The sequence below is a fragment of the Chrysemys picta genome, chromosome 3 (assembly GCF_011386835.1).
Source record: "Chrysemys picta bellii isolate R12L10 chromosome 3, ASM1138683v2, whole genome shotgun sequence".
Taxonomy (NCBI): domain Eukaryota; kingdom Metazoa; phylum Chordata; order Testudines; family Emydidae; genus Chrysemys; species Chrysemys picta.
In genome coordinates this window covers 79,888,084-79,960,172 of record NC_088793.1, presented here as the reverse complement: position 1 = coordinate 79,960,172, position 72,089 = coordinate 79,888,084, and the positions used below count along the sequence as shown (strand labels likewise).

General features: G+C 40.7%; 1 pseudogene; it reads right to left on the bottom strand.

Moving 5' to 3' along the window:
* Positions 1-18,089: 18,089 nt before the first annotated feature.
* On the bottom strand, positions 18,090-70,665 carry LOC101934578 (zinc finger BED domain-containing protein 5-like; annotated as a pseudogene).
* Positions 70,666-72,089: the final 1,424 nt, after the last annotated feature.

Genomic DNA, 72,089 nt, shown 5'->3' with positions numbered 1-72,089 from the left:
TGAGTGTGAGTCAGCTGACCTGGGACAGCCATAGGCGTTTCACTGCAATGTAGACATACCCTTTTATGACGTGAGACAGTATTATGCTACCTTTCTGTCTCCAGTGTTCTCATGAGTCTATAGAGAAATTCTTCTCTTTTCAAGATTGTGGGTGTCGGAGGGAAGAATGGGAGAGTCGCTCTTTTCATCCTTCAACACAAGCAGATTAAAGCTAGGTAGCATTGGTCACAGCAGTGGGATATGGTATGACTGGCAGTTCATATAGTGCTGTGTAGCATTAGTCATGGGAGTAGCTTATCACTACTAAGTCTGCTATTGTCATTTATTCTGTGTTTGGCTTCAAGTTCAGCTCTGTCTGAACAGGTTTTTTTTTTTTTTTCTGGAAAAAAAATTGTGGGTCTTAGTTGACAATTTTCTTCACTCATCTTTCACTGGACAGTTATTTTTCTTTCTTCCTTTGCTCTCATCCATGACTTAGTTTGGAAAATTTCTCACCAAAAGCAGCAAAGACAATTTGTAGAATCTTTACATATTAGGGATAATATGTAAACATAGTTGTTGCAAACTTTTGTTCTGAACCTTCCTTGTTTAGGGTTTGCATGCAGTAACTAAACCTAGTGCATTTGATAGCAGCTTTCAGGCCTGTGGGCCCTCCCTGTGAAAGGGGAGGTGCATTTTTTTTTGCCCCAGCTAGATAAGCATAAATATTTGAGTCTGAATTTTATTAGTTTTGTTTTGAGTTCTCTGAAAAACAGTCTCATGGTGTAAATCACAGGGTTGCTCTAAGGATACGTCTACACTACAATTAGATACCCACAGCTGGCCGATGTCAGCGGACTCTGGTTCACATGGCTTGGGTTGCGGGGCTGTGTAACTGCAGTGTAGATGTTCCAGGTTGGGCTGCAGTCTGAGCTCTGGGACCCTCCCACGTGACATGGTCCAAGAGCCCGTTCCAGTCTAAGTCCAGAAATTTACACTGTAAATAAAAATCCTCGCAGCCTGAGTCAGCTATCACAGGCCAGCCATTGGTTTTTAATAGCAGTGTAGACATACCCTAGATATACGCTGATTAGATGAGCCCTTCCCAGGTGAACAAGCAAACCAACCACATGTTATTTCTGGTCAGGTATTCACAGAGGAAAGCTATACCTAACTGAACTCTGCAAGTACAGTTTCCAATAGTATAACAGGTAAAGTAATATTTACTTTTTGTGTTTTCATAAACATACTTATTAGGAATGCAAGATTGCAAAAAATTACTACGTATTGTAGACCAGGAACATCTGTTCTCACCTCTCATAAAACAAGAATAAGGGGACAGACGACTAAATCAAAAGGTGAAAAATTCAAAACAGATAAAAGGAATAGGTGATGTGTAATTAGACTGTGGAGCTCATTTCCACAGGCCATAGTTGAAGCCAAGAACTAAGCAAGATTCAAAGCAGGAGTGGACACTTCTATAATAGGAAGACTATCCAGAATTACAATCGTGTTGCCCCTTTTTGATCCAAGTAGCTAGTCAAAATTTGGGGCTCTGTGCATGTTCTGGGAGTAGAAACTGGTGATAGCCAGGTTTTTCTTTGCTGCAATCTTGTTTGTTTACAAGGAATCAAGTACAAAAAGGAGCAGGTTCTTAGCTTAACAGTTCTTTATGCTCCTTTTAACCAATACCAGACCCACATGTGCTTTCTTTACCTGTTTTCAGGGTGTCACTGTGCTTGCAACCTACTACTTGTTTCTTGTTTTCCGCAACACCCCCCCACACCTAGTTACAATGCCCAGTTGAAGTGTATGCTCCCCTGGTGCTAGTTTATCGGCAGACTATATTAGGCTTTGTTGTAGGTGTGTCCCTTAACTGTCTCTTACCACTATTTTAAATGGAGGACTCATTCATGAATTAGCTTGAACAAGGTTTTAACTCAGCCCGTAATAAGGTTTCATCCAGCTTGTTACAATAGTTATTACCAACAAAAGGATATTAAACCTCATTTTCCAGGATTTAAGTCAATCTCTATAAGTAGGTTTGCAAGGATTAATTTTTTATTAAGTGTCAGTAAACATTAATTTCACTGTACACGCAACAGAAAAATTTCCATTGATAGAAATTTAGAGCTATAAAGAAAAATACTGCTTGAGAACTTCTTAGAGTTTGATTTAAAGAAATTTACTTTGTCAACATCACATCAAAATATGTTTTAAAGATTATAAAGCTTTAATTTTTTGAAATTCAACTGTCTGTCATGAAAAAGCTATTGACTGACTGCCACCCCCCCATTACATTACCCCCATAATTTCCCATAACTGTCACAATTTAAATTCGTAAAAATAAAACTTAAAAATAATCAATTATGCTTAAATTTATTTTAAAAAATAAATTCTACCAAGCCTAACTAAATAAGGGATTAGAATGAGACCTTTCTGGGAAATGGATTATACCACAGCTGTTTTCTGCAGGATTTCCTGCACCTCATGTTGGCTACTGTCAGAGCTAAAATACTAGGCTGCATGGACCATTTGATTATTTGAGGGTTTTTAGTTGAACGTTAGTGTTTCTCTGCTGTTAATATGTAGAAGGGTCTTCTGATCAGGGGTTGGACTCCTATGCCCCCACCCTACATCTCTTTTATCTCTGTGCACACTCCTGCCTCCTCCTTTGATTTCAATTTTATCTTTGCTGCTACTGTCACTAGAAAATACCCTCTTGGAAAGTTGTGTTCTATTAACAGAAGAGTGAAACTCCCTATACACAGTGTCAAATATACACTGAAACATTAGATAATTTGTTTATTAATTTCAAATCTTGTTTTATATTAAATATTAGGAATTGCTTGTAACAGTAGGTACAAAATTTTCAGGTGGAAATATCTTTGCAAAATGGCATTGATTCTTTAAGAAATTTTGTAGTGTTACCTTATGCAAAACAAACTATACTCAGAAGGACACAAGAAAACACTTTGTAATATATCACTCTTCCGAATACATGGAACAAATACAGCTGGCCAATGAAAACTAAGTCATCCTAGCAAATTAGTACAATACCACTTCATGGAAATTTTTAAAATCAAGTCCCATCACACCTATAAGATGTCTCATTGAGGATCTTCCTGTATAGTCCCATCTCCAAGTTAGATTAACTTCAGAGAACAATCTCACACTCTTCTATGCCATATGAACCTCTAACATTTGTTCCATCTTTATTAAAGAAACAACCAAACAAAAAACAGGAAACAGGAATTGTCAGAAAAGAAATACCCTTATTATAAAGTGACAACTTTATACAAGCAAGAGCATGCACAAAGAATAACAAAAAAGGTTTTTTAAAAAATGTCAGATCCTTCTGTATTAATCTATATTTCTAATATCTATATTCCATATTCCTAAAATTAAAATGTTGCTGTAACCAAAAATTTCCACTTATTCTAGATACAAGTTGTACCTCAGTTTTGACACATGAATAAAATTAATGCACCAATTCCATACGCAAGCAAAATAGACAGGACAAATAGATACTAAGGACTGGTCTACACTGTGGGGGAGGGAAGGGGGAGATCGACCTAAGATACACAACTTCAGCTACGAGAATAGCATAGCTGAAGTCAACATATCTTAGTTCAACTTACCTCGCGTCCTCACGGCGCAGGGTCAATTGCCGCAGCTCCCCCGTCAACTTTCCTTCCACCTCTCGCCGAGCTGGAGTTCAGCAGTCAACAGGAGAATGATCGGGGATCGATTATCGCATCTACACTACACGCGATAAATCGATCCCCGATAGATCGATTGCTACCTGCCAATCCAGCGGATAATGTATACGTACCCTTAGATATTTGGATACCATTTATTCAATACTCAAAATTCATTCCACTGCAAGAATACCAGCCCGCCACTCCAATTTTTTGAATATTAATATTTAATAGACCTGCCTGATCCGTTAAATGTAAATCAGAATTTACTCACTAGAAATGACATTATGGATATACTAATGATGGTGACTCTGTAATATGGTAATGTCCCATTAAATAGAGAGATCTGATAACTATATTATTGTATAATGTCTCTATTTAAACAAAAGCTCATTGTTGTAATGATTGTTTTATTTTTAATAATTACATGACATGGATCTTAAAAACCTGGTAAAATTTCCTAAATAAATCAGTAAAGATTTTTTTTTAATAAAATCATTTTCAAAAGGTTTTATTTTAAGGTCTATACCATCAATACTATCAGAGTCAAACTGGAAGGCATATCAAGTGTGGTCCTTCATGGATCAGTTCTGAGTCCAGTTGTGTTCCATATCTTCATGGATGATTTAGATACCGACATAGAAAGTACACTTATAAAGCTTGTGGATGATACCAAGCTGAGAGGGGTTGCAAGTGCTTTGGAGGATATAATATGGACAAATTGGAGAAATGGTTTGAAGTAAATAGGATTAAATTCAGTAAGGACAAATATAAAGTACTCCACTTAAGAAGGAATAATCAGTTGCACCCATACAAAATGGGAAATGACTGCCTAGAAAGGAGTACTGCAGAAAGGGATCTGAGGATCACAGTGGATCATAAATGAAATGAATCAACAGTGTAACACTATTGCGCAAAAAAAAAAAAAGCCTACATCATTCTGGGATATACTAGCAGGAGTGTCCTAAACAAGACACGAAAAGTAATTCTGCTCCACTCTGATTACTGATTACACTGCTCTAGAGCCAAAATGCTTCTGAAATAAATGTAGTCAAACTTTACTAATTCTGGGTCACTGAGAACGAAAATGATTGTTGATTAGCTCTAGTTTTCAAGATATGCTATTGGGTCAGTATATACGACCCTTGACTTGGGAATGGCGGAGGATAAGTGAGTTATAAAGGGAAGGGATTTCAATTTAAACCAGAAATGACTAAAATGCATCTTTGACTGGATCTATGAATAAATCTATGACTGGGTTTGGACAGTACTTGCTTTTTAGGCAAAACAATGAATGATGCAATCTGAAGCTGGTATTGCGTCATACAGGATATGAATTGCATCATGTTATTCCTAGAAGTCATGGATGATGCAATCATAACGAAGCTTACATCACTCTGCTGAACAAATTGCCCTTTATCAGCTCTAGGAATCACACAGTGTCGTGCTCTCTTATTTGTCAGTGTTTGATTTTGCAAAGGGACACATTTCTGTTTAGCCAAAGTGAGCAGAGATGCCTCGTACTTGTGTGACCAGTGCAGATAACTTCTGCTATGTTTGTGGTGAAGTGACTTTTGCATCACAAAAGCGCAGTATAACCACTATGGTTAAGAAAGCCTATCACCTTTATTTTGGCTGCAAAATTGGAGATAAGGACAAGAGGTGGACCCCACACATATGCTGCAACACTTGTGCAACAAATCTTTGCCAGTGGTTGAACAGGAAAAGGAAATCCATGCCTTTTGCAGTGCCAATGATTTGGAAAGCGCCAACAGATCATACCAGCAATTGTTACTTCCGCATGGTGCCTCCAGTTGGGAAAGGTGTGTCAAAGAAGAAAAAGTGGACTGCGTATTATCCAAACATTCCATCAGCTATGGGCCCAGTACCCCACGGAAAAGGACTGCCGGTTCCTGATGCACCAGAATCATTCTCACTTGAGTCAGACGAGGAAGAGGAAGAGGAAAAAACTTCTGGTCCTGAACCATCAATGACACAGGACCCACATTTTCTCCCATCCTCCTCCTCTGAACCACACCACATAACACAAGGTGAACTGAATGACCTTGTCAGGGATTTGGAACTACCCAAGAGTAAGGCAGAGTTGTTGGGCTCCAGACTACAGCAGTGGAATCTCCAGGCAGGTGGTGTTAGGGTTTCCATGTTCCGTGACCGTCAAAAGGATCTTGTCCCATTCTTCTTCATGGAAGGTGATCTTGTAGCCTGCCACAACATCGATGGTGTGATGGCAGCCCTCAACATCGTTCACGATCCAGATGAGTGGAGACTGTTCATTGATTCATCGAAGACGAGTCTTAAAGCTGTTTTACTGCATAATGGCAATGTTTTGCCATCAATTCCAGTTGGTCATGCAGTCCATATGAAGGAAACCTATGACAACATGAAACAACTTTTGAGGTGCATAAACTATGACCAACATCAGTGGCAGCTTTGTGGTGATTTGAAGGTTGTTGCTCTCTTGCTTGGTCTGCAGACTGGATACACAAAGTACTGCTGTTTTCTCTGCGAATGGGATAGTCGTGCAAGAGATTCCCACTGCGTCAAGAAAGATTGGCCACTCCGACAGTCATTGGAGCCTGGGAAGAAAATTGTTCAGCATCCACCACTTGTTGAATCAAGGAAGATTTTGTTACCACCCTTACACATCAAGCTGGGTCTGATGAAGAACTTTGTCAAGGCCATTGACAAAACACAAGCAGCTTTCAAGTACCTCCGTGGAAAATTTCCAAGGTTAAGTGAAGCTAAGATAAAGGAAGGTGTGTTTGTTGGTCCTCAGATCCGTGAACTTCTTTGAGATGATGCATTTGACCATGCACTGCGTGGCAAGGAAAAGATGGCATGGAAAGCCTTCCAGTTAGTGGCAATACATTTTCTCAGAAACAACAAGGCAGACAACTACAGGTTGTTGGTGGAAAACCTCCTCAAGGCATACAAAAGCCTTGGTTGCAACATGTCACTAAAGATACATTTTTTGCACTCTCATCTAGATTTTTTTCCACCGAACTGCGGAGCAGTGAGCGACGAGCACGGCGAGCGATTTCACCAGGACATTGCAACAATGGAGAAACGCTATCAGGGCAAATGGAGCCCATCAATGCTTGCAGACTATTGCTGGACAGTGACAAGAGGTGCTCCATTTAATGAATACAAGAGACAAGTCAAGAAGCGCTGAGTAGACACTGAATAGGACTAAACTATGTACATAATAGTTTTTTGCCTTTTGTTTCATAATACATTTTATTTATATAACCCTTTTGCTGATTTTTAAAGTGTTACATAAACAGGACAGGTGAAATATTATCATGTAAAGCAACCATAAACACATGAAAAGACCTAGGTTTACAATTTATGATTAAAACTCTACTATCTACACAATATACATAGACATAAAATGTAAAAACTTAAATATCTTAGAAATAGATAAATACATAATAAATAGCACATTTTATCTCTGAAGCAGACGACTTCTCAAAAATTGTAGACCAGTTTTATGTCTCAACTGGACTATTGTCCAGTTCTGGGGACCACATTTCAGGAAAGATGTGGACAAATTGGAGAAAGTCCAGAGATGAGCAACAAAAATGATTAAAGGTCTAGAAAACATGACTTATGAGGGAAGATTGAAAAAACTGGGTTTGCTTAGTCTGGAGAAGAGAAGACTGAAAGGGGACACGATAACAGTTTTCAAGTACATGTTACAAGGAGGAGGGAGAAAAATTGTTGTTGTTAACCTCTGAGGATAGGACAAGAAGCAATGGGCTTAAATTGCAGCAAAGACAGTTTGGGTTGGATATTAGGTAAAACTTCCTAATTGTCAGGGTAGTTAAGAACTGGAATAAATTGCCTAAGGAAGTTGTGTAATCTCTGTCATTGGAGATTTAAGAGTGGTTTAGACACACACCTATGAGGGACAGTCTAGATCAGTGGTGGGCAACCTGTGGCCTGCAGGCCACATGCAGCCCATCAGGGTAATCTAATTGCAGGGTGCGAGACATTTTACTGACCTTGTGGCCACGGTTCGCCTTTCCTACACTGTGGTCAACATCAGCAAAATGTCTCACTGCCTGCAATCAGATTACCCTGATGGGCCGCATGCAGCCTGCGGGCTGCAGGTTGCCCACCACTGCCTTAGAGTTCATGTCTTGACATCTTAACAAGTCAATATATATGAAAACATGTGGGGTGGAAATGTCAGATATTTTATGCATAAAATTAAGACCCATTTCACAAACTATACTATACTATAAATGCTTGTAATTTTTAAAGGTTAGAGCTTACTACACTTCCGTTTTTGTGATCTCTTATCTCACTTTATCATTGTTTTTTCCTCCTCAGCTCTACACACTTGTGTTCCTGTTTGTATCCAGCCTTCACATATCTTCCTGGTAGAAAGCCTAATCCTTCCCTCAATTAAATGAGTGCACTTCCCACTGAGGTATACTTAGGCAGAATCAGGCACCTATTGGGTTTTTAGTCATACAAATCTGTTTTCCCTTGATTTTCTTATTTAGCTGTGTTCAATTTTCTTATTTTAGAGCTTTCATTTTATTTAATTATTGTCCACTGTTTATTTTCCTTTACCTTATGTGTTCCCTCCTTCCTCTGTTCTGCTAAGCCTCTTTCTTCATCCACACTGGAGGGAAAGAGGTCTGGATGAACCCCTGCTTAAAATTACTTCTCTCCTTTAGTTGGAACACTAAAAACATTTAGTTTTGCCTTGTTCATGCACTCTCCATATTGAGTTGAGCACTATTTTAATGAAGGACTTGGTTAAATTGCTTCATTTATAATGTGGATGTAGACTTTTCTTCTCCTTTCCCTTTTTCCTTCCCTATTGCCCCTTCTCTTTTCCTATTTTCCCTCTTCTTAGAAAACTTTTTTTCTCCCACAGATCTAATCTTCAATTTTCCTCTAAGAATTATTTGGTTGCCTCTGGATCCCCTAATCTCACTTCCCTTTTACCACCCACAAAGAAATGTAGTGTCCTCTAAATTTGCCCATGATATTATCATATTCCCCTTCCCAAGGCATTTCCCCCAGCCCCAGAACTGGCATTGTTTAGATTTCCCCCTCAATAAGGCTTACCACACTAACCCAGAATTACTCTATCCTTTTGCTACTGGCATTGAGGCTTTGCTCCACCAATTCTTCAGACCAACTGCACATTGCTTCTGTAGGCCATATTGTGCAGCACCAGGCCTGACTGGAGAGGAAGCAGCAATGTGCTTGGTACTAGGCAGGCAGAAGCAGCCAGTTAAGCTGCTGGCTGCATGCACCTGCAAAAGGAGAATCTGATAATGATAGCTCCCATGCAGGAATCAAGAACTGCCTGGCGAGGGGGGGGGGGGGGTGGAGAAACAAAAAACCTCACTTACATAAAACTAGAAGGCAGAACTTGCTTCCCAAGGATTTTATGTAGGGTAGAGACCTGCAGGTAAAGATAAGCAAATAAGTCTGAGTGATTACTCTAAATTTAACCTTTCAGCTAACAGTTTTTTCTGCTCACTGTTTGACTTGCTTGAATGTATTTGTTAGACCAAACTTCGTAAATTCTTTTATTTTAAATTTTCTCATTGCAACCCATTCACAGTAGTGTTTGACACTCAGCATTCAAAATTAGAATTGTGCTGTTTTCGTTGTGCTCAGTCACACAGTGATTATTTCTGTTCCCAGATGGAAGGCTTGAAGAAGCCATGGTGCTTTGAATGTCTCATGGAGAGGCAGCAGTTACACAGGATTAGGGAATTTCAGATTTAGGAAGGTTTAAAATTCCTTCATTCTTTTACTTTCTGGATGACACATGACTTGATTTGTCCAAAGCATCCTTCCTAGGAAAAACTAGGCCACCATAAAATGTATTGTTTAAATTTAATTCTTTCATCATATTCATTCATAATCACTGTATGTCTCTCCATATCATGGTCCTCAGTCATGAAGTGTATTCTCAGATTCTTGTCTGTTTCATTTAAATGCCTCTGTATTTCTATTGATACCACTTCAGTGATGAGCAGGGCACCATTCCATATATAATATGCCATTCTCATGTGAATGCTCATGATGGAAGCTTAAAATTTTATTTGGTGGATGCTTCAGGGGGTTTGTTTAGATAGATAATGTGTATATATACACTACACCTCTACCCCAATATAACGTGACCCGATATAACACAAATTCGGATATAATGTGGTAAAGCAGCGCTCCAGGGGGGTGGGGCTGCATGCTCCGGCGGATCAAAGCAAGTTCAATATAATGCGGTTTCACCTATAATGCGGTAAGATTTTTTTGGCTCCCGAGGACAGCGTTGTATCGGGATAGAGGTGTATATAATATTTTTAGAGTCCTAGCTCCAAGCTCTGCTGTCTTAGAGTTCAGACAGCAAAGGAAAGTTGAGTCCTGGGACTTGCTGGAGGACTGAATATGGTGGCGGTTAAGTGCCAAAAATATCAAGAAGCTTCTCTTACAGACACAAGGATTTCAGATAACACAGTTAAGCCTCAGATAAATTTTACTATCCAAACAAGAGCTGGTTTCGGGGGAAAATGGGTCCTCAAAGAAAAAAATTGTGAAAGACTTTCATTTTGTAGGAAACTTTTCAATTTACTAATGAAGCATCAAAACAAAGTATTTACTTTCAAATACAATGTTTTTCAGTTCATCTCAGGTTTTTCTTGATTTTTTTTTTCCTCACTAGAAAAAAAAAATGCTTGGAAAAATCTTACATTTTTGACCAGCCCTGACCAGACCAAATGCTTGCCCAGACCAAGCTTTTCATTCATCACTACTCAGAAATCTATAGGACACGACTACTGTTCTAAAGTCTTGTTTCTTCCTCATGACTAACTTCCAGCATCAGGACTCTACAGTATCTCTCCATACCTGTAAATGACTGTACATGAAATAAAACATTGCAATAGTCAGTTTCAAGATGTCTGAACTAGTGGGACACAACACGAAGCAATGTTCTTGTTTTAATTAGATCAAGAATGATTCCCACCATGTTTCTGAGAAAAGATAATACAGATAAATACAGTAGCAAGTCATAGTATGTGAACAGATACATATAGGGTAATTTTTAATGCTTTTGCCCCAGGGTTTCACTGGGCTGCACATACCCATCTGAAATGCAAATTAAACAGTTCCCTTTGCTTCTTTGATTTTCATGACACATGTTTCTGCACACTGTTCAACTAATGAAGATTGTACAACTGTCCTTAGGAATGTTTTTCTTAGGTTAGCAGATGATTACTTTTTCTTCGGAGTTTTATTTCAGAAAGAACATTGGAGTACCAGGGTACAATTAGACTTAGCAGTGATCTGATGTTTGGAGAACTAAAGGTAAACATAAAAGTGACCTCTAATAACTATTCCTTATTTGAATGATACTACTAGAGGGTGGCAGGTTCTGTGTTTATAAAACAAAACAAAAACAGTGACATCATACAGTATGGTGAAATCAATTATATCAGATTTGACAATAGCTATTTTTAACTAAAGAATTAGACAGATATATGAGCAATTGTATGTGGCATGGTAGCTCTTTTCCTTTTTTGTAAAGTGCAATTGAGTAGCTTATATAACACAGTATACCCTACAGGACATAGAACAATACTATACATGAAACAACCATTTTATTTCTATTTTATATATTAAAGCTTAATATAGTTGACATTGAAATTCAATACATGTGCGAGCACACTATATAAATTTCAAAAACAATGTTTCCTAATTACCCAAGAGTGCAAAGTGGACTGCTTACTTAATTTAGTTTGTAACTTTATTTTGTATTTTGTCTGTCATCTATGCAAATGACACAAGACACACAATGTCACCTCTAGTACAGACGTGGGTAAAAGAAGGAAAACAATTAATTGATCTTTAGGCAGAAATGAATTCCCCAAAGCAGCAGGCATTAATTTGAGTTTATAAGGGGAAATAAAAAACAAAATGCATCTGAGCTGCTAACATGAGGAGTTGCAAATGCAGATGAGAGTAGTAAAAGATAATTGCATCCTCTAGACTATAGCAATAAAAACTGTGTAATAGATGGCAAACCTGAAGACACATTTTAGTATTAAAGGTGAAATATAAATAAACATAATGGATTGAAACAAGGTCTAGAGAAAGATCTACCAAGTTTTGGTGAGGTTATCTAATTAAAATATGACTCGTAGCACCAAATAAATATGATCATGTCAAAGTATGGATCCATCTTACATGTAGGAAGAGAAGAAAGATCCTGTCTAACGAAATAAAAAATAGCTACCATGCTTGAATTTTTGACAGGGTTAGATGTTGAATGCACATGACTACCCATTTGTTTTCAAGAAGAAATATTTTATTTAAGGATAATAGGTTCCTCCCACACCCACTTTTACCTTTGTGTGTTCTTCAGATTAGGAAAATACTTAATTTCTTCTTTGAGTGCTGGTCCTGACGTGTAGCCTATATATAAGTACACATCTGCTCTATGCACCTGAGGCTGGTAAATCTTGCAAATAATGTCGTGTGGTGCAGATGCACAATCAGTTTCCTCTTTCTCCAGTTCCTTCTTACCACCGCATGGCCTGAGTAGGAATCCCCTGTGGCTGGAGTTATCCTCACATCATTTTCATCTCTGTAATTATAATTATATATACTCAGTTAGTGCTTTTTATAGTGTTAGTCTAGCTCACTTTTCCCCACCCTTTGAGCTCTCTATGTCCTTCCTTTCAGGAGTAGGCTATACCCAGAATTGTGGGATTTAAAAACTCCATGTTCTCTGTCCTCACTCCTTCTAAGTCAGCGACTATCACCAGTGCTGCCTTTACTGCCTTGGAGAGGTGCATATGTTCGCCAAAGGCAGTATCTGTCACTCCTTCCCACCTGGGATCTGAGAGGGACAAGAGCTCTGACTGAGGAAGTACCTCATGGAGCGAGTCATGAGACACCCATCCACACACACACACACACACACAGAGCGGCCTCAGTCCTCAAGCAGCACACCTCTGAGCAAAAGCTCCAGAACAGAGGTGGAATCAGATAACTGTAACTTGAGCTTCTTAGGACAGTAAGGGGCACTCTCACAGACATAAAAACAGAGCCACCTCTAAGTCCGCTTCCAGGAGAAGGGATCCTTCTCTGACCCTTTCAAAGTTGGGTGAGTCTGCACATGCAGGTCCCTAGGACTTGGGGAAAGTGCGTAGAAGCACAGCTCCAATGGTACTGAGCCTAATACTGACACCAATGCAGACTGTGACCACTAGCAAGCCAAAGGACCAACATCCTCCAGTAGCTCAAGACAGGACTATATTGGTACCAGCCCAGCCTCATAAGAATCCACTGACCACTAAGTTTGTCATTGCACCAAAGCTAGTGGAACCAACACTTGAGACCCCTCATATATATATATATATATATACACTACCCAGAGGATATCTTCACCCACGCAGACCTACAATCTCTTCCACTTTTAGTCCTAGTCCTTCTGAGGAACATTTTGACCCCAGAAGAGAATGCCACCTCGAGGAGAAGGAGTTCTTCCCCTAGTCTAAGAGCTTCCTCCCTCTGGCATCAATGGTACCACTGATGGAGCCAGATCCAGCATTCTTATTGGCTGAATCTGATGTCCAGGATATACCATCACTTCCCCTACCCAGGGAGGTTAGCTCAGATATGGCTTTCAATGTGTCTTGGACTTATCCTCCTCTCAAGGGTTACCTTCCAAGAGAGCACTAGTACCTAATGCCTTGTCCCCCTGTGCTCCCCAAACCATTGGAGATTTTTAAGAGAAGGTTAGAAAACCACCTGTCAGGGAGGGTCTAGATAGTACTTAGTCCTGCCATGAGTGCAAGGGACTGGACTAGATGACCTCTCGAGGTCCCTTCCAGTCCTACGATTCTATTAAGTCACAAACGCTGAACAACAATCCGGGTCTGTCTTTCTCCGATAGGCCACAGAATGTAATTCTATACTTATGTAATGCTGTTTGCCAGGATGCATTTGCTCTATCTGCAAGCCTCGAGAGGCCAGGATGCATTTCAATCTCTTAAACTATGAGCAGTCAGATAGGGCTGCAATGTATTCCTACCACTTATACAAACCTGATAATGCCAGACAATATAACCATCTCCTATATAAACAAGCAAGGAGGGGAAAGGGTCTATGAGTAGGGGCAGCCAATGATCTGGAACCACATCGCTTCCTAGGCACTCAGAACTCACTGGCAGATGACCTCAACAGACATTTGCCACTGATCACAAGTGGGAGTCACTTAATTCAGTGCTGAACAACATCTTCACTCAGTGGCAAATGCCATCTTGGGACCTGTTCACCTCCCAGCTAAACAAGAAGTTCAATGCATATTGTTCCAAAGCAGCACGAGGGATGGACTCCAGGGACAATGCTCTCCTCTTGTTCTGGACAGGCACTTGAGGTACGCCTACTACCCCAGAGTGTACAGAAGATTCAACACAAGAAAGCATAGGTCATTCTAATCACACCCAAATGGCCCAGACAATTCTGGATTCTGGACCTGCTGCGAATGTCAGCCTGTCAACCCATCAGCATTCAGTTCTTTCCAGACCTGAAAATTTAGAACAACAGAATCAGACATCTCAACCTGGACTCTCGTCATCTCATGGGTTGGTATTTGGATGGTCATCAGACCTAGAGTGGTCATGGTCAAAGGCTGGGCAATCACAGCAGGAAAGATTCTACCAGAATATATGTAGCCAAATTAAGGTGTTTCTCTATCTGTTATCAGCTATCAGAATCAACAAGTATTCCTGCTATTTTTAAAAAGCAACAGAGTCCTGTGGCACCTTTAAGACTAACAGATGTATTGGAGCATAAGCTTTCATGGGTGAATGCCCACTTTGTAGGATGCATGTAATGGAAATTTCTAGGGGTTTGTAGATCTCCTGTCTTATTTTAGTGAAGTCCATTTGTATGGAGGGTTGGTTATTAATGAAAGTCTCCAGGTTGGAGAGCTCTTTTTTGATGTTTTCCTGTTTGCTGTATAGGATGCTGATTGGGTGGTTCCTCAGTTTCTTTGATAGTGTATGGCATAATCTCTCACTGTGGTCTGTGCAGTATGAAGATAGCAATGGATTTTTCACCTTCAGTCCATTTGGTATGATGTCCATCCATTTACATCTGTTAGTCTTAAAGGTGCCACATGACTCTCTGTTGCTTTTTACAGATCCAGACTAACACGGCTACCCCTCTGATACCTGCTATTTTTAAACTCCCTCGTCACACTCAAGACATGGGGTCTTTCTATTAGTTTGCTGCAGATCCACTGAACAACAATCAGTGCATTCCATCCTCAGGTAGATGGCTAGTCTATTTTTCCTAAAGGGTCTGACTAGGACATTACTATTAGTAGTGAGGCCAAAACCATAGCGGGACCTCCATCTCTTACTTTCAGTACTTATTGGACCACATGTTCTGTGCCGCTGTCTATGAAGGTTTCCTTCCTGGTCATCATTACGTTGCCCAGGATGGTGGGTGAGCTGGGTGCTCTCCTGCCTGACCCACCACATCTTCTTTATTAAATGTATAGTAATTTTTGATTTTCACATAAAGCAATAAATTCACTTACCAGTATTCTTCCTAAAGCCTCAAGCAAGAAGAGAATATTCCATTATCTCAACATCAGACAAGCATTGGTGTTTTACCTTGCAAAAAAAGAAACCATTTAGAAAATCACCTAAACTATTTGTTGTGTGACAGACACAGACCAGTGGGGTACAGGAGTCTGGTAGAGGGCAAATATACTGGTCATTGGATGAGTAGTTTTCTGTTCCCTGAGTGACCAGAGCAGGTGCTGCACTAGAGTAATCAGGAACTTGCTAGAACTAGTTAAGGCAGGCAGGCTAATTAGGACACCTGGAGCCAATTAAGAAGAAGCTGCTAGAATCATTTAAGGCAGGCTAATCAGGGCACCTGGGTTTTAAAAGGAGCTCTCTTCAGTTTGTGGTGTGAGTGTGAGGAGCTGGGAGCAAGAGGCGTAAGGAGCTGAGAGGGTGTGCTACTGGAGGACTGAGGAGCACAAGTGTTACCAGACACCAGGAGGAAGATCCTGTGGTGAGAATAAGGAAGGTATTTGGAGGAGGCCATGGGGAAGTAGCCCAGGGAGTTGTAGCTGTCATGCAGCTGTTACAGGAGGAACTATAGACAGCTGCAGTCCACAGGGTCCTGGGCTGGAACCTGGAGTAGAGGGCGGGCCTGGGTTCCCCCCAAACCTCCCAATTGACCTGGACTGTGGGTTCTTCCAGAGGGGAAGGTCTCTGGGCTGTTCCCCAACCCACATGATGAATCTCTGAGGCAAGAAAATCCTCCAATAAGCGCAGAACCCACCAAGATAGAGGAGGAACTTTGTCACAGTTGCTATAGCAGAGTAAGCATAGGGACAAACAATATCTGCATAGACTGTCTAAATAGATTTCTGGCTGTATCCTCTTTGCTATCAGTTGGTTCATCTCCCTCCCACAGATGGGAAGAAGGCCCATTTCACTAGAGACAGATGACCTCAGTAGCATCTGGACATTTTTAAGGCAGCAATCTGGAGTTTCATCCACACTTTCACAAAGTTTTACATTTTGGTACAAGCCTCTTTTGCTGATGCAGCCTTTGGTATTGCAATGTTATAGACATCTATGCCACCTATATTCTTGCACACACACCCCTGTTTGACAGTCACCGCCATAGATATCCGGTTCAGCTGAAGGTGCTCAATTCTGAGGACAAAATAGGCTAACCTCCAGAGAGATTAATGAGCTCCTATGGGCTGTGGAAGGCTGACCCACCCAATTGGCTGAAGAGAGCTATCAGGCCTGCTTTTGAGCTCAACAGTACAGGAGTCACTAGCTGCTCAGCTCTTGGCCTGCAGATGTCATCACTCATGCTCCAGCTTTTCTTTCACCTTGTCCCAGCCTGTGACCCCTTCCCAGTTTCTGATTCCAGCTCTGAGCCCTGGCTCTTGACTCTGATTTGAACCCCTGGCCTCCTCGGTCTGGTTTTAACTAATGAGCTGGACTGCCTGGGCCTCTGAGTCGGGACCAGCACTTGAAGAAATTGAGATTACTTACATATAATTGGAGGTTGTTTTGAGATATGTGATCCCTAGGTGTATTCCATTACCTGCCCTTCTTCCTCTCTGCTTTGGATCTTGACTGGACTTACTGCAAAGAACCAACTGGAGAAGTGGTTGACTCACACCTCCCCATCTACCCTGGATGCTGAGAATGAGGCGAGCCAGGGCAAAGGCACAGACCAATAAACACTGCTTGCAAAAGTTTCCAGTCTCAGGTGCATGGTGTGCTTACATACACACATGTGGAATTCAGGTAGGGACCACACATCTCAAAGAATTTCCAGTTCCAGGTAAGTAGCCTCCATTTTTTGGCAGGGCTTTGTCTGCTTTGCCAGTTGTAACATGTGCTGGCAAACACAACAGCTATCTTGTAATGTGATCACCTGACACAAAGTCCATGAGTGTATTTCCATTCTCTTCAGTGGGTTTTGGAGAACACCGTTAAGTCATGATTCAGTGAAACACAAAGACACATGCTTAAGTCCTATTGAAATCAAGCTTGAACTGGATGTAATGAAATCAAGAAGACTTAAACATGGACTTACATTTAGGGAGACACTCAAGCACATTTTTTTAAACAGTCAGAAAGCATAATTCCTCCCTCTCCAAATTACACAGAATACAGTTTAAAATAGTTTTCTTGCCCTTCACTTTTGTCATGTTACCCTCTTCTTCGAATCTTTCCACATGCTCTCCCGGCATCACCACCCCAAGTTTAAGCTTTCTGGCCTCACTTTCAATGCCAGTCACAAATCTACTCTTCCTTATTTGTCCTTTTTGTCTCTTGTCACATTATATTTACATCCCTCTTTCTACCAATGATGCCAGCCTTGTTTGCCCATTTGTCAGTTTCCCATGCATGCTTGTGCCTTCTTCCACATTCCCACTATACATGGAACATGCTGTCTCAATAGATTTGTAATCCATGACCCTCTCTACCTTGAAATCTTTCCTCAAGATCCACATGTCACCATGCCTAAGTAGGTCACAGCTGAGAATGCCAACTAAGGACAGACTGCTGAGAAACAGGGCAGACATACCGCAAACTAGTGGTTATTCTATCATTAGCGTTTACCAAACCAATAACAAAAGTGGACTTCTCTCTCACCACACTGGTTAACAAGAAGCCAAAAATGCTGTCTCCTTAGGCATTCCAGCCATTGGTTCACCACCCACACATGGAGTTTATGGTGAGTGGTTACCAAAAACCAGATTCATCACACACAGTTCTTCTAATCCCAAAGGATCAGCCACCTCACCAGGTCAATACATAACTCAGATTTTACCCAAAAAACATGCTTATAACCAATTATTTAGTAACTGAAAAGTACAGGTTTGATAACCTAAAAAGAAAAGAATTATTAAATTGTTAAGGAATCATATACATTACAATTGATTTTCAGGGATGCAGGTCAGGATCATAGCAGTGTTGTAAATTTGCTATCTTGTAAAAAGTCTCTGGTTTACCCAAGCAGATTGGGGGTCATTCAGTCCCTCGTTTAAAGCTGTTTGTTAGAAATGATATCCAGAGATGTGGAGCAGAATGGAAGACAAAGCAGTAATGTCACAGCTTGCAATTTATAGCTCAGCCCATGTGCATGGAAAGTTACTGGCTAATATGAAGTGCAGGGTCACATGAGCATGGAAAGTTACTGGTGAAAAATAGAGTTTTAGGTCACATGTCCTTACATGCTATGCTGACTCTCAAGGCAGCCATTGCTTCTCAGTGCTTTCTGAAACATCTCCAGGAAGGGCCCACTGGGTGAGTTAAGTCTCTTCACTGGCACATTAAAACACAGATGACCAATCAATGGGATAGCTCATCTAAATCTTTCTTGGGGCATCACCCAAGAAAACATGTTTGATATACAAATATACAGTCAATCTTCATAGCCCTAGATACAAAGTTGCATTGTATTAGTGCAATTGTGTAACACTGGTGATACATTATGATTGTAATAGGAGTGATACAGTGGTGATGATACATTAGTACAGTGTTTCCCAAATTTTTTGGCCATGGAACACTTTTTAGCCTATTACGGAACACTTATAATATTATTCTGTAGTCATTTGGTTTTCAAATAAAACATTGTGTTATTTATGCTCAAATATATTTTATTTTATAAAATAAAGCAAAAATACAAATTTAAAATAACTTGAACTAACAATTTCTAACTGAAAGAGCAAATAAAGTAGTACAAAAATCAAGTGCAAGAGTCAAAATTAAAAACAGTGTTCTACTTTAAAAAATTGTTTTTATATATACACAAACACCAAACACATTCGATTTTTACTAGGAAAATCTATTTTTAGAAAAACACAGAAACACCAATACCATTAAATCCAAATTTTTATTTCTGTTTCTATCACAAATTCGCTTAATATTTGGAATAATGCTGGAAAGTTGAATCCTCATGTCAGGCACAGCATCAAGTCTATTCCTATATTTGGTTTTTGTTGCAGTATAATACGAAGATCCCATTTCACACAAATAAGTTGTAGCAAAAGGAAGGAACACTGGAACTGCACATTTAGCCACATTAGGGTACTCTTCTATAAGGCTGCTCCAAAAATTATTCAGCAGAAGATCCTTAAACTTTTGTTTCAAATCAGAGTCAGAAATTAAGTCAATTAGGCTTTCATAATCGTGTGCAGTAAAGCCGACTGGTTTGGCTGTAATTACAAATGGATTTCGAACCCACGCATTATCATCAGTAGTTGTAGGAAAATATTCTAATAAAGAGACCTGCAAGTCACGTAAGTGCTGTAAAATGGTGCTGGAAACTTCTTCATGGATTGTAGAATTTACTTCAGTCAGAAATTCATGTACTGTAGGGAAGCAGTTGAAGTTATTCTTTTCTACAGAAGATGCCCAGAATTTCAGTTTCTTTTTTAATTATGAAATTTTATCCATTGTAGTAAAAATGGTCACATACTTTCCTTGCAGCAACAGATTAATTTCATTTAATTTTGCAAAAATATCTGCAAGATACTCAAGTCTCATTAACCATGAGGAATTTGTCAGACAGTCATTAAATTTTCATCCTGAATTATCTGAAGTGAAGAATACCAGTAGTTCACTACAAAGCTCAAAAAGCCTCACAAGCACTTTTCCTCTGGATACCCACCTCACTTCTGTATGTAAAAGAAGCACTTTAAACTGACTACCCATTTCCTCACACAAAATTTTAAATAACCTGGATTGAAGTGGTCGAGATTTGACAAAATTGATGATTTGTACTGCTTCATCGAGCACAATTTTCAGATATGATGATATTTTTTTAACTGTGAGTGCTTGTCTGTGTAGAACACAATGGCTTAGTGCTTTCTGGTGCCACACTTATGATTCGCATTACAGCTCCCTTCATCTTCCCAATCATTGCCCGAGCACCGTCAGTACATACATCAATACATTTTCCCCAACTAATTTCATGCTTTCTGATAAAATTGTTGATGCAGTTGAATATTTCTTCTCCAGTTGCGTTGCTTTGCAGAGATTCACCTAAGAGCAGGTCCTCTTCAATAATATTATTAAATCTATATCAGACAAATACTAGTAGCACATCAAGTCCTAGAGCTTCTCTGGCAAGCACTATATGGTATCTTACTCGATAAGATGCCTCTGTTGCACTTTTGTTGTATGTTTTAATCATCAAAAGTTTACAATTTCCAAGTGAGTCACGCTTCCTCTTGAAAAAACTTATCTTTGTCTTTGTATTCAGCATGCTTTTTTTCCAAATGCCTACGAAGTTTAGCAGGAGCCAATGAACTGTTTGCTAGTATTTTGTTGCACACGACGCACTGCGCATCAAGAACATCTTTATTTCCAACACATGTAAAACCAAAAGACAAATAACTTTCGTCATACTTTCATTTCGGTCTTTTAACACCTGCTGCTGCTTGTTTTTTTTTTATATACTTTGTGGAAATTCTTTCACCTTGAATAACTCACTAGTACTAACAGATTTTTTGGCAACAAAAGACTGTGATTGTTCATCCTCACTTTGAAGTGTCACAATATTTTGCTCATTTATTTCGGCCACAGTTGGAGTACCAGAGGAACTTGCTTTTCATTTCAAAGTTCCTTCTTTTAGCCACAAATCCATGGTGATAAGGTTTAGTAACAATATCTAGAAATTCTGATTTTTGTCAAATTTTGTTTGTCACCAACATTTATATTGTTTCGAGCGAAACTAGTTTAGTTGTGCTTATCACACACACGGTAAAGACCCACAGGTTTGAACGTGTTGAGTGAATATATTATATTCAACATGGCATAAAGAGAATGGTGTGTGCATACCACTGCAGTTCTCACAGCCTCGAGTGGAAGGGGTACGACGTCACTAACTGAAATGTGCCCGAAAGGGGTAGACATCAACATACTGGCATGCCACAGTCTCTTTATGCCATGATATTCAATACGAGAGCTATCAATAACCGGAAAAAGTTTTGTTAAATTAGTCATTCAAAAAGAGTTGTAAACTACACTTCAAATATGCCAAATTTAAAATAAAAAAAAAATGCAAAGACCCTTTTTTTAAATTATGATTCTTTCATGGAACACTTATTCACATTGGGCGGAACACCAGTGTTCTGCGGAACACAGTTTGGGAAACACTGCGGTATATACCTGGTTATCATTCCTTTATACGGCGTCACACTGCTTTGTCATCATGACTCCCCCCAAAAAACAGCCAATTAATGATTATTAGACTGTATATCAGATAAAGTTAGGCTGATTTATAATATAAATGCTGTAAGTTTTGCAAATATAAATATTTATGCAAATCATTTATATTTGATTGGATCTCTTGCCCCAGACCCTTAAAGGGTCAGTTGAATGCCTGAAGGTAAATAGCCTGAACAAAGAAATATAATGAAGATTTAACAAAAGCCAGGCTAAATAAATAAACTGCAACGAATCCTTCATAGCTTTAGATGAACCAGTCTTGGGAATTCTGTACCTCATTGCAGATAGAATTTTACACCTATACATAAGCAATCAAAAATCAGTAATTGCTTATGATACTAAACACACATCTGAACAGTAGGGAAATATTGTGAAAGCATCAAGACACTTCCAAAACAAGAGTTTTGGGCAGCCTCCAACTTGGCCAGATTTACAAAACCTCACATTTCAAATGTTCTGAGAAGCAGTGGAATAAGTTACCATTTACAGGGTACAGCAATGAAAATATCAATGACACTCATCTTCAAAACATGCAAACACATATGTGGGGGGAAGTAATCTGAAACTAACATACTCAAGGGTAAGGAGAAACTTGGGAATAGCTATGCTGAACTAGACCCAGTGGTGAAAAATGGATGGCAAATTAGACAATCTGAGTTTGAACAGTGCAATACTGCTGCAGAAGAGACCAGTGCAGTTGTAGGCTGTGTACTGCATCCAAAGAGAATATTATGGAACAAAGAATGAGATCTACAATTTTAAATGTGGGTTATTTACTGGATGGTGCTATGCCCAACAATTTGTGAAATGTATTCAGCATTCTTTTGAAAGGCACCAGGATAGTGGGATAAAACCACGATAATAGAGTGCCAACATGACCACAATTTACAAAGGAAGAAAGAAACATAAATTATTTTGTTTGTCAGAAACAAATATCTGCACTATGCAGTGAATTGTATGAAGAACTCTTAGAAGGACATACTTTACTAGTAAACAAGAAGACTGGAAACTAGTTTGATGTGGACAGAAAGGGTGTTTGAGTTCCTGTGTTTGTGCTAACCACAGTATTAGAGGAATGGTAGCATTTTGGCCCTGAAGATGTTTGTCAGTTAATTTACCATCAATGGAAACCTTTGTAGTTTCAGGGTTCAGACTAGTCTTTCTAAGACACATAGGGAAAAAATGGCTTTTTCATAGTTATTGCTTCAATGATATGCAATGCACTGAAACTGGCCTTGTACAAATGTGTGAATATGGAGATGTCACAATTGATATACATAGAGATGAGGTTACAGATAATTTGTTGTCATCATCATGGAAAGTGATGATTGCAAGGAAATCTAAAATTGAGGCCTAGACGAAATCTGCAACAAGAACAATATCTGGTGCTGTCTATTCTCTGAAACAGCAGCAAGGTTATTAATATAAACTAAAAGTGAAGTTAGGTCACCACATACGGGAACAGACAAACATCCTCATTTTATCAGGATGGGGAAAAGGGGGCACAATGCCCAAGAATGCAGCAATGTAAGAGAACTGGACATTTTATAGTCAGCATAAGACTAAAGATGAGTAGCCAAAGACCTCCCAAACAATAGAATCAGGAAGGGAAGTTAATACCGCACAACAATGAATGTTAGGGTTTCACAGCAGAAGATGATAGCAATGCTGGAAGAATGCAGATTTAGATTAATGGCAAGTCTCTCAGCTTGCTTACTGATTGGCAGGCTAGATGAACTATAATACATGTTATCATGGGCTTAACCAAGTGGTTTTGACATTGCTGCAGTCAAGATAGAATATCTTTTGAATGTGGCTTAAAAGACATATAAACACACTGTATAAACTGTAGTAAGTTTTAAAAAAACACATAATAGAAGGCCACTTTCAGCATATCTTAAAAAAAAAAGGCAGGAATTCCTCATACAAGAGCAACAGATGTAGCTGACCAGGATGCTGGAATGTGTAGCTGACCAGGAATGCTGTTGTTTGCCTAGAAGTCCTTTGTACCAGGACTCAGACATTTTATGTTAGCACAAAAAATAGCAATTTTAAAACCTAAATAGAAAGAATGTTTTGCTGGGTTTGGAATATCAAGACATCAGCTAGAGATATATCCCAACACTTGTATGGGATCAGTTGCACAAACTATGCCCAGACTCCCTCTTAATGCAAGGAATGTGGGTGAGGATAAACTCACAAGGGGAAAAAAGTGCATCATAGAGTCTGTTGAAAGATACTCCCTCCTGAGTAGTCATTTATATGGGCTCCTTTAGCTCCAGGCAGGGGGCCTGTAACCTGAGCCCCACCGTCCAGGGCTGAAGCCCTCAGGCTTCACCTTTGGTCCCAGGCAGTGGGGCTCAGGCTTTGGCTTCCACCCCAGGCCCCAGCAAGTTGCCAGCTCTGGCAACCCCACTTTGGGGTCCCAACCCACAGTTTTAGAACCACTGGTCTAGAAGAAGACAGATCCTCCTAGTCACATTTCTTAAATATGGGACTTGGGGGACAAATATCTTTCCAATATGAGGAATTATATATACTAAAATTAACTTTTAGTGAGAACTGTTGCCCACTAAACTAGAAAGGAACTATGTCCCTACAGGAATCAAATAAAAACTACAAGCTGTATTGTTCTTTTGTGTCCAATCCACTTCAATAATATCGTTTCACTAATGGAGTCCCATGAACTAAGATATGTAAGGGAGAGGGATCTTGGAAAAAATCACAGGTTTAGAGGTATGCCTGCATTTCAAAAGGAGCTCTTTAATCGGAGATTCACCTACAAGCAAAAAATGGGAATCTGCAGGCTGATGGTGCTAGGAGGGTAATAAAGAGCCAATGATATTTGGAGTTTTAGGCTTTCATTTTTTTCAATCACTCTTCAATTGGCTAAATGAATTATTGTTTTTTTGGCCTGTCTTTTGAACCATTAGGTATTGGCCATTGTTGAAAGCAGAATGCCAGACTTGCTGGACAAATGGTCTCATCAGGTATGAGAATTCTTAGGTTACTAATCATATTGATCTTCACAGTTCCTCTGTGTGAGTTCTCTGCTTTGTATTAATATGCCCTTTTAAAACTGTAGTATTTGTGAGACAAGATGGTGCTTGGTGAGATGCACCAAGAGCTTTTCTTTAAAAGTACATACTCTTGATCAAGCCTAGTCTACATGGTTTGAAAATTAGAACAAATGGTGCAAGAAGAAAGAAAACTCTTCATCACTTTTTAAAATGAAAAAAGCATAGTTGGAAGAAAAACTAAAACTTTAACTATATTACCTAAAATAGCTGGATCAGATTCCATCATAACCTTTATTTCAACTATTGAAAGTAACTCAACAGAGGTTTGATGTTTTCTACAAAAAGACAAACATTTTTAGGACACTAGACTGAAGTACATGCCCCTGTGGCTAGATGGTTGACAGATAACAGGAGATTAGTAAATTCAGCAAAAACATTTGGGAATTTACAGGCATAAAAAGGGCTAAATGAAAGAATAAATTGTTTACAACAAATAATTTGACCAGGTGTAGGAAGAGCCTCAGGAGTTGACCCTTTAAGAGAAAAATAACCACTGCCAAACGCTTGTAACTGGTTCCAGCTGAAAAACAAGTTGACTAGACAACATTCATATTTGGGGATATGTAAAGGAAGCAGGTGAATCCAGTGTGGATTTCACACTTTTCATAGAGCCAGATCCTCAATTAGTGCAAATATACACAGGTCCATTGAGATTTGCCCATGATTTTTAAGGTTTATTTCCAACAAAAAATGTTGTAATTATGTTACCTTTATCATTTTCTGTTTAAGAAAAAAAAACTACTAATCATCTTTGGATCGCAAAACCATCACTTTGTTCAACTTGTCTATATTTGCAGTAGTACTTAGTCTAAGGCTTGGTCCACAGTGGGGCGGGGGATCGATCTAGGAAACGCAACTTCAGCTACGAGAATAGCGTAGCTGAAGTCGACATTTCCTAGATCAAACTAAGTTTACTTACTGTGGGTCCACACGGCGCAGGCAAGCTCCCCCATCGACAGTGCTTCCTCCTCTCGGTGAACAGGAGTTCCGCAGTCGACAGGGGAGCGCTTCTGGGATCAATTTATCACGTCCAGATGAGACGCGATAGATCCCAGAAGATCGATCTCTACCCGCCGAATCAGGCGGGTAGTGTGGACCTAGCCTAATATTCAGGCTACATATGAATAGAACTGAGGAGCTTTATTGCCCCCATACTTTGGAGCAAGGGCTTCAAATTTCTTAGAGGGTGGCATTTTGTCAGAGATAAACCTTTTACTGTACGTGTGGAAAAGTTTGCAAATTTGGCCAAGTTATGAGCCTTTGAAAAAAATCTCAGCTCACACACATAGAATCATAGAACCATAGAATATCAGGGTTGGAGGAACCTCAGGAGGTCATCTAGTCCAACCCCCTGCTCAAAGCAGCACCAATTCCGAACTAAATCATCACAGCCAGGGCTTTGACAAGCCTGACCTTAAAATCTCTAAGGAAGGAGATTCTACCACCTCCCTAGGTAATCCATTCCAGTGCCTCACCACCCTCCTAGTGAAAAAGTTTTTCCTCATATCCAAACTAAACCTCCCCCATTGCAACTTGAGACCATTACTCCTTGTACTGTCATCAGGTACCACTGAGAACAGTCTAGATCCATCCTCTTTGGAATCCCCTTTCAGGTAGTTGAAAGCAGCTATCAAATCCCCCCTCATTCTTCTCTTCTGCAGACTAAACAATCCTAGTTCCTTCAGCCTCTCCTCATACGTCATGTGCTCCAACTCCCTAATCATTTCGGTTGCCCTCCGCTGGACTCTGTCCAATTTTTCCACATCCTTCTTGTAGTGCGGGGCCCAAAACTGGACACAGTACTCCAGTTGAGGCCTCACCAATGCCGAATAGGGGGCAATGATCACGTCTCTCAATCTGCTGGCAATGCCCCTACTTATACAGCCCAAAATGCCGTTAGCCTTCTTGGCAACAAGGGTACACTATCGATTCATATCCAGCTTTTTGTCTACTGTAACCCTAGGTCCTTTTCTGCAGCACTGCTGCCTAGCCAGTTGGTCCCTAGTCTGTAGCAGTGCATGGGATTTTTCCGTCCTAAGTGCAGGACTCTCTGCACTTGTCCTTGTTGAACCTCATCAGTTTTCTTTTGGCTCAATCCTCTAATTTGTCTAGGTCCCTCTGTATCCTATCCCTATCCTCCAGCATATCTACCACTCCTCCCAGTTTAGTGTCATCTGCAAACTTGCTGAGAGTGCAGTCCACGCCATCCTCCAGATCATTAATGAAGATATTGAACAAAACTGGCCCCAGGACCGACCCTTGGGGCACTCCACTTGATACTGGCTGCCAACTAGACATGGAGCCATTGATCACTACCTGTTGATCCCAACGATCTAGCCAGCTTACTATCCACCTTATAGTCCATTCATCCAGCCCATACTTCTTTAACTTGGCGGCAAGAACACTGTGGGAGATCGTATCAAAAGCTTTGCTAAAGTCAAGGAATAACACATCCACTGCTTTCCCCTCATCCACAGACCCAGTTATCTCCTCATAGAAGGCAATTGGGTTAGTCAGGCATGACTTGCCCTTAGTGAATCCATGCTGACTATTCCTGATCACTTTCCTCTCCTCTAAGTGCTTCAGAATTGATTCCTTGAGGATCTGCTCCATGATTTTTCCAGGTACCGAGGTGAGGCTAACTGGCCTGTAGTTCCCTGGGTCTTCCTTCTTCCCTTTTTAAAAGATGGGCACTCATTAGCCTTTTTCCAGTCATGCTTGGTAGAGACTTGTTAGAATTTGGTTGATAAATTCAGTGAAGTTTCCATCTGCACTGAGCATGCGCCGAACCATCACAGTTCCTAACTGTGAATGGATTGCATATGCCCATCCTTATAGAGTGACTGAGCATACTCCATTTCAGGGCTGAGCAGAACTATTCTGGCAATTGCTGCCCTGGGCTGCTGTGACACCTGGCCCCAGAGGTGAGAGCAGGAAAGGACCCATGGTTCATTCAGTGCAGAGGATGGACCATGCTCTGGGAATGAATCGGTGTTGTGTAGTGAAAGAGGCTGTTTTATGTGGGACCTCTGCCTCATTTGTTTCAGAAGCTGGAAGGTGTGTACTGAACAATGCTTGGAACTGCAGGAAGAGAAAAGATCTCATTGTTGAGGGAGCTCAGTATCATCCTGCAGAACTGGATTCTATCCCTCCTCTGCCACAGAGTTCCTGTGTGATGCAGGGCAGGTCACTTAAACAAGCCTGACCCTCAGTTCCCTATGTGTAAAATGTAGATAATATAATCTATTCTCACAGGATGTTTTGAAGATGGATTAATTGATGGTTGTGAAGCATTTGGAAAGATAGTGTAATGAAAATGCCACAGAAAAGCTCATGAGGAATGTTTTAATGCAGTACAGCATTTTAATGGTGTGCCCTACATAAGGTGTGGGGCCACACAATGAATATAGGGGATAAAAATAAATATGGAATAACTACCCATTCACTGAATGAGATATAGATCCTATGGAAAAAAGTAGTGTGCAACCATGTAATTAAACACTGTATTATCATGCTCCAAAGGGAAAAAATAAAGTTGCATGGGCATCCTTAAGTCTAGAATGTACACAGGGTCTGCTACTCACGGCTTGGTTGCACCTCCTCATGGCTCATCTGGGAAATTAGCTCACCACGGTCCGTGCCCCATCCAGTGGTCGCTCAGCCTGTTGCCTCAGTCACTCGAACTGAGGCCCTTCTCTTGCTTATCTGAAGCTATACTGCCTCACCTTTGTGGCATAGCCCTTCGGCCAAGTCATTATCATCCTCCCCTTACAAGGTACTATCAGAGTCTCCTTCCTCAAAGTTTCAGGCAATCTCAATATCCACTGTGCTGATTGCAACTCTGCAGTGGCTGGTAGGGGAACAGAGGCCCACCATCTACACTGGTTTGCAGTCTGGGGACCCTTGAAGCAGCAGTCCAGGTCTATCCCTTTCACACCTTGCTGCTCCTTTTCTGTACTACTTCCTACCCTACCTTTATCAGGCTTCTTCTCACTCCCTTGTTACTACTTCATAACACAAGAACTAGGGGTCACCAAATGAAACTAATAGGTAGCAGGTTTAAAACAAATAAAACGAAGTATTTCTTCACACAACATACAGTCAACCTGTGGAACTCCTTGCCAGAGGATGTTGTGAAGGCCAAGACTGTAACAGGGTTCCAAAAAAGAACTAGATAAATTCATGGAGGGTAGGTCCATCAATGGCTATTAGCCAGGATGAGCAGGAATGGTGTCCCTAGCTTCTGTTAGCCAGAAGCTGGGAATGAGCGACAGGGGATGGATTACTTGATGATTACCTGTCCTGTTCATTCCCTCTGGCCACTGTCGCAAGACAGGATACTGGGCTAGACGTACCCTTGGGTCTGACCCAGTAGGGCCATTCTTATGTTCTTAGGGTGTGTGGACTGCAGGGTCACCTGACTGCAGCTGCCCATTCCATCCTCAACTCCTAGGCTTTTTTAGAAGTCCTGCCTGTTGCTGTCTAGGTGAGCTTCATTCTCATTGCCCCAGTAGGTACAGAGTAAAGTTAACTGGCCTATCTTGCCACTTTAACTGCATCAGTGCTGGTGTGGGGGTCAATGCCTCATCCCAGCTTGAGTTTGCAACTGTAATATTTTAATGTTTTTTTCCATATAATATTTGGTATATATTCTGAGTAAATAAACTTTTATAAATAAATCTTTATGATGCAGAATTTTGAAACCTTGCAAAATAAATCACTCCTTTGATCAACTTTTCATTAATAGCGAAGATAAAGTTGCTCTGAGTCAAATCACATAATTGATTATTGTAAAAGGGAGAAATGTATAATATGGGTTAGGAAAAATACCTTCCCATCCAGCAGTTGAAGTTTAAGTGCAATACAATTACCGCATCTAAAAACTCTTTATCTCCTAAAAGCTAGGGCAGTGGAAAAGAAAAAAAGACCATTTTTGTGTTATATGTTTGTACAGTGCCTAGTATAATGGGAAGATCCATGACTAGAGCATTTAAGTGCTACCACCAAACAAATTACATCAAAAATACTTCTTTAAAAGTACATGAAGGTGCAAAGTCAAGGAATGAAAAGTTGGGAAATGTCCGAATTAAGGTGCCCAAAGGATGGAGGTGCTAGAGCTTCCCAATTAAACAGGTGTAAGAATTTTTTTTTAACATGGGCAAAACAATGTGTTCGTGGCAAATCTTCTTCTCAGAAACATGTGAATTGACTCCAATGAACCTGAGGCAGATATCTAGCATGGAAATTTCACCCCAAAGAATAAACATTTGGCACATTTATAAGCAACTGAAATCAGGTTTTTATAATGGAAAATATCGGGGGGTAGCCGTGTTAGTCTATATCCACAAAAACAACAAGGAGTCCGGTGCTACCTTAAAGACTAACAGAGTTATTTGGCCCATGTATCTGAAGAAGTGAGGTATTTTGCCCACGAAAGCTTATGCCCAAATAACTCTGTTAGTCTTTAAGGTGCCACCGGAATCCTTGTTGTTATAATGAAAAATGTTAATCATCCTAGACTAGAAGCCGTGTTAACAGCTCCACCTTTAATAATAATGAAAATAGCAATATGGTCAAAATCTGAGATCTTTAGCACTGATTCCAGGGCCGGCTCCAGGCACCAGCTGAGCAACTTGGTGCTTGGGGCGGCAGATTGTTGGAGGCGGCATTCTGCCCAATCCTAGGGCGGCACAGCTGCTTTTTTGTTGTTGTTGTTGTTCTTGTTCCGCTCCGGCCGCCGTGTAGGGGGCGGTGGCACGGACAACCAGAGCGCCCTGCCTCTTCCTTCCCTCCCCGCTGACCAGAGTGGAGCCCTCGCGGCAGGCGGCAGGAGGCGGCGCAGCAGGAGGGGCCGCGTGGTAGCACCCCTGCTGTAGCCCTGGCCGCCCCCTTCTCTCTCTCTCCCGCCCGCTCCCCCACCCCAGCCGATTCCCCTGCACCCGCGTTCCGGCCACACCGCAGGTTTTTTTTTTTTTTTTTTGCTTTGCCGTTCTGGACGCCCCATTTTTGTTTTTTGTTTTGCTTGGGGCGGCCAAAAAGCCAGAGCCGGCCCTGATTGATTCATAAAATTCCCATTATAAAATGGAATTAGGATGTCACAGGATGACTGGCCCCTTTAAGAGAATTGGGTTCCAATTCCTCTGTGATGGAATAGATGCTTCCCAGCTGATGAGGGACACCTGATACTAATAAAATCGGGAAGGGTGGTTAAGAGAGGTTCCAAAACCGTTCCAAAAAGGATCTCTGTTTGTTTATATGTGGGATTTAGATTTAGTTGGTGACAGTAGCACAGCGGGGTCATCATTTCTGCTGTGCACTGTATAAAAGGCCTTCAAAGCCTCTTAAGCTGCTTATTATATTTTTTTTCACATGTTGACATTAGCTCAGATGTGCTTTGAAATGTTTAGTTCAGATGTGTGCTAGAGAAGGAAGGAGCTACAGAAGGGAAAAAGCTGTACAGGTCCTGTCTGAGAATAGAGAGGGAGTTGCCCAGTACAGTGAGATTCAGGCAGGAGCCCTACAGAGGGCTGGCGAAAGGAGACTGCAGGCAGGCCGCAGGCTCTTGCGGGGACCCTAAGTCTAGTGATAGAACATGAAAGGGACTTTAATCAGTCTGGATAAAGTTATGGTATGTGCTGACAAAGAGCAATAACCTATGGACAAAGGAAGTCCTTGCTTAAGGCCCTGGATAAAAGGGGAATAGTTCAGAAAGGTCTGTATCTCGGAGTATGAGCTGACAAGATATACTGAATAACCAGTTTTACTGCGGGCCCTGAATGGAAGGGAACTTCAGGGTGAAGATAAAAAGTCTATGGAAGACAGCAGAACTTTGAGTATTATTGGTAATAACAAATAAAATGAGCCTGATTTCTAATAGTCACACTCAATTTGAGGCTAGTGTCTGTCCTTTTGTGTCTGTGGTAAGAATAGAAACTGTTGCAGGATGAACTTGCAGCATCTTGACCAGCAAGGAGGGGACGCTTTGGGATTGTGAATCTGTGACATAAGACCATGAGCTTGAATAAAGACTGGGAGTGGATGGGTCATTACACAAAGTAAAAACTATTTCCCCATGCTATTTTCCCCCTACTGTTACTTACACTTTCTTGTCAACTGTTGGAAATGGACCATCCTGATTATCACTACAAAATATTTTTTCTCCTGCTGATAATAGCCCACCTTAATTGATTACTCTCGTTACCGTTAGTATGGCAACACCCATTTTTTCATGTTCTCTGTGTATATATATCTTCCTACTATATTTTCCACTGCATGCATCCAATGAAGTGGGTTCTAGCCCATGAAAGCGTATGCTCAAATAAATTTGTTAGTCTCAAAGGTGCCACAAGTACTCCCCTCGCTAAAAATGATTAAAGGGCCAGTTTGTTTACCTGCCCTGTCTGCAGGTTCTGCTGATCGCGGCTCCCACTGGCTGTGGTTCGCCGCTCCAGGCCAATGGGGGCTGCGGGAAGCAGAGGCCAGCACATCCCTCGGCCCACACCGCTTCCCAAAGGTTGCTGATCCCTGGTCTAGATAATACTTAGTCCTGCCATGAGTGCAAGGGTTTGGACTAGATGACTTCTCGAGGTCCCTTCCAGTCCTGGAATGTTAGGGTGATATAATTCAAGGGCTGTTGAAATTATGCTTGGTAAAAATGGAAGAGGCGGAAGAGGACCAAAATAGACCAAAATTGGTGTCATGGATGTTAGGCCTAGTTGGTAGACAAAAAAATGAAGGAGATGAACTATGATGTCCACTTTCCTCTTCTTGAGTTCCTAAAAAGACATAGACAGTTCAGTTCAGCTTTCCCTCTCGTCTTTGTCCCACCTTGCACCCAGCTCATCCCCCGTCCCGAACTGCCACTGCAGGTCAGCTTGGCTCATCTGATGGACTTTCTTCCTGAGAGTAAGGCTGGCTGGCCTTAATCTTGTTCAAGGAACTTTTTCACCTGTGAGTGCTGAAACTCATTACATTATCATGACATCCAATCCTCAGCCCCATAGGCGCTGGCTTCCTCTGGCCCCGGGGGCTGCTCAACCCCCACTCTGCCCCAGGTCCTGACCCCACCTGACCCCTTCCCCAAAGTCCTCACCCCTGTCCTGCCTCTTCCCACCCAATTCTGCTCCCTCCCCTGAACATGCACTCCTCCCCCTTCCTCCCAGAGCCTCCTGCACATCGCAAAACAGCTGATTGTGGCAGGCAGTAGGCTCTGGCAGGGAGGGGGAGGAGTTGATTGGCAGGGCCACTGGCTGGAGGTGCTGGGGGGAGCTGACTGCCATTGGGTGCTAAGCACCCGCTAATTTTTTTCCGTGGGGCATGGCTGGAGCACCCATGGAGTTGGCACCTATGTTCAGCACATCAATGGGGATATCTAATTGCCAGCACAGCAGAGGCATGTAAGATCCTGCATTGCTTTCCCTTCCCTTGTTGTGTTTTTTCTGCCCCCTCTATGCTCTCTATACATCAGGACTGATAGGAAAATTAACCTGTTCCTTTTCATCAAAGAAAGGTTCCTCTGAAAATAACAGACTCCAAAAGACTTTCAAAGTTTTGACTCTGATTTGCACAATCGGTCAATCACAGTTCCATATAAATGCCTGTTTTAATTTCTTGTTCCTTCTTGTGTTTCAGTCAATATGTTTTTAATTTACAAAAATGCTTTTGGGTGTTTGCAAAGTAACAGAGTAAAACCAAAGCCTCTGTTTAAAAGAATCCCGAACCTACCTATCACTGCTTAACAAACGAGTTTATAAACACCTTTAACTCTTTGGGCCCTTGAGGTCAATATCTATATACCAGAGATGAGTGGGCACAAGTTGGGGAACCTATATGCTAGCCGCGGGACCTTTGTGTGCCATGGAGCCTAGCTGTATAGCTCTGTACATTCTCAAAATATCCATCAGATATTTAGTTTAGCCTGATCAATAGGATCATGATTCATCTGTGCATTTCCTTAAGGTAGTAAATAAATAATGTGACCTAATTCCCAGGTTGAACCACGCTCTACTCCAGGAAGAGTACTGGTGGGGGCAAAGGTGTCTCTACGTCACTTTTATGAACCTCAGGGAAGTGGAATGTGCTGATTCAGACTCTGGCATAAATTAGAGCAGCCTTAGGGATTCTAATCTAACTCTGAGCACATCCCTCATATGCCCTTACACTGGGAATTGGGAGGGACTGAATAGAGCCAGCTATGCTAGAGCTACACCAGCCGAGGATCCCCCTGCAGCAGGAGAATCCCCAACTCCTGGTTTAAGGCTGATTTGTATCTCCAGAGCATTTCCAAGTAGCTTTATCTGTGACCAGGACCTCACCCCAAAACACTATTGATGGAGTAAGGTACTACCCAATGGGAATAAAGCTGGCAGAAGTGGATCCCTTGTTACAGAAACTTCTTTGCTAGGAGAACCTGACTCTTGGGATTGTTTGTCCCTTCTACTGCCTTGCAACTACAGAGATACCATGTTTAGATGCCCCACATGGCAAACTGATGCCTTCAGTTATGCTAAAAACAAATCATAGCTTCATGTCAAGAGATAGGATTTTCCAGCTCTAAAAGCACTGCTGCTAAAACATGCTGCCAACTGCCAACACTTTGGGATTAAAACTGTTCCAAAAAGGATCTTGCTTTATTTGTTTGTTTACATGGGGGATTTAGATTTTGTTGGTGACAGTAGCAGAGTGGGGTCATCATTTCTGCTATGTACTCTATAAGAGACCTTCCAAGCCTCTTAAAACTGCCTTTCCCCCCCCACATGTTGACATTAGCTGAGATGTCTTAGCCTTGTCTTAAAGAAACACTTTTAAAAATCATAAGGATTTTTCCCAGGGTTCAAAGTAATAGTTATATTTATATGTGTTATATTATATCTAATTTGCATAGTCATCCATTAACTTTAAAATGGCTAAAGAAAATAATCATAATGCTCCATAAACAGGGGAAATATGTTCTGCTTCACATGCTATTGCTTTTCTTCACTATATGGATGTCGTGGAGGTCAGGAAAACTAATTAGCTTGAGGTTAGTTCAGGTTTCCACAAGAAAGCTTTACTTTAATCTCCTGCAAATGCTCAATATGTAGTCAGATTATTCAATGAAAAGAGTAAAAATGGGTTGTCTTCAAAGTCTAGTACTCTAGGTTTTTGAGATAATTGGTATGATAATAAGCATGTTATTAATCACTGTATGGTCCTCATTGTATCATTGTTTATAGCACCAAACTGTTTGAAGATTAATGCAAAAATATATAATTTAAAATGGTTAAAGACACTAATTTATCAAGGATGATTTCATGTGGACGTGCCAGGAGCTGAAGTTGAGACTAAAAGCTTAAGCATGCCATTAGAGATCTATTATCAGAGTTTGTAAATTGTTATATGGTTCATCTCATTTTGAAATATTAAGGCTATTAAATACCTTCAAGAAAGGTGCAAGGCTCAATCGGATTTGATGGACCTAGAGAAGCAATTTCTATAATGTAATATTTCCATGATTTTGAGAAAAAGGCAAAGAGAAATTGTACACCATCATTTCTTAACTTCATTTTTTTTAATAATTGTCTGCCGCCTTTACATTTTATTAGGAATTGACTCAACTCTCTGCATAGATTGAAAGTAGCATAAATGAGATTATATAGTTGTCACAATGTTTCTGCTATCTTTGCCGTATATTTAGGGCAAAATTATATAGTCAAGTCAACCACCACATTTTTGCATCAAATCTTGCACTTCTTTCTCAGTGTATAGTTCCAATTGAGCAACTGACCTCTAAATAACACATATTTTTCTATTAAAAAAGGAATCACTTCAGTGAGATGTATTGTAGCTATGTAATCACTCCTTCAGCATGTCCTTAGCAGAATCCTCCTCATTCCCCTTCTAACTTTCTATGTGAGTTCCATAGGTCTCTGTCCTTTGTCTCTTTCTCTTCCTCCTCTACACCTTCTCTCTGGGTAGTCTCATCCAGAAACACAAAGTCAGCCACCATCTCTATGCTGATGACTCACAGATCCCCTCTTCTCCAGAACTGTCTTTCTCTCCAAACTAAAATCTTGGCCTGTCTCTGTTATCTCTTCCTGGATGTTGAGCTGTCAGCTCAAGCTCAACATGGCTAAAACAGAGCTCTTTATCTTCCCCTCCAAGTCTCACCCCAATAACTACTTTTTCAATCATTGTGAACAACATCACCATCCTAGCCTGCTTGTCACTCAGCCCTATAACTTAGGCATATTTATTTACGTGGACCTCTGTGATGTTATCTGATTAAAATATGACCACATAGATCATTGTTGCAACCACTGTTATATATGTGCAACAAATCTTGTACAAAATGTGGCATGTAAGATGTCTATGGAAAGATTATGATTTGCTGAATATGATTATGCTATTTGTATGCATGTATCATTCTTTGTGTTTGAAGTTATGAGTATTGGCTCTATACCTGGGGGAACGACCACAAGGTAGTTAGCCAGCACATCTTGAAGGGACTATTCAAACTGAATGGCTGATCAAAAGAACATTTAACTCACAATGGAAGACACCCACCTACCCTGAAGGGACTTTCCTGTGAACATGCTGTTTGAAGTATAGGTAATGATTTCCTGCTGTGACTAGGCGAAATCATGCATGGACATGTGACTTGTCCATGTGACTCCAAACACCATCTTGTTACTGTAATTTTCCACAGTAAGAACAATGGGATTCCCTCCACATAGCAGAAGATATAAAATGCCCTGGAATCATTTTCACTTTGCCTCTTTCCTGCTCAAACCTCTGGACTATGGATTTATACTAATGGGAGCATACTAATGAAGGGACTGAGGTCCTTCCAATGATTTGGAAGCAACCAGAGACTTATCAAGCCAGCAGTTTATTCCATCATTGCTACAAGCATGAACCAAGAACTTTGCAATTACTGTATGTATTTGATTCCTTTAACCAATTTTAACTCTTATCTTTCTTTCTTTCTTTCAATAAAACTTTAGATTTTAGATACTAAAGCATTGGCAACAGTGTGATTTTTTGTTAAAATCTGAGTTGTATATTGACCTGGGTGTGTGCCTGGTCCTTTGGGATCTGAAGAACATTTTATTTAAAGAGATTGGTTTTAAAGAACTATTCATCTATACGTCTAGTGATTTTGGTGGTGATACAAGGACTGAAATGCCTAAGGAAATTGCTTTTATGACTTCTTGTTAGCCAGTGTGGTGAAACAGAAGTTTACTTTTGTTGCTGGTTTGGTATATCTCATGAGAGAATACCCTCCAGTTTTGGGGCGTGTCCGCCCTACTTCTCAGCAGTTTGTCCTGAGGTTGGTATTCTCAGTTGTGACCCACAGAGGCATGGTTACAACATCTCTATAGTTTCTCGCAGCCAGGCTATGTGTAAGTTTTGCTATGCTAATTCTTCTACATAATGCCTCTAAGATACGGCCTTTCTTAGAGAGACAGATAAAACTCTTCTCTATCTCTCATCATATCATGTTTCAGTTACTTCAACATCCTTTTCTCTGGTGCTGACAACTGCAAACTTGCCCCAGTCATCCATTCAGAATACTGTTAAAAAGATTATTCCCCTCACCCATCACTCTGACCACATCACCTCCCTCTCTTTGCATCCCTTCACTGGCTCCCCGTCCTCTACTCCATCAAACATAAGCTACTTGTATTCATATTCAAGGCTCTTCATGGCGTATTCCCATCTTACCAATCATCTCTAGTTCACTATTGACTCCCATCTCCTATTGACCAATGATCCCAGCCTCCATTGCCCACTTGTTCAAAATTTCAAAGAAGCATCGTCATGATTTCTCCTATGCTGTCCCTCATGCTTGGGAGGAGCTCCCCATAAACATATCTAAAGCTACTTTATCCTCCTTAAAAAATTTTCTTTGCCATGATCCCTACCCAAAAAATTGACAATAGATTGGTCTTAGCATACCAACGGCCTATGCCTATTGTTATGACCAACAGTGTCTCTTTTATTTCTTTGTACCCCACCCTCTCTGTCTGTCTGTGCCCACCTATTGTTGCTTGTCTTACACGTAGATGCTAAGCTCTTAGGTGCAGTGTGATGCTGGGAGGTATTTTGTACTCTGGTGCATTCCCTTTTGGTTAGGTGTGGCATCGCAGGTAAGCCCTCCCTCGGTTTCCCTTCACCTGGGTTATAAAGCGGTCTAGAGAGACCTTTTTTATATGAAAGCACCCCCTTCTAAAAGTCTGACTTATTAATACCAGTCATAAGCATGAGTAGAATTTTACTCAGCAAATACAGCCAAGGCATTTGTCCTCTCAGGCTCAGTCCAACTAGCAATCTCTGGCTCCTTCCTTCAGGATACTTTACTTTCCTGCATCTTGAAACAGTTTCTCTTTCTGGAACCCTTCCTGGTTCCTTCTCTGGATTACTCCATCCCAGTCCTTCCTTAAGCAGAAGTTCCCAGCTCTCCTGTTTGGAACTGGGCTGTACTAATTAGTCTCTCATTTTTAGTCCTTACACAAGAGCCCTTGACCCCAGTTCTCCTCTCTGGAACTGATTTGTGGGTTAGTCAATTGCCAGCTTCTCCCTCAACTGACCCCCTTTTTTCCCCTTAATAAGCCATCCAGCTTCAGGGTACTTAGCAGGCCTGCCTTTTCCTGCTATCTTCTGATGTCTGCCCTGCTATGAGGAAGGAGGCAACTGTTATCCTGGTTCCCTTTTCCAAGTTCATGCCCAATTGGCTGGTCCTCTCTGCAAAGCTCCAGTGATTATTAGAACTGCTTCATGGTCTAATATTGAATGCCAGTGAAAATAAGGTAGGATCAGAGTCTAAAATAGGAAAAGAACAACTCAAAAATTACTTAGACAAGTTAGATGTCTTCAAATCACCAGGGCCTGATTAAATGTATCCTGGAGTACTCAAGGAGCTGACTGAGGAGATATCTGAGCCATTAGCAATTATCTTTGAAAAGTCATGGAAGATGGGAGACATTCCAGAAGACTGGAAAAAGGCAAATATAGTGTCTATCTATTAAAAGGGAAATAAGGACAACCCAAGGAATTACAGACCAGTCAGCTTAACTTCTGTACCCAGAAAGATAACAGAACAAATAATTAAGCAATCAATTTGAAAACACCTAGAAGATAATAAGTTGATAAATAACAGTCAGCATGGATTTGTCAAGAACAAATCATGTCAAACCAACCTGATAGCTTTCTTTTACAGGGTAACAAGCATTGTCCATGGTGGTGGGGGGAACAGTATATGTGGTATATCTTGACTTTAGTAAGGCTTTTGATACTGTCTCACATGACCTCCTCATAAACAAACTAGGGAAATATAACCTAGATGGAGCTTCTATAAACTGGGTGCATAATTAGTTGGAAAATCATTCCCAGAGAGTAGTTATCAGTGGTTCACTGTCAAGATGGAAGGGCATAATGAGTGGGGTCCCACAGGGATCAGTTCTGGGTCTGGTTCTGTTCAATATCTTCATCAATGATTTAGATAATGGCATAGAGAGTACACTTATAAAGTTTGCAGATGATACCAAGCTGGGCAGGGCTGCAAGTGCTTTGGAGGATAGGATTAAAATTCAAAATGATCTGGACAAACTGGAGAAATGGTCTGAAGTAAATAGAATGTAATTCAATAAGGACAAATGCAAAGTACTACATTTAGGAAGGAACAATTAGTTGCACACATACAAAATGGGAAATGACTGCCTATGAAGGAGTACTGTGGAAAGGAATCTGGGGGTCATAGTGGATTACAAGCTAAATATGAGTCAACAATGTAACGCTGTTGCAAAAAATCCCAATCATTCTGGGAGGTATTAGCAGGAGACTGGTAAGCAAGACACGAGAAGTCATTCTTCCGCTGTTCTCTGCACTGATTATGCCTCAACTGGAGTATTGCGTCCAGTTCTGGGCACCAAATTTCAGGAAAGATGTGGAGAAAATGGAGAGAGTCCAGAGAAGAGCAACAAAAATGATTAAAGGTCTAAAAACCATGAGCTATGAGGGAAGATTGAAAAAACTGGGTTTATTTAGCCTCGAGAAGAGAAGACTGAGAGGGGACATGATTATAGTTTTCAAGTACATAAAAGGTTGTTACAAGTAGGAGGGAGAAAAAATTGTTCTTCTTAACCTCTGAGGATAGGACAAGAAGCAATGGGCTTAAATTGCAGCAAGGATGATTTCGGTTGGACATTAGGAAAAACTTTCTAACTATCAGAGTGGTTAAGCACAGGAATAAATTGCCCAGGGAGGTTGTGGAATCTCCATCATTGGAGATTTTTAAAAGCAGGTTGGACAAACACCTGTCAGGGATGGTCTAGATCAGGGGTCGGCAACCTTTGGCCAGCGGCTCACCAGGGTAAGCACCCTGGTGGGCCAGGATGGTTTGTTTACCTGCCATGACCACAGGTTTGGCCGATCGCATCTCCCACTGGCCGTGGTTCACCGTCCCAGGCCAATGGGGGCTGCGGGAAGTGGCGCGGGCCGAGGGATGTGATGGCTGCCGCTTCCCACAGCCCCCATTGGCCTGGGATAACGAACCACGGCCAGTGGGAGCAGCGATCGGCTGAACCTGCGGATGCAGCTGGTAAACAAACCGGCCTGGCCCGCCAGGGTGCTTACCCTGGGGAGCCACGTGCCAAAGGTTGCCAACCCTTGGTCTAGATAATACTTAGTCCTGCCTCGAGGTGCCTTCCAGTTCTATGATTCTATGTATTTTGTGAACTTTTCAAATCCTTAAAAGACCGAGTCATGTGATAATATAGGTAGTCCACAGACTACCCTGTCACAGGCAGAAACCCTCTTTTTTGTTCTGTGTTTGTACAGCTCCTTACACAATGGGATTCTTTTCCATGATTAGGCTCTTAGGCTTTAAGGTAATACCAAAGATCAATTATAATTATCATCTTAGGATGCCATAACTCATGGCAACTCATGGGTCTCTGATGTGGAACCGGAAGGCAAAACCAACAGAATGTCTTTGAACAATGTAGGTTATGATTCTGCAATCCAATTGGAGTGGCCAGATCTTTGCACCTGTATGGATCTCCAAGGGTTCGTCTGCATTGTGGGACCTGGACCATCTTTTCAAATGTAAAGTACTGAGCCAAGGAACTTCAAGTGAAATTTTGTGTGACCATTTTCATTTTAGTCCATGAGATTAAAAGTATGTGTCTGATGTCTCTAATCATGCTCCCACATATTTCATACTATTCTAAGGGAACCTGTACCCATTTGCCTAAGACCAGCACTGTGAAACAAACATCCCCCCACCACTGATGATTTTATAATAGTGGGGCAAAACAGCAGTACTAAACTTTACAACCCAGACAGCTATTTAATCTCAACAAGCAAAGAGGTTTGTTTTTGTTTTGTTTTTAGTGGTTGGTGAAATCTTGTATTTTCAAAATACAAGACTGTGGACTTTGAGGAAGAAAACATGAATCTATATCAAATAACAACATTCCGGTATAACAAAACAAAGTTTTAACCACTGTATTAAAAACAGGTGATTTGTGACTGCAAACTAGAATGGGGCTCTCCGAACTGCTAGAATGAAGCTGCCTGAGCTATCAAAATATACTTTAAATTGATCAGGCATATAGCAACACATATTGGCTGTCAATGTGTCTGGTTGTTTTGATTGGAAACTATCTCCCATGTCCAATATGCAGTTAGATAAGCACACAGAATTCACGTGGTCGTGTAATTGAGAGGCCTAGTGAACGTTAACCACTTCTAAAGTTGCTTAGCATCAAAGAAAGTTGTAAAGTGTATAGCTGTCGCTTATGGAAATTTTTACCCTTTAGTTAGAAATAGTAACGGGAGTTGTTGGATGTACCATTCTGAGATGGTATAGGTCAAATATATATGTATTTTTAAAGTGCAATGGTGTTCCCACAAATACCTGATCTGCACATACATTCTGGCATTTGCATGCTGAAATTGGGTAAATATGCACCTAACTACCCTTTTGAGCTTGCATGCAAATCCCTGTTTTTGCACACACTTTTTTTTTCATGCAATGAAGGCATGCACATGGCTGTACCTTTTGCACTCACAGCTAAAAATTATCCCTGTATCTTTAAGATATTGGAAGAATTTCATAGATTAGAAATCAGGAGTGTGAAGGAAGAGTCAAAAATGCACATGTGATCAGAAGAAGGATAATTCTTGTTCAAAACTGGATGTAAAACGAGAGAGGAAAAAATTCCATCATCACAATGATGCTAACTCACCTCTTAGGTTGTTCTTCATTTTTACTTATCACTATCTCTTTTACCACCTCATAATCATAGGTACTGAGTCCCTGGGTTCTCCGCCGCTGGAACACCCATGGAAAAAAAATGGTGGGTGCTCAGAACTCACCAGCCACCCACCAATCAGCTGTTTGATGAGTCCCCAATGAGCTGCTCCCCCCCAGCGCCTCCCGCCCACCACCAATCAGCTGTTCAGTGGCAGGCAGGAGTCTCTGGGGGGCAGAGGGAAGAGCGGGGGCAGGAAGAGGCGGAGCAAGGGTGGGGTACCTTTGGAGGAGGGGGGTGGGAAGAGGCAGGGTGGAGGCACAGCCTCAGGGAAAGAGGAGGAGTGGGGATGGAGCACCCCCTGGAAAGCTGAAAGTTGGTACCTGTGCTCATAGTCACTTTAACTTTGTTCTTTTATGGGATTTTAAGACCACTCTAGCTCTCTTCTTCATCTTATTTCAATGAACTCAGAGCATTACTTTGAATTATACCAAGTCCAACATTTTATAGGTAAATGGTTAATTTACTTATTGACCTGCAAGCAGAAGTCCTACAGGGCCCGGGCAGAGACAGATGCATCATGGAGGTGAATGCCTGGCTGCGAAGATGGTGTCGCCAGGAGGGCTTTGGCTTCCTAGACCACGGGATGCTATTTGAGGAAGGACTGCTAGGCAGAGATGGCGTTCACCTTTCGAGGAGAGAAAAGACCCTATTCGGACACAGACTGGCTAACCTAGTGAGGAGGGCTTTAAACTAGGTTCAACGGGGACAGGTGAGCAAAGCCCACAGGTAAGTGGGGAACATGGAGACCGGGGAGATGGGTCGGAAACGAGAGGGAGTGTGGGCTATATTGGCAGAGAGAAAGGAGAGTCAGGACAAAACTGGGAGGAAAGATCAAACCAGTATCTTAGATGCCTATATACAAATGCGAGAAGTATGGGGAATAAGCAGGAAGAACTGTAAGTGCTAATAAATAAATACAACTATGACATTATTGGCATCACTGAAACATGGTGGGATAATACACATGATTGGAATGTTGGTGTGGATGGGTACAGCTTGCTCAGGAAGGATAGACAGGGGAAAAAGGGAGGAGGTGTTGCCTTATATATTAAAAATGTACACACTTGGACTGAGGTAGAGATGGACATAGGAGATGGAAGTGTTGAGAGTCTCTGGGTTAGGCTAAAAGGGGCAAAAAACAAGGGAGATGTCATGCTAGGAGTCTACTACAGGCCACCTAACCAGGTGGAAGAGGTGGATGAGGCTTTTTTCAAGCAACTAACAAAATCATCCAAAGCCCAAGATTTGGTGGTGATGGGGGACTTCAACTATCCGGATATATGTTGGGAAAATAACACAACGGGGCACAGACTATCCAACAAATTCTTGGACTGCATTGGAGACAACTTTTTATTTCAGAAGGTTGAAAAAGCTACTGGGGGGAAGCTGTTCTAGACTTGATTTTAACAAATAGGGAGGAACTCGTTGAGAATGTGAAAGTAGAAGGCAGCCTGGGTGAAAGTGATCATGAAATCATAGAGTTTGCAATTCTAAGGAAGGGTAGAAGGGAGAACAGCAAAATAGAGACAATGGATTTCAGGAAGGCAGATTTTGGGAAGCTCAGAGAGCTGATAGGTAAGGTCCCATGGGAATCAAGACTGAGGGGAAAAACAACTGAGGAGAGTTGGCAGTTTTTCAAAGGGACACTATTAAGGGCCCAAAAGCAAGCTATTCCGCTGGTTAGGAAAGATAGAAAATGTGGCAAAAGACCACCTTGGCTTAACCACGAGATCTTGCACGATCTAAAAAATAAAAAGGAGTCATATAAAAAATGGAAACTAGGACAGATTACAAAGGATGAATATAGGCAAACAACACAGGAATGCAGGGGCAAGATTAGAAAGGCAAAGGCACAAAATGAGCTCAAACTAGCTACGGGAATAAAAGGAAACAAGAAGACTTTTTATCAATACATTAGAAGCAAGAGGAAGACCAAAGACAGGGTAGGCCCACTGCTTAGTGAAGAGGGAGAAACAGTAACAGGAAACTTGGAAATGGCAGAGATGCTTAATGACTTCTTTGTTTCAGTCTTCACCGAGAAGTCTGAAGGAATGCCTAACATAGTGAATACTAATGGGAAGGGGGTAGGTTTAGCAGATAAAATAAAAAAAGAACAAGTTAAAAATCACTTAGAAAAGTTAGATGCCTGCAAGTCACCCGGGCCTGATGAAATGCATCCTAGAATACTCAAGGAGCTAATAGAGGAGGTATCTGAGCCTCTAGCTATTATCTTTGGAAAGTCATGGGAGACGGGAGAGATTCCAGAAGACTGGAAAAGGGCAAATATAGTGCCCATCTATAAAAAGGGAAATAAAAACAACCCAGGAAACTACAGACCAGTTAGTTTAACTTCTGTGCCAGGGAAGATAATGGAGCAAGTAATTAAGGAAATCATCTGCAAACACTTGGAAGGTGGTAAGGTGATAGGGAACAGCCAGCATGGATTTGTGAAGAACAAATCATGTCAAACCAATCTGATAGCTTTCTTTGATAGGATAACGAGCCTTGTGGATAAGGGTGAAGCGGTGGATGTGGTATACCTAGACTTTAGTAAGGCATTTGATACGGTCTCGCATGATATTCTTATCGATAAACTAGGCAAATACAATTTAGATGGGGCTACTATGAGGTGGGTGCATAACTGGCTGGATAACCGTACTCAGAGAGTTGTTATTAATGGTTTCCAATCCTGCTGGAAAGGCGTAACGAGTGGGGTACCGCAGGGGTCTGTTTTGGGACCGGCTCTGTTCAATATCTTCATCAACGACTTAGATATTGGCATAGAAAGTACGCTTATTAAGTTTGCGGATGATACCAAACTGGGAGGGATTGCAACTACTTTGGAGGACAGGGTCATAATTCAAAATGAGCTGGACAAATTGGAGAAATGGTCTGAGTTAAACAGGATGAAGTTTAACAAAGACAAATGCAAAGTGCTCCACTTAGAAAGGAACAATCAGTTTCACACATACAGAATGGGAAAAGACTGTCTAGGAAGGAGTACGGCAGAAAGGGATCTAGGGGTTATAGTGGACCACAAGCTAAATATGAGTCAACAGTGTGATGCTGTTGCAAAAAAAGCAAACATGATTCTGGGATGTATTAACAGGTGTGTTGTGAGCAAGACACGAGAAGTCATTCTTCCGCTCTACTCTGCTCTGGTTAGGCCTCAGCTGGAGTATTGTGTCCAGTTCTGGGCGCCGCATTTTAAAAAAGATGTGGAGAAATTGGAAAGGGTCCAAAGAAGAGCAACAAGAATGATTAAAGGTCTTGAGAACATGACCTATGAAGGAAGGCTGAAAGAATTGGGTTTGTTTAGTTTGGAAAAGAGAAGACTGAGAGGGGACATGATAGCAGTTTTCAGGTATCTAAAAGGGTGTCATAAGGAGGAGGGAGAGAACTTGTTCACCTTAACCTCTAAGGATAGAACCAGAAACAATGGGTTTAAACTGCAGCAAGGGAGGTCTAGGTTGGACATTAGGAAAAAGTTCCTAACTGTCAGGGTGGTTAAACACTGGAACAAATTGCCTAGGGAGGTTGTGGAATCTCCGTCTCTGGAGATATTTAAGAGTAGGTTGGATAAATGTCTATCAGGGATGGTCTAGACAGTATTTGGTCCTGCCATGCGGGCAGGGGACTGGACTCGATGACCTCTCGAGGTCCCTTCCAGTCCTATAATCTATGAATCTATGAATCTATGAATCTATGTTTATAAAGGGCCGCATTAGATCATTAACATATAGAAAATTATTGGTAAGAATTGAGGTTTAAATAAAAAAAAAAGGATCGTGTGGCTACAGGATTTTTAGTATAACTCAATCCACCACTGTTACCTACACATCAACAGGTAATTTTTGAAAAATGCACATAGAAGTTAGAGAGGTATGGATACATTAAATCCTTATTAAGTCCTAATTCGTTCTTCAGAGGCAGCCTGAATTGGGAAATAAACTATTGTGACATAAAACAATCTTTAAACTTTTCCATATTTTGGGCAAAAAACAAAAGTATATATTTTGATGAGATGCTAGAAACCAGGCGCACTGAAACTTGATTCACAATATGTGATCATGTTTCATTAGTAAATTTGTGAAGTCAGATTCTGGATGGGTCCCATTTACATCCAGATTTTTCAAATTCTTCAATCAGTGCCACTAAAATGTTAACCTTTGTGGTGATGGACTTTGAATTCAGACATCAATCAACCTCAGTGGCAATTGGTTTTAGTGCTTGGATGACCTCTCAAAGTGCCTTCCAGCCCTACATTTATATGATTCAATATAACTTGATGGATATGGATGACTGATTATTTTTCATTATTCAGCACTTAGAGTAAAATCTTTAACATTAGGACTTCTTTTGAGTCTTTGTTGAGAAGTGAGAATTTTGTTCCTGGTATAAACTACCATAAAAGGACATATGCCTAAACCATTCTGTGAAATTTTAGCTTGAAACTGTCCCCTTCAATAAACTCTTTGTCTAACATTTTGTTTTCAACTTCTTACTCTCAACAATATTCTTCCAAAGGCAAATTTCTGCTTAAATTTGAGAGGGAAAATCTGACAATATAATCCCCCATGACATTTGTCATTGTGCTCTTCATTGCCATAGCAAACAATACATTTAGGTAAGTGTAAGAAAAGAGGTAGAGAAAAGAAGGTACATAAAGACTAATATAACCCTTTATCTCTGACTATAGCCCAAGGGTGGCCAAACGGTGGCTCGTGAGCCACACGTGGCTCTTTTACAGTTAAAGTGTGGTTCTCAGAGCCCATCCAGGCTCCCCCCTGCGGTGGGGTGGTGGGGTTAGGGGCTTCTGCCCAGCAGGTAGGGAGGTCTCAGGTTTTCAGCCCTGAGCCCTGGCAGGCACACCCTGGGGGGGCTGAAGCCCTGAGATCTCCCGATCCTGCAGGGCAGAAGCCCCTAGCCCCACCACCCCGCTGCAGGTCTGAAGCCCCAAGTCCTGGCAGGCGTGTCCTGGCTCTCAAACTTTTGAAGTTTGTCATATGCTGCTTGGAGGGTTGGTAAGTTTGGCCATCTGTGCGATAGCCCATTTCATCCTGGGATTAATTGGCATTATCCCAGTGGATCACAACTATTTTACTATCTTGTGGATGGTGAGGTGGTTGGTAGCTTGGGCCTGATCTATTGATGACTTTGGAGATTGGGGTAAAGGCCTGGAACTGGGCATTGGAGGGGTGCAGGGTGGAGGGAGAATTGGTAGACAGTGGTAAGTGAAAAGCCCAGAACTGATGTGCCTGAACCCATTGAGAATGAGCAACACCATATTTTGGACAAGATAAAGGCAGTTTCTGTATTGTTTCCAGGCTCAAACCCAGGGAGAGAGAATCACAAATGAATTACGGTAGCCAGATCCTTGCTCGAGAGAGACATGCAAAATTTTCTACCCAGCTAAGGTCCCCCTTTTCTGCTATCTGGTCATCCAGAATTAGAATTATTGCCAGAAGGACTTAGAGGCTTCAGCTGCTTTGATACATGGAGGGAAGATACTATTGAGAGAAGAAGAGATAGGTGTCTCAGATAGTTCTTGAAATGCTTCTACCTTCCCACTAATATTTCCACAATCTAACCTTGTCATAGGCTGGTTGGCCCTTTAAGGGGAGTCACATTCAGTCTTGCCTACCAAGGAAACCTTACCCTGACCCCAGCTAATTTTGATTGGTTAGGGATCAGATGGAATGGATCAGTTAGTAGACCCAGCTGCAAAGGAGTCAGATGATTTTCATAACAGGCTGGGAGCTAAACTGGGGAGGAAGGTTGCAGGAGTTGAGGTAGTTTCATGTGACTAGTCCTGAAAGAAGAAGAAGGGGTTGGAGAGAAGGAGAATCCTGTAGTGGGCCCTGGAGAAGACCATCCTCAAGACAGTGAGCCTGCAGATAAACTGGGAATAAAAATCCAACCTGTGGAGAACCAGATTGAGGGAAGGACTCAGAGAAGCCCTGAGGATTAGCAGCTTGGGTAGGAGCTGGATCTCTGGGGAGAAACTCCAGAGAGTCAGTAAGCTATGAGCCATTAAGTTGTAGTGGTTGCTCAGGCAGATGGAAACCTCTTTTATTTTGTTTCTTTTGGGACTATTGTTTAAATTCATTTTCAGCACCTTGCCTGGAGGTGCTGGGGAAGATGATTGCCTGACAGAGCCTTCATGAGGGAAAGGAGGCCAGAGAAAGGGAATGCTGGTAAGTATTAACTTGAGAAAAGCAGACCCTAAGTAGAATGGCTGTGGCCAGCCAAGGACTGGAATACATAATCGTCTGCAGGGACCAGTATTGACCAGGGTCTCAAACCTAGCCATGGTGAGGAGCTGCTAAGTGCAGAGAGGCTCTGGCAGGAAGCCCTCATATAACGGTGACTGAAGGAATCTGGCACAGTTCATAGTTGCCATGAACAGAGAATTTTGACTTAATTACATTTTATTTTAAAACTTGGATACTCTGGTGGAACTTTGTTCTTTAGCCAGAGGAAGTCACCACAGCACTGGACCACGTTGGAGGCAGCTGCTAACCTTTGAAGACCTTGAGGGAAACTGAGGCAGGGTGAATACTGTCATGACAGGCCACGAGGGAGTGCTGCAAAGATACCTTGATTCAGTGATCATAAAAACCATACTCCACACTCCAGACTGCTTTAAGACTAAAGTTCTATAGTGTGTCTAGGAATATTAGTGAAATGTTTCACCATTATAGGCTGTGCTTGGACTTTTAATTTGAATTTTCACATCTCTGCATGGAAAATCCAAACTCTGCTGTTATCCATCTCCTGAGATTTCTTCTGTGACACCCAAAATTAGAGGGTGAGTTTCTGTGCTATGCCTCTGAAAGCTGCAGCACAAACTCGCAGCCCAAGGGGAAGCAGCACAAAATGATCTTTAATTGACTTTGCACCATCCCCATTCTGGGCTGCTCTGGGGGCTGGAGTGTCCTGTGGTGTAATTTAGATGGCCCTGAGGCCCTATCTCTCGCTACCTATGGGCATAGCCTTCCCTGAATTTCTGAAGAAGTAAAAGTGTGGGATCCACCCCAACATGCTTCCTATGTCAGGGCTTGTGAGGGGGTTCTAAGAAGAGTTCCAGAGCTGGGGAAATTCTTCCTTAACCAGATTTGTGGCTCTGAGAGGTGTTTTTCATTGCTCTGGCCCTTTCACTTGGCATAAAAGGGTCAGAATGGGGATGAGCGTCTCACCCAGAATATGGAAGTAACCATGTTTATGGAACTGGAAGCAGAGCATTATTACTATTGGTGGAGTGTTATCCCAAATGGTACATAATGCAACAGCTCATCTCCTCTGCCACGTGGGTTATTCTGAGTAAATCTGGCTGAAAAAGAGAAATCAATTTGTGTAAATGTTTTGCAATTTTTGTGATGAAATGTCAAATGCAACATCTTTTACAGGAAGGGATCTCCAGAAAAATTTTATTTTGGGAGAACAAACATGGAATTTTTCAGTTTGCCAGCTGCCTGCTTAGAAGACTGATAATTTCACTTTTTCCCTCATGGGAGAAAGAAATATTGACAAGATTCTTCCCCCTGAAGAGGGGGTTCTGGGACAGGCAGAATGCTGGGACGTTCAGACCCACTACTTCCCAGCCTAAGCCCACCTGTGCTCCCAGGTGCTTGCCTGAAAGACTACTGTCAATTTCACTTTTACCTGCAGAGAGAAAGCAAAATGGACTTCTCTCTGCAGCCAGAAAGTGAAACTGACAAAAGCCTTCCAGGTGAGAAGCCATCACTTCAATTTTTCTCATGGAAAATCAGAAATTTTCAGCAAAATGTAAATTTTCCCATGAAAAATTTTGATTTTGAGAAAAAAGCACTTTCCTTCAGAAAATCTTTCTGATTGACAATTCTTGTCAAGCGCTAACTGTGAGCCCCTCACACTTGTACTTTGCTGATTTCCCTGGTTTCCCATAGACTGTTGTGTTTTCTGCCTCAGTCCTTTTATTCAAGGTTCTGAATGCCCTGAGCCCAGGATACCTAAAAGACCATCTCGCACTCCAGGACCTCAACCTTCATTGACAACTCCTCTCTTTTAGAACAATGGAATTGCTGCCTGCAAAGGTGAAGTTCATCTTTTCATGAGACAGGATTCTTGGAACTTCAATTCTTCAGTCCAGGATAGTTTGCTTTTGTTTGTGAAGGAAAAGAATGGTGCTACTTGGGCTGGACAGTGGAGATATTTGAGATAGTTATATCAGTGGGAGTGAATTTGCTTGTGTCCTGGACTGGTAAATAGCACATCAACTTTAAAAAACAACCAAAAAACCTCTCTCTATCACCCCTCCCTTCCACCTCCCTACACACACTCCAAATTTCTTTATTCCTCTGACTAGGGAGAATAAACTATATGTGACTGCTGCTAGTTACTTTCTTTTATTTAGTCTTTGGAAGGAGATCAGACACCACATTTCAGGCATGGGTAAAACCTGAACTGAATAGAGCATCAACGAGAGCAACTGTGAGCTGGTATCCTGCTCCTCAGACTGAGCAATGACCTGCTCTCCCCTCTAGTCATTGCTGTGCAGGTGCTTGGATGGGGTGTGGAAAAAAGGCTAGGGCATCCTGGAAAGATGATTTTTTGACTCCCTATGCACAGTCATTAACTACTGTGTAGATTAGTTTGGCATCAGAAGAACCTGATGGCTAGTCTGCAACTGGGTTGTCAGTTTGACTCATGAAGAGACAGCTTTTCATGTTGATCTAACAGAGGGACCGGGATTCCAACAGTCTGGAACCTTCTAGACACTGGTTGTCTCAAGATTTCTGGGGCAAAGGACTCAAAGCATCATCCATGAGGCCAGTGCCTCAGAAGCAGGTATAGAAAGCATTCGAGAAGCAGGCATGGACATCAGCAGAACATAACCTGGAAGGCATTTTGATCTAATTCTACTGAGATTGAGTTCAGCAAAACCAAAACCAAAAATATTTTAGCTATAAGTTCTTTTTGCTACTGAGTGCAATGCAATTAGCGAGTTGAGTTACTTTACTTTGGAAGAAGAGGAGGGTTTAAGTGTTAGATGATTTATCTTCAATCAAATCAGGTAACTGTTTGACATAAGATCTTCACTTTCGTGACTATGAGATCAAAGGGGGTTTATTCAAAAAAGCTTCTTGAATTCCAAGTACTTTAATTTGATACCAATCTGTCACACAACTCTCAACAAAACTGGATTAAATGATTTTCTGGGGCAATTGGGGGCAGAGGTGCCTTTTTTCACTAGCTGTCTTTTCCCCTGTACATGTATTGAAAATATGGATGTTGAAAGATATTTTTTATCTCTTAAAAAAGAGATCCATTTAGACTAATGAAACAAAAAGAGGCATATTACTGGAAAAAAGTAAATTATTAAACAATAACAGAGGGAATGTGTAGGTGACGAGTAAATAGCAGTTTAATGGACTAAAAGATCTTTTCCAACAGGGCATTTTTAACTATGGCACTTAACACCATGTTTTTATTATTAAGTTATGGTAAAAATGCTACACTGTACATTAGAATGCAGATGAAAATGCTTTTCATTTTTAGAGGGAAAACGAAAATTCATGAGGTTAAAAATTAAAGAGCTCTTTCTGCAATTTTCCCTAAAGCAATTATTGTGTCTGTTCTCCCATTGACAGAATGCATGCATTATTCCTTTAACATTAATGGAGTTAGATGCACACATCAAGGGAGAATAGGTCCTGTCAGTTACCATCATAGCATGGGTTTCATATGGTATAAGTCAATTTTGTTCAATGAAGAGTAAAAATAAGTGAGCAGGCCATTATTTGACAGAGGGGTTATTTCTTTTTAAATTTAAAACAACATATTTTAAAAACACGTATTTAGATTTAAACTATAACTAAAAATGCCTATACAAAGAGCTCTAGGTCCTGTGACTGATTAACTTTGCAGCAATATAATAGTGATTCTCCCAGGAGCATTTAGAAATGGATTCATTCTTTTTATATAACTTCAGATAACAAAAGCCAGGTAGCATTACTGAGAATTGTTACCCATTCCTAAGAATCACATTTTAGTGGAGTAGTCTGGCCTGAATTTATGAGCTAAAGACCAATTTTTTAGGACTTTTTGGCTTCACCTCCCAGTTCTGGTTTTAAACTGTTTCATGCTCAACTCACCTATGCCTTCCCACAAAGCTATTAATTTATAATTTGTTTAACAATTAAAATAAAAAAAAATCCCAGGTTCATTTGTCTAAGGGGAAATAAAGGCAACCAACACTAGCCATCCAGGAACATACTGATAAACAAATTAAAACAGATGAGCCACCCAAACCCCCGCTTTGGCATTCCCCATGGAACATAGAAGGAACTCATTCTGCCAAGATAGCTTTTTCCTGTGGATGCCTCAGCATGGATCAGGACAATGGCTGCCCTTGTGAGTCATCAGGTTATGTAAGGACATGTGATATGCTCATGTGACACTGGACTCCATCTTGTGCTAGTAACTTTCCACAAACTTAACTGTGAGCTGAGTTTGAAACAGTAAATTTCCAGGCACATGGCAAAGGATATAAAAGACCCCTGAGATGACTCTTTCCTGCCCTTTCTCTTTGGACTGTGGATTTACAACTAAAAGGAGCATATTGAATTATGGACTTAGGACCTTCCAATCTTTTGGAATTTACGAGAGAGACTTTATAAGCCAGCAGTCTGTTCCATCACTGCTGCAAACCTGAAATAAGGACTTTGCAACTATTTGACTGTGTATGATCTTTTAACCATTACTAACTCTCTTCTTACTTTATTTTTACAATAAACATTTAGTTTTAGTCACTAAAGGATTGGTATTAGCATGATTATTGGGTAAGATCTGAGTTATATATTGACCTGGCTAAGTGGCTGATCTCTTGGGATTAGAAGGATCCTATATGTCAGTGGTGGGCAACCTGTGGCCTGTGGGCCACACACAGTCCATCAGTTTAATCCACTGGCAGGCTGCCAGACAGTTTGTTTATATTTGCATGGCTGCCCGCAGCTCCCAGTGGCCACGGTTCGCCATTCCCGGCAAATGGGAGCTGCGGAAAGTGGCGCGGGCCTCAGGGACATGCTGACCGCTACTTTCCACAGCTCTGATTGGCTGGGAACGGTGAATCATGGCCACTGGAAGCTGCGGGCAGCCGTGCAAATGTGAACAAACTGTCTGGTGGCCTGCCAGTGGATTACCCTGATGGGCCATATGCGGCCCGCGGGCTGCAGGTTGCCCATTACTGCTATATGTGATGAAACTGGTTTTCAGTAGCCACTCATCATACAGTCCAGTGTCTGGGTGGTGGTGAGATAAGGGCTGGAATGCCTAAGGAGACTGCCTCTTTGACTTCTTGTTAACTAATGTGGTAAGACAGAAGTTTAGATTATACCAAGCCAGTAACAAAAGAAATGATAGAATAATCACCAGTTTGTGGTAAGTCTGCCTTACTTCTTAGCAGTAGGTCCTGAATCTGGCATGCTCAGCAGTGACCCACTGAAGCACGCTGACAAGTACATATCAAAAATTAAAGGTAAAATTAGAGTTGGTTTGAAGAACTCCAATTGAATAATAATAATACTTAGTCCTGCCTTGAGTGCAGGGGACTGGATTAGATGACCTCTCGAGGTCCCTTCCAGTTCTGTGAGTCTATGAACCATTTGGTGTTTGGAGAATGCAGTTTTGTCAAAGTGCTTCGGAAAATCATGTCTATTTTGCCAAAAATTCATTTCGTTTTCACAAAATCTGGAAAAAAAAAAACACCAAGTCCAACAATATCCAGGTATCCCGTTTCAACAATTTTGGAACAAAAACTTTGATTTTTGTTTTGAAATGACTGTTTCTAAATTTTAAATTCTGTAATTTAAAATCTTAAAGGTCACAATCAAAATGAAACTTGTCAATGCCGTTGAAACAAAACAGTTTGAAAACATTTTTTTTCAATATTCTTATGTGGAGAATTTTAAAAAATATAGGTTGCAGTCCTCTTTTGACAAATATCAAAATCCTTCATGAAACAGAATTTCTATCATCACTACACTCTGAGTAAATCTATATTATAGGGCTACTGTAGTTATCCCTGAAAATAAGATTTATAAACTCAGGAAATTCACAATTAACATTCCTTTTAAAAGAAATCCATACAATTTAGGAATTAATGCAGAGTGAGGGCAGCCAAGTCAACTTAATGTTGACCCATAGTGACACTATAAAATCATATGATTGGTTAAAGCATTTTAATAGTTTTGATCCCAGATTATAGTAAATTGACTTTTAAAGGCACTTGCTTTTTTTCTTCTTCTTCTTTTCCCTTTCTACTGATATCACTAAAGGGCAGAGTTAAGGTTGTTTGGATGCCTGAACAGTGCATTTCTCATATCTTGACATGTCTGGATTTCTTTTAAAAGTTTTTCTTAACAGCTTATCTGAATCATTTTTATTAGATAAAATAATTATAGGGAGTAATATTTGCTGAATATATATCGACCTCAGTCTGTCTGTGGATGTCATGTTGCTCTTTGTCTGATAATTGTCTGGTTTACTTGTGAAAAATAAATTTTGTTCAGTTTACATACTTTCCATTAACAGCTAGTGACCTTGAGGTTGGTGGGGAAGGGAAAGCCACACTCTGGGCCAAATACCTCTGCAAAGATTGAATAAATGGCCATTGACTGGAGAGTCCGTGTGGGGCCTGGGGGAATTTAATCTTCCCAGAAACTTTGGGGCACATGGTAGAATATCCATACAGCCTCTTCCATGGTTGGTAGTAGCATCTGCAGCCTTTATGAGCATCTTGGAATTGATCCCTCTGATAGTGGTGAGCTCAGCACAGGGACAGAGAGGAAAGATAGTCACCAATCCTGAAGCAGCCTTAGCTGTAACTTGCACCAGTCATTCCTGCAACTGGGCATATCTGTGCCACAGGAATACCTTGGCCAACAAGCTGATTGCTCTTCAGCCCACTTCCTGCACTGAGACTCCTGCAGAAAGTTGTGCAGAGCCTCGAGGCAGGATACAACACTGGTTTATGCATCCGAAGAAGTGGGCTGTAGTCCACGAAAGCTTATGCTCTAATAAATTTGTTAGTCTCTAAGGTGCTACAAGTACTCCTGTTCTTCTTTTTGCGGATACAGACTAACACGGCTGTTACTCTGAACACTGGTTTGAATGCTTATGCTCCTCAGGTTTTCATGCACATTATTCTAAACTATGTGTTCTCACTCCACGATGTTCATACCATGCTATATTCATACATCATCCACTCTTGCACCCTCCAGAAGATGCTGCCTGCCACCACTGCCCCTATCTCCAGCTAGAAATGGAGCACAACAGAAAAGAGTAAAGAAAATTTAAGCACCTTAACGATCAGTGTTATATCCTCACTTTAAAACTTCATGAAAGTATAACACTGAGATCATATCTTACACAATCCATAGGCAGATGTTTATTGGAGAAATATATTTTTCCCATGATTTAGAGGAAAATGATTGCTGTAATTTGTAGTATAAGGCTGATACAGAATCAACTGAGTTCCAAAATAATGGAAAATATCAAGGGAACATTTTGTCTTTCTAAGTGCTTTTCGATCTCAGTGGAACCATCGAGAGGTCAGAGGAAGGCAAATGCAAAGTAATTTTCAGTTTACTAAGATGAATAAGATTTGCTTGATCATAAAACCATGTGAGTGATTATCAGTATTTTGCACTCAATACATTTTTCATTGACCAATGAAAGGCTGAAATGATTTGCATTTTTGTACAAGTAAGCAGTCTTAAGACAGCAGTTTGAACACCTGAAAATAATATTCCCACAGCAACATAGAATCATAGAACTGGAAGGGACCTTGAGAGGTCATCTAGTCCAGTCCCCTGCACTCATGGCAGAACTAAGTATTATCTAGACCATCCCTGACATGTGTTTGTCTAACCTGCTCTTAAAAATCTTCAGTGATGGAGATTTCACAACTTCCCTAGTCAATTTATTTCAGTGCTTAACCACCCTGACAGGTAGGAAGTTTTTCCTAATGTCCATCTTAAACCTCCCTTGCTGCAATTTAAACATGTAGCAGTCCAATTGTGAAAGGCATCCCAGTGCCAATTCACAACTACGATAAGCTTTGATACATGTCTTGATTTTGCAGGACAAACATGAACAACATGAATATAATAGTTTTTTTCATGTTGACTAGACTTTCAGTGGGCTTCAAAAGATAATACAGTTTATCAAACCTGACTTGTAAATTTCATATAAAACAGCAAAGATGTTATGTAGTCAGAAACTAATTTAGAGATTAGATTGCCTGTCCTCATTTTTTTTAATGATACTGAAGGAACAAACTTCAAAATGAACAAATGTAATAGTTTGGAAGACATGATTCCTGAATATTAAAGTGGAAGGACCCATGTTAAGTAATGCATGTTCATTTCTATAAAAGTACATATACAGTAAGAAATGTGTATGATACATGGCATATTATGGTGTGGAATGAAATCTCCACAGCGGCAAAAATAGGCTGTATATATTCAGTGAAGTATTTGCATTTAGGGACTTGAATGAAACATGTGTCTACAAATATCTTTATTCTGGCTATCCAATGGTGTAAGTGAGTTCTAATATTTCTTAACTAGATATAACATAACCCACCATAGAGACAACAAAGAGTCTGGTGGCACCTTAAAGACTAACAGATTTATTTGGGCATAAGCTTTCGTGAGTAAAAACCTCACTTCTTCGGATGTGTGTGGTAGCCATAGAGAGTGTGCATATTATACACAAAGTTAATATTCTGGCAAAACAGTACAAAACAAGTATATTTTCCTCTATCTGTATGAACAAGAAAATCCTACACTGTATAATAATAGCTGATGGATGTAACAAGAGCTCTAGCTAAGGCTTCTTGGGTGTTTCCAATTTAAATTGCCTCTTTCAGTTACTGCAAACTGTTGGGAACATTTTTCTTTGGAGTGAAATTTGAAAGCAATGGTTTGTGGAAGCTTGAATCATGTGCAGTAAATAAATCTGAGTGAGCCCTCTTAAGCCTTTATTAGGCCCATCTGTTTTTTACCTGATTAACTGCTACCCATCTACTTAGACAATAACTATATACAGGTGGGTCTGGGTTGGCTCATTCCCCTTCTGTGAACCTATCACAGGTAGGGTGGGTGTCTGACCCTTCAGAGGGCCAGTCCTTGTGACATCCAGTCCCGCCCTCCACCCCTCCACCAACACACATTCGTGGCTCCCAGTCCCAGGCTGGCTCCTTGTCCTCATATATTTATTTTCTTCCTCTCCAGTCTGGCCCTTTTATTCACTGTATTTGGGTCAAGTGGTTTCCTCCTCCATGCTGCCTGGGGGACAGCAAAGGGGTCAGAGAGACAAGGTGACCTGAAGAGGAGCTCTGTGTGGCTCAAAAGCTTGTCTCTCTCATCAACAGAAGTTGGTCCAATAAAACATATTACCTCACCCAGGTTGTGTCTCTAATATCCTTTGACTGACATGGCTATAACAACACTGCCTCCAGTAGAGAGGTCAGTGAGAATGCAGGAGAGCCAGGGTTCCTGCTCTCAGTGATAGTATCTGGCCCTACTTTGGCCTGCAGCAGCCAGGAACTGCAGTCTTGGTCAAGACCATGCAGTCACTCTGTGGGGATGGCAACTGTGCAGTCCAGTCACATCTAAGAGCTGTGAGGGGATGGGAGTAAGCTCAGTGCTCTGAGGATGGTGCATGTGGACTGTCTGGTAGGCCCTAGAAGCTGTGAGAGGCTTGAGCATACTCTGGAATCTTCAGAGACTTTAGCTATTAAATTCTCTCTCTCTACAGAGCATGTGTGAAATGGGATTTTTTGTAGGTTTACAACATGGCCAAATTTGGCCATATTTTCAAAGGAACAGCAAAAGGCATATCCCTAACAAAAAGGCTGCTCCCTGGCAAATTTCAATTCCCTGCTCCAAAGCACTGGGGCACTGGAGCTTCTCAAAAGTTCATCAGAGTGGTTTGTTTATTTTTTGAATGACAAAACAAAATATTTTTCCCATACCCTAATTTTCAGAAATGGCTGAACTGTTTTGGCTGCAATTCTCTCAACAAATATTTAGCCCGAGGCAGACAGTCAGCATAGAAAATTTCATCCCAAATGGTTAAAGTTTGGGAAAATAGCAACTAATTTTGGAAAGTAAGCAACTGAATAAATGTTTTGTAATAAATGGTGAACAATCTTAATAGTCAGTGCTATCAAGCCTGCCTAAAGTAAACATTTGTTCCCAGTTGTCATATCCTTATAACAATGGCAATCACAAAATACACATAACATCCCCTTTCTAGTTGATTTCTTTCACAAATCCCAGGAATAACACTCAGGTTTTCCCTTGCAAAGACCATCACAATCAAAATCAAATCCAAGAAGTGTGATGAAGCATGTGGTTGAGGAAACTCATCACTCATAGTAAAAAGTCAAATGTTCTTTTGGACGAATTGGGTGGAAAATGGTTTTCTAAAGCATTCAAACCTGCATCATAAGGGGATGTCCAAAAGTTTTGGAAACTTATAGACTAATCAAATTTATGTCAGACTGAAAACTGTCAATATTTAGTGCTGCCAATAAACTGGAAGTTTAAAAAAAATGTGGAAATTTTATTGAAAATAATTAATCAACAGTTAACAAATTAATACAAATAAAGGGTCCAAAATAATGTATACAGATTAGGTGACATCTAATATTTTTTAAATATGTGAAAAAAATATTTATTCTTTCCAGGTCAAAGTTTCAGAATGTGATGTCTCTGTATGCATTGTTTTGGGGGCTGTCATCTGCATACACAAATGAGTTTAATTTGCACATGCAGTTTTGGTAACTGAATGCACAAAGAAAGCCCAAGTGCATTTGCAAAACTGGTCCAGGTCTAGGGCCTCAACGTTCCAAAAATCAGGGCTTTAGCAAGGGTAAGAAAAAATATACCTAAAATGTCAGTAAGGAATGAAGTGTAACTTTTAACAATGACAAAATAAATATTTCCACATAATATATAATGAGACTGTGGAACTCATTGCCATAGAATATCATTAAGACAAAACATTTAGCAGGATTAAAAATGGGATTTGACAGTAATATGAATAACAAAAATGGTATAGAGTTATAATAGTAAAGGTATAAACACTATTTTTAGAAGAGATATTATCTCTTTCAGGACTTAAAGCAACATGTAACTGTTGAGGATTAAGAAAAAATATTCCCTACAGGCAGGTTATCCCATAATTGCCAACCACAGGTTTACTTGCACCTTCCTCTAAAGCATCTGGTGCTGAACTCTGCTGGTGAGAGTGTACTGAACTAGATGTAGAAATTTTGTGACTTATTGAACTTTCTCCTTCCCCCTATTAATTAACTGGGGGGAGGGGGGAATCTCAGGAGTAGACTGTATTTGCATAAACACACCTACTTTGTCTAGGTGATCAGCAGACATATCTGCTTTGCCAAAATGACCAATTTTGGCTGATTGGGGCTAAAATTCACTTATGTCTTTGATGCAGGGGTAATAAAATATCATCCTTGTTGTATGAGTAAAAGCCAGCACATTGTAATTAATATGCCGTAACTGACAGGGTCACCCTAAATTGAACCTCCCTCACGGATTAATTAATGCTGTGTTCCCTCACCTCTTAAAATAAATTTTCTTTTGTTATATACAGACTCAGTACTTGTGAGTATTATGTCTCAGATGCACCTAGGGTTGGTGTTTAGTTTTCACAGATTTCTGGGCAAGCACTCAAGCAGGTTCTATTTAGTAATGCTAAGAGGAACCTCTAACTCCTGACCCTGATCCTTATTGCAGCTGGCAAAAGGTTTATAGTTGTGTATGTTTGTGTGCACGTAAATATACCTAAGTGCAGCTATATAATATGCCTGAACTCTATCTGAATACAGTTTCCTTTTTGATTATTTCAGAACATCACATGTGAGAAAAGCAAACATGCAAAATATAGGAGCAAGATAACATTTGCAGCACACTAACATCCTATATATATATATATATGTGTGTATAATTAATCTAGTCACTATTTCATGGACCCAATGTACACCAGGGAGTATGACTTATCCACATGATGACCTCTGACTTGGAGATTTTTGCGTTTGGATCTCTGAGTTAGATGAAAGATATAGAAAACCTCATGTAGCCAGAAGGCTTCCTTTATTGGTTACGTCTTTCAGGTGTCTCAAGGGCATTGTATTCTTTCCAAAATTGATTACAATTTACACTCACTTAAATGGTTCAAGAAAGACTGGCCTATTTTCAATTGCTACATAAGGCTTGCTTACATTTCATGCTAAATATGCCCATTATTACCCAAAGCACATCCATAGAAGCCCTTTTCCCCCAAGTCCTTACAGCAGGGATTGGCAACCTTTGGCATGCGGCTCGCCAGGGTAAGCACCCTGAGTAAGCACCCTGGCGGGCCGGGCCAGTTTGTTTACCTGTTGCATCTGCAGTCACTACACAAGAGGATAAATGGACACAAGTCAGATATCAGGAATGGCAATATACAAAAACCTGTAGGAGAACACTTCAACCTCCCTGGCCACACAATAGCAGATGTAAAAGTAGCCATCTTACAGCAAAAAAACTTCATGACCAGACTCCAAAGAGAAACTGCTGAGCTCCAGTTCATTTGCAAATTTGACACCATCAGATCAGGATTAAACAAAGACTGTGAATGGCTATCCAACTACAGAAGCAGTTTCTCCTCCCTTGGTGTTCACACCTCAACTGCTAGCAGAGTACCTCACCCTCCCTGATTGAACTAACCTCGTTATCTCCATACTGATTTATACCTGCAGCTGGAAATTTCCATTACTTGCATCTGAAGAAGTGAGGTTCTTACCCACGAAAGCTTATGCTCCCAATACTTCTGTTAGTCTTAAAGGTGCCAGCCTTAAAGTCTGTTGCTTTTTACAGATTCAGACTAACACGGCTACCCCTCTGATACAGAGGGTTTAACAATTACAGTTCAAAGGAAGCAATAATGATAAATATTTGGGTCCCCGGGGAAAACCAATTAAGAGTCAGGACTTTTCAGACCTAGTGCCTGGGGTAACCTTTCCAGTCCAGTCTCCATTCTAGTAAATATGAGCTTGCGGGTTTCCAAGCCAGGCTCAGTTAGTACCTCCTATTGGGGCCTCTCAGCACTGCCTTCCTGTCCAGAAGTCCCACACAGACATACATGTAGCTGTAATGTCCAGTAGTCAGCCTGTGCCACATATGGCGCTGCATTCATTCCTGCCTCTAGCTCTCTTTTTGCCATGCAGTCTCTGCTTCAGCTTCCCTGCAGCTCCATGCTTGTTACATGTGGCTGCCACTTTCTGGTTCGGGACCGGGACCTTTCCCTCTCCCTCTCCCTCTCCCTGGCTGGGTGAAAAGAAAGTGCAGTAGGGAGAGGACCAATGGGATTTGTAGTCCCCTGCTTTGTGGATCCATCACCATTGGATAGGATTCCATGATGCTATGATGTGTGTACCAGGGATAGCCAGTGGTGGTACTGGAGGAGTGGTAGTTCTCTGTGATATAATTCCTTCAGTGATGCATGAGTGTCCACGTGGATGTCCAGCTTTGCAAGGGGTTACAGCTTCCTTTTACTAGAGATTTCAAAGATGTGCAGGGCTGGAAGGCTATACTCCCTTCCTGTGGGGAAGTGGCTTGAGATCCACACTAAAACATTAAAAGGAATCTCCATTAGGTAACCCTTCGGAGGTTTCCTGGGACTTTGTCATTCTTCCAGAGATTTTACTGGGATGGCCCCATGTGTAGAAGGCAGGCAGACCTACAGATCCATCCTAGTACAGGATGGCAGAATACTGGCAAGTCATATCTGATGTGCAGGAGCTGCTCTCAGTCACTCCATTGCCTAACTTAGAGATTCACAGTGTGCACCAGAATCAAATTTGGTTCTTTATGATCTACTCTCCAAGACATGCTCATGGGGTTATTTTCACCTTTACTATTAATAGGAATAATGCATAAAATTATTCTTCAGAATTTTCTTGTGAAAGAATTACTCAACATACAAGTTCAGTAGCCTACTTTCCTTCATCACATCAAATAAATATATCAGCCCCTTTTTTCTCTTCACTTCTAAATCTATGGCCATTGGGTCTGATTTTTGTAAGAGGCCGAATGCCTTCTATTCCTATCGTCTTTAAATTGAGCATCAACTTGGGCCTATTCATAGAATCATAGAAGATTAGGGTTTTGAAGAGACCTCAGGAGGTCATCTAGTCCAACCCCCTGCTCAAGGCAGGACCAACACCAACAAAATCATCCCAGCCAGGGCTCTGTCAAGCCGAGCCTTAAAAACCTCTAAGGAAGGAGATTCCACCACCTCCCTAGGTAACTCATTCCAGTGCTTCACTACCCTCCTAGTGAAATAGTGTTTCCTAATATCCAACCTAGACCTCCCACACTGCAACTTGAGACCATTGCTCCTTGTTCTGTCTTTTCTACAGTGTATTCAGCATTTTCTCAGTAATGTATTGTAGGATTAATTAGCATTAAGCTCCAATAGTGGTTCTATGCAATAATTGCCTTTCTCTTCTGGGTGATACATGTTCATTTTTAAAAACAAATACAGAGTAATCTGTTGAAAGTAAAGTAGGGTTTTTTGTCTTTAAAAAAATCAAATTCTAGAACAATTGGCAATAAATTATTGCTTTCCAATGTTAAGATCATCCCATAGATAACATGTTTCAGATAGTTCCATTAGGATTCTGATTCTTTCATTTAGCTGAAGCTGCAGTGGTTAAAATTGGCAGCAATCTACCTCTCACTTTAGATTATTGCTAACCATAATTGCTTTTGATTTTGGATCTCACAACAATACTAACCATAATTGACCCTAGGAGTCCTTCAGATAACCTTGAACACTTTCTGTTGACCTATCTGGTACAGTACTTCACTAGCTCAAATCTTCTTTTCCCATGAGCACAATCAATTGGTTACAATAGAGGCACTCAATCCCTCCTCATATTAATTAAATGTGAGGTCTATCCTCGTCCAGTCTTAAATCACATAGTTATCTCCTGTCTGTACATTGCCTTTGGGTAAGCAGTGGTTGAAGGTTTGTGTGTGTGCATGAGTGCAGTTTTCGTCATACAAAAATAACATTATTCTATAATGTTATCAACAGATGGGTAAATCTGATAATTATTTCAGAATATTTTGTTGTTGTTTCACTTAATTGCTTGTTGATGGGAACTATTAAAACATCAGTCCATGAGGGCAACCTGCTGATCAATTCAGTGATTCTCTAAAGATGCATATCCCTCCACAAATTTAGAAGTTAAATTAGTGCCTACTATTATTGCTACTTACAATTTGTATTCTATTAGCACCTAGTGGCCCCAATCAGGATTGTGAACCCACTGTGCTGGCTGCTGTACAAATGCTTAAAAAAAAAACAGCCCCGGTCTGAAAAGCTTGCAATCAGAATAAAAATGGCAGACACATGATAGCAGTCAAAAAATAAATCATGGAAAAACATCTAAGGGGGCAAATCAGGAGCTTGGCAGGTATGAATGGTCTACTCCCTCAGCAGCCTCAGCTGCTGCTGCCCAAGTCTGACTCTTTTCAAGGCAGCTGGGACCCTATGGTCCATCCTCTTGCAGGGAAAGGCGATGGGTCCTAACCCTAAATTCTGGAGGGTGGTGGTGTCATTTTTCCTTTCGTATATTTAATAGACAGATGTTTTTACTTACCTGTATTAAAAATAAAAACAAAAACAAAAAACAAACACCCACTTACTTTGGGCATGCAGCAGGTTTTGCACTGAGAAATTGCTCCTGTTAGCTGTGCACACAATTTGCCTGTGTTGTGCTCACAATTGTAGTTTGCACAAAGACTTCATGCTGATCATTTTACTGTAGCTGCCACAAAATCATAAATCTTTGATTCCAAGGACAATAAGAAATGTTGCTTGTCCTCTTTAATTTAAAATGGTGCTTTGGAAGTTTAAACTGAGCCCTTCCAAAGTCTTTGGAACAGAATAAATATGTCTAAGTGATGTAAATATTCATCCTTTTTGGGGCGGGCGAGAGGAGAGACTAGAAAATTATATCTATATATAGTTGGTCAGCTTTAGCTTTGGGGTATTGGTAAGTGTTTAACCATTAGTAGGTGAATCCAGCTGTTTTTAACATGCTGGACAAATGTAGAACTATCTGCTTAATTTGTCTGTAAATCTGAATGCACTCATCATTCAATGCACATTTATTTACATCTGAATATGAAAATGAGAAGTCATTTAAAATGGAAATCTCATTCATGATTATATATTTCTCTTCTGCATGTCCACAGAGACCTGCACTCCTGCTGATACAGTCACACTCATGCTCACAGATTTCACGCAACCACTCAAAGTCTCTTACACTAACTGAAAAAAATGCTGGTTTTGTTCATTGATGTACTGCAAAACTGTATTGGAGGTTTTCTGTGATCATAAGTTCATACATTTGATCATTTTAAATAAGAGTTCAGGGAATAGACAGCAAGCAGGCTAATTTGTGCTGTTTGGAAAGAATCTGAACAGCAGAAAGAAGTGTTTCTAATTCTACCTTTTGATTCGGTGTAGAAACAGAACTTTAAATGTATCTGCTCAGGCTTCTGTATCATTTTGATTATGGAGAAGTCTCTGTTCATATTATGATCTAACAAAGTTATTTTTCGTGTTCCTATAATGATAACCTGAGGGTGCTTTCTGCTCACAAGGTAATAACCATAACCTGGAATGAATAACCACTGAGGCTGAAGGCAAAGGATTTTATTAGCCAAGGATATGGCTGTTACCAAGTTTACAAGAAGGACCCTCAAGTTATTACCTTACTGATTTTTTAAATAAATGTTAACTAAAAGAAGAGAGGCACTAAAAGAAAAATTGTCAAATTGCTGAAAGGTAAATTATTATAGAAAAAGTTGAAACATTACTGTACTGTTGTATTTCCTCTTCCAACTCCTGCAACTGTCTGCCTCTTCTCTTTTATTTTTATTTCTTTTCTCTAATTTCCACTCCCACCTGCCCTCCCTTCCTGAAGGCCATAATGGAAGAGTGGCCTTCTGACAGCGACACAGGTCTGGAACTCAAGAGCTCTGATTTCAATTCCCAGCCCTGCAACAGATTTCCTGTGTGATCTTGAACATGTCAATTAATTTTACTTAAATTCCATGTCTGTAAAAGGGGATAATATTTCCTTTCCCTCACCCCTTACAATCTATCTTGTCTGTTTAGATAGTCAGACAGTTCTGCCCCTAAGGGTTTATAATGTGTTTGTACAATGCTTGTGGAGACTAGATCTTAGTTGCAGCCTCTAGGTGCTATTGTCATCCTAATAATAATAATAATTAATATAATAAAGTTCTTATGCACAGAATTACTGTAATATACTTCTGCATTGTATTCCAAACTGAATTAACAGGAATTGGTTGTGATTCTCCAAATGCCTTAATAATTTGTAAAAAATTGTAATGCATGGTTGAAGGAAGGGATGCAGAAAATGAGTCCACGTGCTTAACTCTTTTTAAATTCCCTCTTTACTGTCATCTTTGCTTGAGGCAGTGGCAGGATTTCCCCTGTTCTCCTTCATATAAACATTGAATTTTTCTGATTCCTCAAACAGGATTGAAAAGCTGGCGTAGGGGTTTGGTGATTGGCAAAGAGCTTGAAAATTCTGAGTGTAGAAACCAATCAGAGTAGAGTTATTTGTATATTTGGCATATAGTTATCAAGAAGTAACCATGCAGATTATGCAAATCCTTGCACTCAGACTAGCTAATAACGGCCATCAGCAAAACAAGATATAGAAATTCACATCCTATATAGTTACTAAGATATAACCATATGTAAATTGGACACATAGTGAAGTAAATCCATAACTAGGAGAACATATTTCATCATGTATCACAGACTGTGTAGCCTCCTTGCAGTTTGATTGGGTGAGACAATTTCATGTTCATCTTAATGTGAAGTGATGCAGACTTTCTAGACTTTGTAGACTCCTAATCCATTTATACCTTCTTTATAATGTTTGGTACTTTTATTTTGTGGTGAGTATGTTTTCCTGTCTTTGTGTTGCCTCCTAATATTTCTTGCCCAAAGTAGATTTTTATTTTTAAGGAGACCATAAAAGAGATATCACACTGTAAACAAAATGTAGCTTCAGCTTGAACAATAGAATCCACACTAGGCATTTTATAAATGCCATCCTAGAACTATATTATATATAAATATATGGGCTAGATTACATAATTGCTCCAATAATGCAAAGCAGCAATAAACCCAGTTTAACTGACTGGCTAAGAGAGGTTTGCAATTGCTCTGTGGCATGGGCATAACACAAAGAAGGCAAGCATATGGATGAATCTGGCCCATGCCACAGATTCAAAATGCAAACAATTATACTAATTTGTTTTCACTATATGTGGGATATATTGCTTTAAACTCTGTTAACATATGTTATATTGTATTATCATATTTAAATTGATATGTACAATGTATATTTAAATTCGTTCATACTTTAAAACAATATCAGGGCTTTACAGTGTCACATTTATTTTCTAATTTCTCTATTGCCAACTCCAGATCAGGAGATTATCTTAAAAATCAAGAGATTTTAAAACTAATAAATGTTAGACTGATTATTAAATGCCTTCTGGTGAGGTTTTACTTTGTTTGTTTGTTTTTGTTTTTTAGCCTCTAGGGTTCACCTTTTCATGCTTTTCTCTGAAACCAAGAGAGCTAGATTCTTTTTTCTTCCTAAAAATTAAAATGGAGCATCTCATGTGATCACATGACTCCAGGAGCAAGGGCTTTCAGAAAATCACCACATATCATGGGTCTCATGATAAAATTGAAAGTGTTGGCAACATTACATTTGTTCTGAGAATGTACTGGGAATACTTCTTCTGTAGCTGCAGATGTTTGGGGAAAAGCAAAACGTAATATCTGACCTCTTTAAAGCTCTTGTATCAATTTTTGAAAGAGATGGGGAAATTTTTGTCTCATTGTTAGACAAAGGCCAATAAAGGTGATTGTGTAACGCTGAATGACCCCAGTCATTGGCAGGTAGGATTGAACTGGACCTCTGGAGCTTAGTGCATGAGTTTCTACCACATAAAGCTAAAGGCCAACTGACTATAGAGCAGACTCATTAACTTTAAGTGGTCTCGGTGCCACTAGATGGGACAGAACACCACACCCAGAAAGTGTGTGGGTTACAATTGCAGTACATTGTATCTTTTCAAATTCGCCTTTATTCCAATTGCTAATGGAACAGTGTAATATATTCTTCATTTCCTGTCCTAACTTGTCATGCCGTCTTTATTTATTCCTACAAAATGTTAAATTGTTTCTGCGTTCTACCCCAGCATTTCACTGGTGGCTGAAGTGATTGCTTGATTCCTGTTTCCATATGTGTGTGTGCATGCACATATATTCTTAGGAGACATTTAGGATAAAGCAGTATTATATGAAGACTCAGTCTGCGATTAAAGTCAATGGGAGCAGGAATAGGCACTGACTATAACGGTGTTATAAATTATCAGAATTTTAACAGATATTGTCATTAGCATCACTTCAGCTATTATGGAGCAGTAAAAACCCTTAAAGGACATTCACTACATGTGCTTTCATATATTCCCCTGTGGTCTTCTTCCTTATATGAAACTCATAAAGCTTGGCCTTTACTGAACCTATCACTACCATTCCTTAACCACAAAGAGAATTCAAAGCAAGAAGATCTTCACAGGTTCAATTACCATGATCTGGTTGAGAAATATTTTCTGACATTTTCTTCCAGGACTCCATAGCCTTTGGTGACATTTCAGGCCTTGGAAAGACTGATAAAAATGACTTGGGTAACATGAATAAATGGGATGCACAGTAAATCACTCGGGGTCTTGATGTTTTTACAGACCACTAGAACTTTATTCTCATAGCTTATGAGATTAGAAACATTCACTTCATTTATACTCTATTAATTGAAAATTCATACTTTTTATTGTGAATTGAAAGAACACCATTCTTTATAATAATTTGGCATAATTTTATTCCTACAGTTAAGCCACATCTACCCTTGCAAAGGAAAAATAGTGTGTGTACCCTTTCTGAGAGAGCTAACGTTGTAGCTCTAATCTGAACTACAATAGTAATCTTTGAATATTGTACTGGAAGACCCATGGAACAACTGCACAGATCTGAAATGCAAATGATTGTTTAAGATGGAGTCTACAGATCTTGAAATGAAAATCTTTAAAGAAAATTCCCATAGGTCATCATGTACCAAAGGGAGCTGCCTCTGGAAATGTCCCTGAGTTATAGGATGCATATTTTATATGCTGTTAGACAACTTTAAGCATAACCTGAATACAGTAACTCCTCACTTAACGTCGTCCAGCTTAACGTTGTTTTGAAGTTATGTGGCTGCTCCATTAGGGAACATGCTCATTTAAAGTTGTGCAATGCTCCCTTATAACATTGTTTGGCTGCCTGCTCTGTCCACTGCTTGTAAGATTTTGTGGAAGAGCAGCGACTTTACAAGGGAGCATTGCACAAATTCCTCTTCTCTGTCTCCTCCCCCTCCCTCTCAGCACTTCCCCCTCTCTCCCAGAAAGTCCTAAGCGCTGCCAAACAGCTGTGGCAGAGAAGTGTTGGGAGGAAAGGGGAGGAGCAGGGACGCAGCGTGCTCTGGGGAGGAGGTGGAGCAGGGATGGGAAGAAGGGCCTGAAGTATCCCGTGGCAAAGTCGGTGCCTGTTCTTCTGGGGGGAAGCTGCCGCTGCTGCTGCGCAAGGTGCTTCCCAGTGTCCCTGCCTGCCTCATTTTCTGCAGCGGGCTGTGCCTATGAGGGGTAAGCCAGTGGCACCTCTCAACCACAGTTGGAACCTAATTCCCCGCATTTACATTAAATCTTATGGGAAAATTGGATTTGTTTAACATTGTTTCACTTAAAGTTGCATTTTTCAGGAACATATAGAACTGAATCTGTTCTATATAACTGTGAAGCATGTTATTTATGACTGGTTGACAAAATAGTGTGTTTATGTTGGTACTAATATTAGTGCTGTTTATTCCATCCATAACAGATCAGGTTAATCATAGATAGATAGTATGTCAAAATATATTCGAAACCAAGTCTGGGTTATTCATTAAAGTATCTTGTGATACTACTACTATTTTCCACTTCATTGTGTATAACACAAGTAAGTTGTAAACCCACTTCGTCAGATGCATGGAGTGAAAAATACAGTAGGAAGATATATATAGCAGTACATGAAAAGATGGGAGTTGCCTTACCAAGTGGGGGGGTCGAGACAATTTAATTAGTGGGCTAGTATCAACAGGATGAAAAGGATCACTTTTGTAGTGGTAATCAGGGTGGCTCATTTCAAACAGTTAACAAGAAGGTGTGAGTAACAGTAGGGACAAATTAGCATGGGGATTTTTATTTTTTTTATTTCTTATAGTGACCCATCCACTCCCAGTCTTTATTCAGGCCTAATTTGATGGTGTCCAGTTTGCAAATTAATTCCAGTTCTGCAGTTTCTCATTGGAGTCTGTTTTTGAAGTTTTTGTTGTTGAAGAATTGCCACTCTTAAGTCTGTTATTGGGTGTCCAGGGAGGTTGAAGTGTTCTATGACTGGTTTTGAATGTTATAATTCTTGATGTCTGATTTGTGTCCATTTATTTTTTTGCGTGGAGACTGTCCGGTTTGGCCAATGTACATGGCAGAGGGGCATTGCTGGCACATGATGGCATATATCACATTGGTAGATGTGCAGGTGAATGAGCCCCGATGGTGTGGCTGATGTGGTTAGGTCCTATGATGGTGTCACTTGACTAGATATGTGGACAGAGTTGGCAACAGGGTTTGTTGCAAGGATAGGTTCTTGGGTTAGTGTTTTTGTTGTGTGGTGTGTAGTTGCTGGTGACTATTTGCTTCAGTTTGGGGGCCTTCTGTAAGCGAGGACTGGTCTGTCTCCCCAGGTCTGTGAGAGTAAGGGATTGTCCCTAAGGATAGGTTGTAGATCCTTGATGATGAGCTGGAGAGGTTTTAGTTGGGGGCTGAAGGTGACAGCTAGTGGCATTCTGTTACTTTCTTTGTTGGGCCTGTCCTGTAGTAGGTGACTTCTGGCTCTGTCAATCTGTTTCTTCACTTCAGCAGGTGGGTATTGTAGTTTTAAGAATGCTTGATAGAGATCCTGTAGGTGTTTGTCTCTGTCTGAGGGATTGGAGCAAATGCGGGTTGTAACCTAGAGCTTGGCTGTAGACAATGGATCGTGTGATGTGGTCTGGATGAAAGCTGGAGGCATGTAGGTAAGTATAGTGGTCAGTAGGCTTCCGGTATAGGGTGGTGTTTATGTGAACATCGCTTATTTGCACTGTAATGTCCAGGAAATGGATCTCTTGTGTGGACTGGCCCAAGCTGAGGTTGATGGTGGGGTGGAAATTGTTGAAATTCTGGTTAAATTCCTCAAGGGCCTCTTTCCCATGAGTCCAGATGATGAAGATGTCATTAATGTAGCGCAAATAGAGTAGGTATGTGAGGGGACAAGCGCTGAGGAAGCGTTGTTCTAAGTCAGCCATAAAAATGTTGGCATGATGTGGGACCATGAGGGTACTCATAGCAGCACCGCTGACTTGAAGGTACACATTTTCCCCAAATGTGAAATAGTTGTGGGTGAGGACGAAGTCACAAAGTTCAGCCACAAGGTTTGCCGTGACATTATCGGGGATACTATTCCTGATGGCTTGTAGTCCATCTTCATGTGGAATGTTCATGTAGAGAGCTTCTTCATCCATGGTGACTAGAATGGTGTTTTCTGGAAGATCACCAGTTGATTGTAAAAAGAAGAGGCGTACTTGTGGCACCTTAGAAAGTAACAAATAAGGTGCCACACGTACTCCTGTTCTTTTTGAGGTTACAGACTAACATGGCTGCTACTCTGAACCTGTCATTATGCAAAGCAATTGATTGTAGTTTCCTCCAGAAGTCAGTGGTGTCTCGAAGATAGCTGGGAGTGATGGGAGTGTAGGGCCTGAGGAGAGGGTCTACATAGCCAGACAATCCTGCTGTCAGGTTGCCAATGCCTGAGATGATGGGGCATCCAGGATTCCCAGGTTTATGGATCTTGAGTAGCAGATAGAATACCCCTGGTCGGAGTTCTAGGGGTGTGTCTGTGTAGATTTGTTCCTGTACTTTTTCAGGGAGTTTCTTGAGCAGATGGTGTAGTTTCTTTTGGTAACCCTCAGTGGGATCAGAGGGTAATGGCCTGTAGAATGTGGTGTCAGAGAGTTGCCTAGAAGCCTCTCGTTCATATTCTGAACATAGTCTCAGTCTACCACTTTCATGGTTTCTGCCACCATCATGTACACTGCATAGCCTCTGCTCCCTTTCTCGCTAGATATTTATATGCAAGACCTCTTGTAGTTGCATAATTTGCTGTAGAATCCACCTCTGGGTGCAAATTTGTGCTCCAGAATCCAAACTTCCATTTAAAAACATATTAGGCTCTTTATGGTAGTGAGGAAACCTTGAAAATATTAGTTTAATTGTAAACCATTGTAAATTGTTGTCCTATTGAGTTAGCATTCTATCTTCATATAATATCTCCTAAAAGTGTACCATGATTCTAGTAGCTGAAGGTTAGCACTGGAGACTTTTTTCCTAGCTTAATTTTTTTTTTTTTTGCTTAAACAACAGAGATTAAACAATAGGTGGTACTTGAAAAAGTAACTAGCACTGAGCAATTGTTTCTTTAATGCTGGTCAGACATTGCATTCTGGTGTACCTTTGTGTTCTGGTCTATCTGGGGATCTATCTCAACTACTGATCTCAGTGCTGCAGTAAATGAATTTTCTGACCCTGGCTGTAAACACACCAGGTACTGTGACTCTCTAATCCCAGATGTTTGGGTAGCATACTTTTAATTGGCACTTACGCTGCTAAAAATGAATTTGTTATTTATCTTATGGCATTTTACCTTACAGTCACTTCCTGTCTAGTCTCTATTCATGGTAATATTTTTTTTAATAAATACTCCCTTGTTTAAATAACTTTGAATTACACATTGTATATATATATGTATATTATATACATGCCCCCTCAGGATGTGCATGCACTATTGATTACCATTATACCCCTGACAAATGGTCTGATTTTAAAAAAGAAATCTGCCTACTTATTCAGAGCACACAAGCATGCATCTCCACACATCTTGTCCTGT